Source organism: Trichomycterus rosablanca, chromosome 2 (assembly GCF_030014385.1).
Source record: "Trichomycterus rosablanca isolate fTriRos1 chromosome 2, fTriRos1.hap1, whole genome shotgun sequence".
Classification (NCBI taxonomy): domain Eukaryota; kingdom Metazoa; phylum Chordata; class Actinopteri; order Siluriformes; family Trichomycteridae; genus Trichomycterus; species Trichomycterus rosablanca.
Window position 1 is genome coordinate 33,348,351 of NC_085989.1, and position 72,089 is coordinate 33,420,439.

Below are 72,089 nucleotides of genomic sequence, written 5' to 3' on the forward strand. Positions count from 1 at the left end.
TGCCAATGTTTTTCCAGGACTAGTAAACATTGCCCTAAACACTCTGCAACATCCTCAAACATACCAAATTGCAGCCACTTAAAACAAGTATGAGACTCCTAAGTGTATATCCATGTTTCTAAAGGGCTGTGGAGTTGTATGCTTAATACTCACATTGTCTCAATTCCTCCAGTCCCCTTTTCAAAGACTCCTGAGACTGCAGCCAAATATGCGCAGTGATGACCTGCGTTGTGTTCCTTAATATAAATATAAAAATAACTTTTAAGTTCTGGTAATCTCTAAGATGCTGATTCGTGGATTTAGCCAGAACAGATTGGACATGAGACGCTTTAGTTCCTGGTTATTCCTTTTTCCCTGTTTCAGGTGGATTGTCAAGGTCCGGATCTGCTGCACAGCAGAAACACAGCTTCTGGGTAAATAATGAGATCTTTTCTGAATAGGAGAAACAGAGGAAAGATTTGGTTAAAATTGATAAGTGGAAAACAGGTTGCAAAAGCAAAGAAACCATTGTTTAATTAATGCTGTCGGTTAAAAATGTCTTTTAAATTCACTTCCAACAGCTAGCGCTCGTGTTGAACTGAGAGCAGAGCTAGTGTGAGTTCAGACTGCTGATTTGAGACTCACCCTCAACCAATCTTATTGTGTATGTGCCAGTTTACTTGCTCGTTCAGTGAGTATGTGCTACTGCTGTAATCCATACAGAAAACTCTTTTATACATAGATAATACATAACTCATTAACGGCTGAACTATCACACATTAAAACTCGTCAGGCTGCGTGCTAAACTCTACACTACTTATTATAACTACACTAATGGTGTCAAGACTTCATTATGATTAGCATGTTTGTTAGCGCTTGTAGTAAACAGTTACTACACTAAACGCTATAATCTGAAAGCTAAACTGCTTATAGTGTTTATGTCCATTTAACTATTCTACATTACTGCTACTGTCAGGGTAATGCTGTTTTTCATTTAATGAAGCACAAAGACCTGCTGCTATGCTCCTTTAATATTCTAACGCATTTGTCCCTAAGGACAAAAAATGGCCACTTCCCAAAAACTGCTGTAAAAATATCATACATTAATATTTTTTTCCACTTTAAATGGGTCAGACTTTTAAATCTACTTCTGCCTAAAATATACATACCAAATATTAATGATATTTTTAGGATTTTAACCCTTTAAATGCTGGTATGTTTACATAGCACCACTGTTTTTTTATCGGAAAAAAAAAACCCCCAAAAAAACTAAAATAATTTCCATAAAACACATTTCAAGGAGCATTTGATTCTTATTATTATTAGGCCCTGAGGTGGGTCAATGATTGGCAGCAACATTGATTTTGATGCATTTTAAATTTTTTTGCAGTGTCAGATTTAAAGAAAAACTCGCTTCCCCAAAACTGCTGCAAAGATAAATATTTTTTATTTTAAATGAGTCAACCAAAAAGGGGGAGAGGGCAAAAGAGAGAGAGAACAAGTAAGAGAGATGGTGAGAGACAGAGAGGGCGAAAGAGAGAGACAGACAGAGAGAGAATGTGTCCGAGTGTGAGAGTCCAGCTCAGGTGGCGCTGAGGCTGCAAACGGACAGAATGTGGTCCTTGCATGTGATTCTTCCACATAGGGCTGGGCGATTTTGCAATCACCTGATCGGGCTCATCGGCTCCGTATTTTGATTCAGTGAATCTTAATTAAACTCTTCTGTTTGTGTCTCATTTAGCCGATCATGTTTGCGCTCCTTGTTACTGAATCTAACCGTTACCGTGTATAATCCTTGTTGTCTTCCGTTTACTGTTTTGGTTTTCGCTGGTTTTGGACTTTACCTGATTTTGTTCACTGTTTTCGCCCTTTTTATATTAAACTTTCCCTGATTTATATTCCGCGGGCGTCTGGTCAGTTTCTGCTTCGTGACATGTTGGTATTTTAATTAAAATATAAAGTATGTAAACAATCGCGATTGTCACATTCTAACATCGGGTGAAAACGTTCATGCGAATTAACCGAATTAATCGTGAAAATCGCCCAGCACTACTTCCACATTTACAGCAGGTGCTCCCAACTCTTCTCTTTCTGTCTGTGCAAAAGTTGAACTGCCACCTGCTTTTATATTTACGAATGAGAGAGGGGCCTGCAGCAGCACCCTGCATATCTGCACCTATCCCTGCAGCAGCTGATGAGCGGGGAAGACGCCCCCTCTTTTTGATGTGTGGGGCATTTCTCCCACCTTGTGCGGTGTTTCGTGCTTAGGAGCAGCAATTCTTGCCCCGTCAAGGGATGTAAGAGACCAGTGTGTGGGTCTTTGTAAAAGCAAAGGTGGAGGAGAAGACCGCTCTTGCTCTTGCCTGGAGCAATTGAGGGGAAGCTCAGGCTTGTTTCTGTGAATTGTGCCAACCAGGGCCAGTTTCCTACTGAGCAGTTCCTCTGCCAGTGCGAAGGAGGTGAGAAAATTGTCACAAAATTGCCTCCTCCCCATACGACTGCGAGTCCTCGGAGGAGGTTGAGGAGCCATTCTCACACTCAGAGTGCATGATCAATCCCAGCGCCTCCTGGGTGCTGTAATGACTTGCCATCTCCAAAATGACCACTCCTGCACTACTGTAATACTTATACCCATGGCTGCAGTACACCTACATAAACAACCTGAGTGAGAGCCCAAACAATGTCCTATTTTGTTTTGGTTCTATCTACTCATCGTTTTTATTATTGAATTAGTTTATAATGCAGAGTGTGGTCTTCAAAGAGAAAAGATTTTTGAAGTTGGACACACACACACACACACACACACACACACACACAATTATCCAGCATCAATAGTGATACACACTTTTTAAGACACTTAGTTTATTTTTTCACACACACACCATTATCCAACATCAATAGCGACACACACTTATCAAGGCACACTTTTAGAAAACAGTAAAAATTGTGAAATTTTGCTGCATGCTTTAAAAGGGAAAAAGTAGCACTGACTGTTAGAATAATATATAAATTAAAAATTGAAAGCTAGTAGTTAAAAATGAAATCTTTACCTAAATGAAAGCATTAGTTTTATGTTCAGATAAATGTGGGTTAAAAAAAATGCATTTTCAATGGTTTTCAATGGGACTTAGGAACAAATGTGTCGGTTGTGTAGCTTAGCCATTTTAGGAATTGACATAATTCAATAAAAAAAATTTTTGACAATAAAAAAATGGCACAAAATGTCCCTAAGATCTCTTAAGGGTTAAATCCCTAATATGGACACTCCTACTTAAGTTTATATGTTTCAGTCACACCACACCCATTGCTTACAGCCATATATACACACCATTCATTCTATAAAATTAATTATATGCAAGGCAGACCTTAATTAACGTCAGTGCCTGACCTCACAAATACTATTAGGACTAAATGGGCACAAATTTTAACAGGCACAGGCGTCCACATACTTCTGGCCAAATAGCAAGTACATTCTCATACTTTCCAGCACAAAAAAAAAATCACTAAATTTAAAAAATCCCACATGAAGTTTGTGTGCTTTCAATTTCAGATACAAAGCAGTTAAACAAGTACCATATTGAGATAAGAGAAGTGAGAAGGTCTGCTTGCGTGACACCTGGAGTGGGTGAAACAGTCACTTTCCACAAAGCATTCCTTTGAAGAGTAAGCTAGGCCAATTATGACATTATGAAATGCCCTTTCACTCACTAATAATTAATCCACAAAGCTAAGACCTGGCAAAGCATTATACAGTTGCATCAACAGCCAAAAATCCTGAGATTAAATATCACTGTTGTAACTCACCCAGCATTTTGCCTAAGAAGGCCGGTCTAGAACCCGAAGGCAGGTACACACAGATGAAATAGACTGGAGCTCCAGAAAGGGCCACGGCAATGCCCACCAGAGAATTGATTGTGTCACTGTACAGTGGCACCACCACCAAGAACACACTACACAAACAGTACACTATTGGAAAGAACAGACTCAGCTACACACGCACACACACACACAAAATAAGATTGGATTTGAATAATTGGTTATGACTATTGGGTATATAACATTTTCATGCATTCAAGTGAGTTAGCAAATGAGATTTCACCTTGATGGGACGAGGCATTTCCGGAGCCTTTATGCGCAGGTAGATTTGACTGGCAATGGAGAGTCCAATAAAGAGCCAGTAATTAAAGCTGAAGTAGTTTATAAGCTGGAAGACATCCCTCACACATAAAAAGAGCAAGCTCATGCCACCCTACAAATAAAAAACACACACCAAGTTTGGAATTGTTACTAAAAGTGTATCTCTAAAAAAAAAAAAAAAACATTTTCAAAGTAGTTGTTCTTTGGCTACGGTAATGTTCACTCACGTTGAACAGTAAGGCTGGGATTGGTGTGTAGCGTTTGACGTGGATCATGGACAGAAAGTTGGGCAAATGACCCTCCCGTGATCCTACAAAGAACAACCTGAAAGAAAATTGAGAGTAAAAAACTTTTTATTGCGTAAACTTCTGATGTTAATAAAGTCGCCTGCATTATTTCCACCGCACAGCCTTTTCCCAACAGATAGCATAAAAAATATGCACCACTCAGATATCATATTCCCTGGAAGAGAAACAATGTGATTCAGTCATTCATTAGATTTACACAGCTTGCCACAGCAAAGTATGACAGGCTTCCGGGGTTTGTATGATCATACCAAACATCCATAACTTACTGTACACCTGTTTTATTAAGACTGACCTGGAGGCAGCAATGATGGAGGAGTTGAGGCCACCGTAACAGGAAATGGCTACAGACAGGGGAATCAGCCAGCGTGCCCAGCCAAGAACACTGTCAGCAAACGTCTGTACACAGACAACACTCGTTTTACAATCTCTGATCATAGAAAGAGTTTACATAGACTACATAAGGGCAGTAAAGTACAACAGACCAGCGCTTGTTTTATTAGGCGATCGTTATAAACCGATTAGTCCTCTGCTGTACAGTGATAACCAGGCAACAGAGCATCTCATTTCCTGTTGTGGAATAATATTGCATAGTCTCAGGAGAGAGTCTGCTGCCTGAGGCTTCTGATCAGTGGATAAACACATTGAGACATGAAATAACCTGACCAGATGCTGGCAATTACAAGCTGCTGTGCGACTTACCGGAGCCAAGAATGAAATGACGTGGACAGCATGTGTGCATACGCTTCAGCTTGATTAAGCTGGTAAGAGAACCTTACAGCCACCAATTTAGCATTGTGCAAAGTGCATCCCATAACCACACACATCTATCACAAAGCATATAGTTTGGCTTGATAATACTACATGCACATTAACAGGCCAAGGAGAGCAGCAGACTAGCATGCGGTTTTCACCTGCCAGCTGTACGTTCCCCAACAGAGCCGCATTGCATACTGGGAAAGGCTCTTTGCTAAACGTGCCGGCACCCTGACCAATCCTAGAGGTCACATATGGCAGTGGCCCCATCCAGCCTTCCCTCCCTCAGACTCCCACTGCAAGCACTGCTGAGGTGCAAACTCGTGAGCTTAAGCACTCTATAGTGTTAAGCTGGCATATTACACCACCCCCATTAAGAAACTTAAACCATATTTATACACCCTAAAATGACATTTCTTTTATGGTCAGTACTTTACCATGCTTTCTTAGTTCTGTCACTTGGAAACATTACATACCTTTGCCAAGTCAATGTGATATGAGCAGCCTAGGTTACACTTTACCGCACAGCATCTTTAAGTAGGGTGTAACATGTACTCCAATCACAACACTACCAGTATTTGTCTGAGTTAAATATAACCATTTTGTTTAGAGCTTTTTTGAATTTTTCACAGACCAGTTCTTTAGAAACTGTAAAAACAATTGAACAAATTATGCCATTCTGCTTGGCAGCAACATGCCACTGTAGACAAGTGATGGACAGATGGAGAGGTGAACATGGCTAGAAAGTTCCTTTTTATCATCCAAATCCCTTTTACTAACAATGCCACATTTAAACTTTGACCAAGTGCAAAACTGAATACATTCAATACATTCTGGCTAAAAGTTAACTGCAATAATGTAAATAATGTCGAACAAAGTCACACACTTACCACAGCTACTGCTTCACTCTGCAGCACAGTGTTTACATCCATAACTGCATAATAGGCCACATTTGTCAGGAGGTAGATGATTGTGACAATGGGCATGGAGATGGCTATAGACAGTGGCAGGTTCCTGGTAAAAGATCATACAAATTAGAAATAAAGAGCACAGAGCAATATTTGATATTATATTCAATATTATTCATATTTATATTATATACAGTGGTGCCAACGTCAATTGGTTCTGGGACTGGCGTAGAGTTTAAAAGGCGTTGAGTTTTAAGGTATTTTCTCCCATACGGATGTATGGGAAACCTGTTAATGCGTTCCATGGTCCCGTGGAACTGCATATATTTTAGGCTAATATAAAATAATGAGGTTGTTTTTGATACTTGTACACTGAAAATAACACAATTATAATATAAAAAACACTGATTCTCACAATTTCTCAGAACCACGAGCTGTAACACAAGTTCAAAAGTGAAACAGGAGAAAAATCCAGCTAAACACAGATACATGTGAAGCTTTCGGAGTAAATCTGACAGTTATTCCACACAAATGCAGCTTCGTCTCATATGCACACTTTGATGATGTATTACTGTACCGCTGAAGCCAAGCGCTGAACAAAGCAACTGGTCATTGTTTATTTGAAATTAAATAAATACATTTTTTTTAAAACAAACTGAACACGTTGTTACCACTGTATATGCGTCCTCACCTCTCTGGGTTTTTGATCTCCTCAGTGATGAAGTTCAGAGTGTCCCAGCCAGAGTAAGAGTACAGAGCAGAATACAAGGCCAAAGCCATGTCCCCAGGGTTCAAATTTGAGTCCTTAAATGAGTCCTCAAAGTTCTGTGTTTTACCTGCAATGTTACCGAAAATGAGAACACCAGACACACCAGACAGTGTTTATTTACACTAGGATTGTATCTGAGGTTTTCTTAATATTTCACAGTGTGTAATAGGTACTAATAGTGTACATTTTCTTACCTTGGCCCAGAACAAGCATCCCAGCAATAATGATAACAATAAGAGCAAGAACTTTGGCTACAGTAGAGATGACTTGTAGGATAGCACCCCACTTCACTTTCATGCAGTTCACAAAGGTCAGCAAACCTGCAGACAGAGAGAAGCTTTTTCTTCATTTTCAGGGAACAACGTAAAACATGTAAAGCCAGTTACACGGTCAAGATTGCCAGTTTCTGCAGCAGAAGAACATCCCCATACCATCACTGACCCACCTCCATGTTTGACTGTAGGAATAACATTCTTTTGGTTTTCTCCTTTTTTGCATGAGAGATACTACTAATCCATATGGTCAAACAGGTTCGTTGATTGTCACTCCACTGACCTGTGTCCCAGATGAGATTTCTAAGGCCTTTTGATTAAAATGTTGGGTTTACTCCCACAATCCTTTTGTTGCAATGACACTCAGCTTTTGTGCAGCTCCTTGGTTTTCACCATGATTGCAACACACCTTGAACACTTAAATCTCTGGGTGGTGTTTACACATCACAGCTGAAGCAAATAAAGGTTAGTTGTTGAGTTCCCAATAGTTAGGTCATGTTGTAACCCAACTTTAGGTCAGACTAGCTAAGTTTTAAAATCAGCAATATTATGTAGCAGTTGCATAATTGCAAATTATGTTCTGCTTTATTAGTTTATTTGCTACCGCATTCAACTGAACGACTTTATGTAAAGCAAAATCTAGCTCTGCAATAAAATTTAGAGTTAAAAATCCTTATTTTAGGCGCCCAGGTGGCACAGTGGAATATTCCACTAGCAATATTCAACTCCTCGGTTTGAAACTCGATGGTGCCTCCGGTCAGCTGGGCGCCATCTAGCGGGCATAATTGACAGTGCCTGCAGCAGATACGAATTGGCCACCATATCTGAAGGGTGGGGGCCGGACTATTTGGCGGAAGAGACGCCTGTGCAGAATGCATGGGCGAGAAGTGGAGGGCTGTGCACGTGTCGGAAGAGGCGTGTGCAGTGATGTGCTCTCCTCAGATGCAATCGGGTATCCCTCAGCAGCGGAAGACAAAAATGAATGCGCCAAATCGAGAGGAAAATGCATTAAAAAATCCTTATTTTCCTTAGGGTGCGGGTGAATATTTCTGATTGCAACTGTATGTTGCACCACAACACATATGTGACTAGCCAAGTAATGCTTGCACACTGTTCACATAACAGCACATGGTGCTTTTTGTTTTGTGTGTACTTTTTACTTTCCGGTAGGGGGTTTATTTCTCAGGAAATAAAAAGATACATTCAGTGACACAGTTACAGGGCAGGAAATTTTAGTTAGGATTATGCTCGTTGCTTAGAAGGAAAACAGTAATGACTCTTTCGCTGCTCTGCTTTGTCTTTAGTTTACAAACATAAACCACTAGAGGTGAGATATATGATATAATATTAATAAGTTAAAAACTTTATGGGAACACCTGTACATCTCCACATTCATGCATTGACCCAATCAGCACAGTGCATGAAATACTATAGACACCAGTGATAAGCTTCAGATAATATCTTGATCAAACACCAGAATAGGAAAAGTTTTGCCTTGTGTCGAAACATTGTTAGTGTCAGACAGGCTGGCCTGAATGTCAAAAACTACTGATCTTCTGCCCAACAGTCTCTAGAGTTAACACAGAATGACCACCGTGGACACAGGCTATATAGTATTGTTATAACTTGCCGTAGACAGCATGAATCCATGGACCCAACCTCCTTTGTGTCAACAGTCCAGACCAGTGTTCATGGTTTAATGATATGGAAATGTTTTTGGTCTTAATGAGTACTGATGCTGATCTACTTTCAGCATAGCATTCTGCCCTATTCCATCAAAGGAATCTCCACATTCCCCCATTTGCTCCCACCTCCAACACCCAATGTCATACAGCTTCCATTAACATGGTAATAAGTTACCAGTTCTTCCTACTTAGTATAAACATGTGTTCCTAATAAAGTGACCAGTAAGTGTATGGAGATGTATATGCAAAATGCATTGGCAGCCATGATGTTTATTAACATTCACTCTCAGTATTATTCAGCAGTGTTCAGGCTATGGATTAAGATTCACACATGGCTCTGTATTTTAATTTAGCATCATAAAATAATATTAAATAATGCATGTTTGTAGCAAATTGCAAAGGTCAAAGCAAATTATTCCTATTGGGAAGAATTAATGAGACGGTCATGACTCCACAGCTAATGGTGGTTAACGTATGCAAGTTATGTAATATTGCACAGATGGTGGTTTTAAAATATTACAAAAAAGATTACTAGCTATATCAGCAAATGCATTACTTCTTTGGCCACTGGTGGCCAATTAAAGACAACGGCTCTCAGTTCTGGCTTTCATTTACCAAAATAAAACCTGAACAACATAGAGACTGGAGGGTATAACTGGTTTTACCTGCAGCATCTACTGTGGTCAGTCTCCACATTCCCCCATTTGCTCCCACCTCCAACAACCCATCCCTCCAATGATGATCTGAGATCAAGTGATGGTGGGCTTGAGCATTATACCGCTGTGCCATCCAAGCACCCCAAAAGACCATTACGAACCTGTCGTAGCCCCAATTTAAAATTTCGGCAGCCTGACATCACATCACTTACTCTAATTCGTTAACTACACACTAATTTGCTCATTCTTTCTGCATTAGTTCATATATAATGACATTTCCATCCAATTACTAAAAAGCAATGCAAATGTTATTTTGTTGCTGTGCAACAAGTAATTTGTGTTGAAATGTTGTCTCTGGCGAAATATATTAGCCATAATAAAGACTGGCATTTTAAACAATGTTGCTTTATTCTTTCCTTTGCTTTGTATTACTTTTTTTATAAAATCAACAAATCACTCTGTTGTGTGTTATTGCAAATAAGCATGATTTTCTGCACCTGACCTGTTTGTTGCTCCGATAATAATTTTACTGTCAAAAGTAAAGAATTACAGATGGAAAAAGACTGTCCAGTGTTATGTGCAATTGCATGTGGCAACAGAAATATAATGTATAGGGCTGTCGTTTATTGCGTTAATTAACATAAAAAAAATTAATCGAAAATAAAACATTTTAATCAAACGATTTTTTTAATGGGCTTTGTTTGTGCCACTTTAAACATACGTCACTGTGGTCATTTGCGCTGCTTTAACATAGCAACACTGTGTTTATAGTGTATAGCCATAACACAGTTTTTCCGGTTTGCAGTCATGAGTAACAAATTACTCTACCTGTGCTGCTACATATAGCAAAAATGTTTGTTCTCAGAAAGCGTGAGAAATCATCACTAGACAAAATTAGAGTTATTAATTGACGCTTTAATATCATCTTCGGTCAAAGCACGCCTTTGTCTCGTCAGGCGTCTGCACGCACGGATACACGTTACAGGCAAAATGAGCTCAGACAATTTTATTTCAGAGGAATTTGGATGGAAAGCTCATGTACTACACACGTCGTGGGAACATTACAAACTACTGGTGTTAAATGGATCGCAATGGACTGTAGATGCTTTAACATAGTTAACGATGTGGGTCGACATGACGTTATATGTGTTGCATCTAGAAATGGTCCATATCAGTACCTGGAGCACTTGTTTTCAGTGGCAGGGTTACGAACAGGAAAAAAGATCCTCACTTTTGCCAGATAATGTGAACAGACATTTTAAATAAAGATGGGTAGCTGTTACCAACTCTATATATAGGCATTGGCTGGCTTTCTAAAAAATAATTTAGATTTCATAATTAAAAAAAAAAAAAATGTTGCTTAGTTATTTTTGCAGTCGATTAATCACAATTAATTTGGTTCTTTAATTGCGATTAATCTTGATTGAACTTTTTAATCATGTGACAGCCCTAATAATATACACTATATCGCCAAAAGAATTCGGACACCTGACCATGAGCTTGTTGGACATCCCACTCATAAAATAAATGGTAATAAAATAGAGTGCCCTTTATGTAACCTTTTCAGATGTAACAGCCACTCTTCTCACAAGACTTTGAAGTACGTCTGTACCCAAAAATTCGTGCCCATCAAAAAGAGCATTTGTGAAAGAGCGAAAGAGCACTGTATGGCTGAGCACTCATGTTTATCACGAAAGCCTCAATGTGTTCCAATTCATTCTAAAGCAGTTAGTGGGTCTGAGGTCTGGGATCTGTACAGGAACTGAAGTTTCTTTAAACCAAGCTTTTCTTCATGTCTTTATAGAACTTGCTTTTTTTTACAGGGACACATGCATTGCGGAACAGGAAAGAGCCTTCCCAAACTGTTGCTGCAAAGTTTGAAGCATACAATTTACTTTATATAATCTATTTCTTACACCTGTTAGCCAGTGTTGTGGCTGAAACAAATAATTTCAATAATGAGAAGGGATGCCCGTCACCCCTTTAACACCCATATACATAGTAATTAAAGAATGAAATAACCAGTAATTAACCATAACCACCAAATAAACATCAGCTCTAAACACACTTAGAAAACACAATGATCAAGTGAACTTACCAATAATGAGAGCTGCAATAAGGCGTACAGCCCCATACGGAGCCAAACAGGTGGGGTAGAATGGTTGTACAAGGTAGCTGGAAAAAGTGAGAGCGATGACTGCCTGACAAGCTGGCTCTACAATCAGCAGTGAAGTCCACAGGCGGATAAATGCCAAAAAGCCACCAAAAGCCTCAAGAATGTAAGCATAGCTGGCACCTGATTTGGTGATTGTAGTACCAAGTTCAGCATAACAGAGAGCACCGAAGACAGAGAAGATGCCACCAATGGCCCACACCAAAAGTGAAAAGCCAAAGGAGCCTGTGTACTGCAGCACACCCTTTGGTGATACAAAAATTCCTGAGCCGATCATGTTGCCCACTATGAGACAGACACCATGCAGCAGCGAGATCTCCTTCTTCAGACGCAAGGAGCTGGAGGAGCTTGTGTCCACATCTTTCGCCATGGCCGCACACTGTGGAGTGAAAAGCACCTAATAAAGCTGCAGGAAGAAAAATCCAACTGAGGGCGGTTAAGGGTGGTGCACAAGGATCATGCATAAGGAAGTCAGTTATATAACTTCTTTTCTTACAGGATGAAATCTGTTGAAGAAAGAAAGACAATTAGGAGGGAGAACCAACAACTGTGGACAAACTGCATATCTGGACATAAAGGTAGAGCAGATTTCAACCCTGTTTAAATACTTAAAATTTAATAATGCGCCCAAGATATATTTAGTGTCCCCTTCACAATTATAAAAAGGAATATATTAAATTCATGTTTTGGTGAATTTGCTTAATCTCATGCTGAAAAAACCCCCAGAAAAATCCAACCTTTAATTGATTTACATATACATATTTATATATATAACAGGGGTGTCCAAACTACGGCCCGCGGGCCAACTGCGGCCCGCCATCCATTTTTAATTAGACGTATCCAAGTCGAAAAATATAATGGACTACGACCCACACATAATATTTGTGCTTAACTGTGTTGTACCACATCCCCTATTTCTCTTGTCTCTCCCTTCATACAGGACACTGAAGAGGGATCAGCACCCTAAGAAACAATCTGAGGCTGTCACTGAGAGCATGACCTGTCAACCTTTTTGTAAAAAAAAAAAAAAAATCTACTAATGGAGAGCTGTGATGGAGGTTTTTTTTCTTCAAACATTATTTGCCTGCATTTGATTGATTTTGCCAATATTCATGCATTAGAAGTGAGACAGTATACCTCAAGTCTAGTGAGTGGCCCAGTCCTTTGTATATTTTTCTGTATGCAGCCCTCAGGAAAAAAAGTTTTGACACCCCTGATATATAATGATATAAATTTCTCAAAGCTGTTCTTCAACTTGGGATAGTCAAGAGTACATGTGTTTGTGTTGTAGTAAATGTGGTTGTGTTATAGGTAATTATTTAATTAAAATAATTATTTAAAAAAATATAAAAAAGTTTTTTTTATAGTGTAAGATTAAGCAAGGTAACCAAAAGTTGAATGTCTTATAACTTTTTACTTGTCTATACCAGGGGTACCAATAATTGAGAGGTACCAATAAAATCAAAAGGGGACTGTATAAATCTAACTGCCTAAATTCAGTAAGAAGGTGGTCTTAAACATTTAGACTGATATTATATTAGCATAAAATCTTATCCGGATAATAAAGAAAATCTCTGTTATACTGTAAAAGACTTACAGAATAACCTGATGAAGGCTGGGACAAATGTGTCCGTGGTAAGCATATGAATCACTCAACAACTGAGGACTTCATGCACTGACTCACCAAGCACGCCACTCTTGACCAAGAAGCAATGTAAGGGATGTCTGGAATACTCCAGAATGAATTTGCATAGATCTGCTGAGTTCTGGGTTACAGTTCAAAGGAGTCATAATTTAAAACTGGAGCTATTTGGCCATATGGATCAGTGGTTTGTCTGATACACTTACTGAAATTGCTCATTAGAGGTTATCTAGGTAAGAGGATGTTCCACCCAGTACTGAGGCTGGGATGAATAATACATTAGTCAAAACTGCAAGATGTCATTTTAACCAAAAATAGTCAAAGTTTGTATTTGTTACGGGTGTAACTTTTTAATTTAAACATTTTTAAACACATGAAAGCACACAATTTACAAAAACTGTCTTAAAGTTTTAGAAGATGGGCTGCCACGTGTTTTGATTCACTGTGGAGAACTGTTGAGAGAAACTTCACACTTGGGTCACTGTACCAAATTGCTGGGAACAAATAATGGGTACATCTTTTATTTATTTTTAGTAAGTAGAAATGGTATTTTTCTCGTCTTGCCAACATAAGTAATTTAAGGTAATTTATAGTTCTTTTGTGAGGCATGTAAACTAAGCTACAAGTACAGCTCTACACATACAGAATTTGGTTCTTATCAAGCTTAACAGAAATAAACCGCCAGTAGCATCCCATGATTTTCTAGAATAAGCTCCCTTAAAATACACACAAAAGTTGTTCCCAATCTTTATTCAAGTTCAAAAACATTGTTAAAAGATGTTCGGATAGCATTAATACATTACAGAAGACGAAAACGTGCACAACATGACGCAATTCAGCAGTGGCTAACCGGTTAGCATCTTCCTGCCTCATTATCTTTTATAGGTTACTAACAATAAACATTAGCTTATTAGCAGAGTTAAGTTAAAGTTATAATAGAGTTTATATGTCGATTCCTACCTTTAACTAAGCCTCAGAGAAATGTCTTGCGCTCTAAGTCATTGAGGCAATGCTGCCACAATAAACCCTCACCAGAGGCTGTCAAGGCTACGGAAAAGAAATGAATCTTTTTTAAGGAGTCGACTCAGTTAGCCATCAGTACAATGTAAAGTAGAAGGGCTGAGTTTCGGTTCATTAGAATCTCAGAGATTCGTGTTTGCTTTTTTAAAAAGTGTTTAGTCTTGTGTTTTATGTTAAAAATTATATATATATATATATATATATATATATATATATATATATATATATATACAGTATATATATATATAAATAATGCTTAAAGATTTTCTATACAATGTTTAAAGCAATGTTTTGAATAATCCGTTTTAAAACATTCTTTAAAAAATTAAAAATTGTACATATGTTGTTTGTTCTTATTATTTATTAATCATATTGCCAATCACACCACAAAAGTAAAAAATTATTTAATTTTTTTATTCTCCATATATGGGGTGTTTGTTCAAAAACACTGGATCAACCAGTTTTAGGTCTTGTTCAGACTTGGGGCAATACTGGCTGTTGGAATGCAGACCAAGCAAGGTGAGATAATCCAGGTCCCACACTTAGTGGTGCATAGTTCCATACACACACTACCTTTTACTGATTTGCATGTTGTGAGAGCCTAGGTAGTTTAGGAAATCTGTTAAAATTATTACTTAAATAATTAAAATACAAATAAAATAAAATGTTATGTATGTATTGATTAGATTGTAGATGTAACAAACGTTCTTCTGCGTTCCTCATAGGCACTGTGATTATCTATATAATTTCTCCTCCTCCCATCTGTGTGTTCTTTAATTTAATGGCTTTATAAATCACAATAAAGTTATTATGACTTTGCAGAGTACTGTCCACCAGTACTGTCCAAAGCCTACAATCGTGTATGGATTTATCTCATGTTTATCTCAAGTTCATCTTGTTGGGTTTGTGTATTTACAAATATTTGGTCCCCCACCCCAATGTTCAATTCATGGCTATGGCCTTGATGCAAACACACATTGGGTTTCAGCCACACCCATTTCTGACAAGTGCTTGACAAGCACACAGCCTTTCAAACTCCATAGACGAACACTGTGTACTACTAAGCTTCCAAAAGCCTTTAAATGCAACAATGCAAAATATTGGACTCTGCCAGGATTAACCATGCTTTACCTTCTGGCAGTCTGACAAATGCTAACTGATTTAGGGAATGCGAGGTCAACACCAAGTTTTGTTACTGAGCTGGTTGAGTCTTAGAGGAGTTTTGTATGTTCTTCCCAAGTCCCCACGGGATTTATCTGGGTAATCTAATCTACAGCAGTTCATAACAGAGGTCTGTTTACAGATGGTGTGGTATGAAAATGTAAATAAACTGAGCATTTTCTTATCATGTCAGCTTACAATAGATTAATAATGCCACTATTCATTATGGGCCACCTATAAACGTATTTAGAGAGACAAGCTGCCAATTAAAATCTGTACTCAGGCTGCATTTGGCCCATAGGCTGGATTTTGGCATGACTTTTATAACGGGATATAATTCAGGCAGTTGGTTTATAACAGTAATAATGATAATAATGATAATAATACTAATACTACTACTACTACTACTACTACTAATAATAATAATAATAATAAAAGGTATGAGTAAAAATGAAAACTGAAAATAGAAACTCCCGACCAATATGGATACAAATGTGGGGACGAAAAGTACAACACCGACTAAGTTCCGAAGGAACAAGATAAAGAGTGCTGACATCTGCATCTGCAGAAAACCGGATATCATGCCTGGCATCTAAGTGCAAGCAACTTTCTGTTGTGCAAACCATGATTAAGTAGAGTAATTTCCACCAGGAGCTAATTAACGCTCAATGAGACGCAAAGATTGATAATTAAAGGAACTGATACAGTGAATCATGTCCGACTCACACCCAGTGGCATGGCACATGGGCATAATTCTGTAACTTGCTACACCTCAGATGCGGCTGGTGGCTGTGTTACAATTTATAACACAGGATGCTTTATTTTAAAACCCAACAGCTCTCATCTGCTTGGTGCGAGGCCCGATACAGTGAGATTTATGCTGATGTATCGCATGTGATCCTTTTTATACTTTTTATTTGTTTTATATTTCTATTCTCATTTTTCTCTATCTCTCTCTACTCATCTGTGCCTGTGGCTTAATAGTGGTCGACTGCCTTAATATGCTTACCACAGTTTGCAATAATTTTAATGAGAAATTGAAAAGGTAATGGTGTGTAACACTAGGTAACACGTGAAATGAGTGAATGCTAAACGCTAGTCTAAAACTAACCAGTAGTTATTAAAACAAACTCATCCAACATTACAAAAATTACAAAAATATATAGAATATAGCGTATGCTGCCACCTCGTGGTTAGTAGAGAATGTGCATTATTTAGGATTTTGGAACATTTCTGCTGCTGACATTATTAAGTCAATGGGATAATATAAGGCCTGCTTGCATTTAAATTAATCCCTAAAGATTTTAGTGGGGCTAAGGTCTGGGCTAGACATTTTCTTTAAATAGAGTCTCTATCGGTTTGTATTTATCAGGATAAAACACTAACTAAATTAGTAGACTAGTTTTTTTAATTACTGTATTCCTTACTAAGTTGACATTGACAAGTTGACAGTGACAGTAAAATTGACTGTTTGTGCTTTAGTGGAGGTGAAGACCTGGGTGCTTATAATTTTAATGATGTGTTCAATATTGGATTCAGTGGGGTTTGCCTCACTCCAACATTAGTGAGGCTAATTATGAGAACAGGGTAAGACTTTGGGCATTTGCGTGAGTAAGCAGTTTTGTGGCTGAGCTGTACTCCTAGATATTTGTACTTCACAGGGAGAGCTCAAAGGGTTCAAACCTTCCCTCACACTACTGTCTGTAAGGTGGTTGACATGTTCTTCTCATGTCTGAGTGTGATTCCACCAGATAATTTATTAAACAGGGCAATTTAGTAGGAGAGTGAATGTTTAAATGTGTGGTGCCCTGTTTAGCATGTATTCTTGTAGATCAGGTTTCCATGTGGTACCAGTCAAGTCAACTTTATTTATATAGCGCTTTTTACAATAGACATTGTCTCAAAGCAACTTTACAAAATCCAGGACCAGCAGATACAAAAAAAAAAAAAAACAGGCTTCAGTGACCCCGATCAGGATAATGCAGTTACTGAAGATAAATAAATAAAATTACATTACATACAATATTTCAATACATATTTAAGGTTTGTAATGCTACTGTGTCGCATACACACATTGCTTCTTTTATAATATATTGTGGGAGCCACTGAAGAGTGTGAAAATCAAAGTCACTTGAGAACAAAGTATTTATTAATAATGATGAGATAATGGTATTTCAAAGACGTTATTATTAAACCAAAATAATTAATGATGGTGCTCTTATGACAAGAACTGAAATCAATACTAAACTGTAACAAATTGGTAGCTGGAGATGGGTATAAATGATGCTGCACATTCTCAAGCTCCTAACTTGCATCTGGAACCAGCTCAGTTAGTTTTGGTTTGTAAAAGCCATAATAAATCAGTGATCGTTGTTCTAAAGCTCCAAACGTAGTGGTGAGTTATTTTGTTGCTATTTACTTTTATTAAAGTAAATTTCTGTTTTGAACTGAGGTGGTGAAATTTTTATGCAACAAAGTAGAACAGGAGATGCTGTGTAACAGACCAAATTGTTCTTTATATTTATATATTAAATTAAATATGGACACCTATAGGACATTTTTAGCACCTTACACAGACCTTGACATAAATTTTCTTGGGCAAGGGCGAGTACATTTTACTATGGAAAGCCCCAAGGTTCAGAACCACTCAAATCATGTTGTTTATTTAATAGCTCGACATACTTGAAACACAAATAGCTATTTTGTTGGACTAACTCTGATTCATTATTAAAGGTAATTTTAGTTTAGAATTAAGACCCGCGATTACTTTTGGGTCGTTGTTTGTATTGTGTGCTTCCATCCACATGACATGACGACTAAACCCGCCAATGCAATCATTTATAGTGATGCCATACGGCTTTAGTTTATCGTACGAGTCCATATGCCATAAGGCCTTGGGGCCTCAGTTGAAGTACTGGCGACGACACAGACACCAAGCGCACCGGTGGCACACTTTCTTCTAAATAAATCCAGTTTATTGCAAAACCTTTTCAGTGTCCTTATGCTAAAAACAAACTGTGCCAGGAGATTGGGGATTTCTTTATTTGTGTAACCAATACAAAAGTATAACTTTACCAAATCATGAACATCTCTCATTTTAACACCACAACATTAAAACCACCTCCTTGTTTCTACACTCACTGTCCATTTTATCAGCTCCACTTACCATATAGAATCACTTTGTAGTTCTACAATTACTGACTGTAGTCCCATCTGTTTCTCTACATACTTTTTAAGCCTGCTCTCACCCTGTCCTTCAATGGTCAGGACCCCCACAGGACCACCACAGATCAGGTATTATTTAGGTGGTGGATGATTCTCAGCACTGCAGTGACACTGACGTGGTGGTGGTGTGTTAGTGTGTAACCCAAATAATACCTCTGTAGTGGTCCTCTGTAGTGGTCCTGTGGGGGTCCTGACCATTGAAGAACAGGGTGGACTACAGTCAGATGGACTACAGTCAGTAATTGTAGAACTACAAAGTGCTTATATGGTAAGTGGAGCTGATAAAATGGACAGTGAATGTAGAAACAAGGAGGTGGTTTTAATGTTATGGCTGATCAGTGTATATAAATATATTTATTTATTATTATTATTATTATTTTTTTTTTTTTTTTTTTTACAGTGGCCCACAATATAAATTGAATGCAATATACACAGCCACGATTTTCCAGCAGGGTTTTGACGGTGTATGAACCGTGTGGCTTTCCATACAGCACACCGCAAGTCAATGGGCTGGAGCGCAGGAACGGGTGTTAATAATCCAGAGCTGCCGGTCTGTGCTCTCCTCCTCTAGAGATCTGTTCTGCTGACTCAGTGCCTTACAGAGAACAGTCCAGTTCCTCCATCACAGCTTCACAGATCCAGTACAGAACAAGACATCGTCAGCCATGGCAAAAACCGCAGTCGGTAAGTTAGAACAGGACTTTTTATAAAATGAAGAGGTAACCAGTATATTGATGTAGATGCGACACATGTGATGCACCACAGTAGGGGCGCATCCAAATGCGCATTCTTCTGTAAAACTAAATGGAGCACTAAACTGTACAATGGTTCTGCTTTAGTTATCTGTAGAATTTGCTGTTCATCTGAGATTCAGCTGGGTGGTATGTGGGTTTTCATGGCAGCAGGATATTTTGTGCATCACGGCTCCCAGACCTCTTTTTTGCGAATTTGAAAAAAGATGCGCAATGACATGATGTTTGTTCTAATCTGTACAGAGCACATTAAAATTAAGCTTCAATATCCAGTTAAATCGGTTTTATATCAGGGTGGATTGTGCTGCACCTGCCCATCATTGCTTTCTCCATTCTGTATGATGCAGAAGAGACCCCACCCAAGATCCTCAATCTATTGAACTCACCACAGCTCTGCAATATTAGATACATGGCTACTGCCAGCAGTTTTATTCATAAGGATGCGCTTATTTTTCATCATTACTGCAAATATTTACACAAACTGTGGTGCAGCATCATTCGTCAGACCTGATTATCATCCAGACAGTTCTTGATTACCCGACATGGCTGATCCTAGGCCGACATTTTCTCACTGACTGGGCTAATTCTTCACATAGACCTTGTCCTTATTAAACATCCTGTGACATGACATTAATCCTGTAGCTATTCATAAATTCTGTGGTTAGAATCAGGGGGTCCACAACCCCAAAACATTAGAGCGATGAGCATCATTTATTCATGAGTGATTCTATTCATCTGCATGGTTTTCTGACTGCCAGTTGATGGATGAACAGAAGCTTGTCATTAAAATGTGCAGTCTGATGTCACTGCATCCTTAGACATGTTTTATAGCTATTTAGATTCGGCTCAGTACAGCTGGGTAAATCCGACATTGGCATCATTGAACCACGATGAGTGGACAGTGGGGCAGCAGGGCTGTGGCTTGCTGTTCTCATCTGGTACCAATAAAACCTGTAATAATAGTGGAGACCCACTGTGGACAATAAAGCACCTTTTAATATATCAATAAAACTGTAGTCACTGTGTCTGTAATTCTAAAATTTGACAATAAAGCATATAAATGCAGACACAATGATTTTAATAAAAAAAGCAACCGCAAAAACCACAATAACTATTTTTGCTGAAGGTTAAATGTTACCCAAGGAAAATGAAAACAAGTATTATTTTAAATTTAACAATTAAAATAGAACCATAAATTTATTACTAAAGAACTAAAACACTTTTATATTTATTTATTAAGCCATATATCTCTGAATATTTGCATATATCTCAGAATATTTATTTTACCCTATTTCCAAATGAATGACTTTTGACAATAGGGCACTTTATACACTTTTTGGGCATTCTTACTGACATTATATAACAATTATGTATTTCTATAAATGAAAATAATCTATATGAGCTTTAAAATCACATAATTTACCTATTATTTGGGAGTGTAAAGTCAAAGAAAAGTGGACCACTAAGATCTTTCTGCAAATGTTAAACCACTTGATGTACTGTTCATCAAAGTAGTCTGAGAGAACAGAAAGTAATATTGTAGTAGCCCTATTAAAAATAAAATATGCCCATATCTGTGATAATACCTTTAAAAAATTATGTTTTTTTGATGATTGATGAGTTGATGAGAGTACAAAACTATTCGACTGCATTACTGCTTTCTATAACATTTAGGTACTTGTTACTTGTTATCTTAGTCAATTGGAGCTTTGAAGACACAGAAACATGACGATGCTCAATATTATTACAAAATTGACAACTGACATAATATAACCTAAATGTGTGGGTTTTATGTTTGGCTTATATGTTACAGGAAAACGACTAAGACAAGGTGTGAAAAGTAACCAGTTCTATAAGCAGATATAAGCTGTAATAGCTACATGTATATGTTCCATGTAGCTAACTGAAAAGCCTAAAGTATGGGTTTACTGCAGTATCCTAGGTAATAAATGTAGATTTTGGAGAAAATTCAGTGCTTCACACTTTGCTTGCGCAGCAGATGGACTTGCATAAAATGTTCTGTTTTTCTACCCCTCAGATAACAGTGTATAACTTATTATCCAAATAATTTACAAGAGACATCTTGTTAGTAGAGATGGGTCATTAGTTAAAATTCCAGTAAGACGTAATGGTTAACATTAGACTGTACTACAGGATATCCCACCCTTAAGTAAAGCAAAAGACTAATTACTTCTCATCAGACAAAAGCCAGGCCTATAATATTTAAATTTTTTAGCCTTTGTTAAGACCTGACCTAGATTAATATTAGTAAAATGCAATGGAAATCAATTGTAAGAGCCATATCTAATTAATTCAACGATTGCTAACAGGTGTAACAAATCAATTATATAGAGGGATCAATATGCTTAGCAGCTACAGTTTGGGGAATGCCCTTTACTGTTTCAGCATGAGTTCTAACTTCAGCCCCACTGAACAGCTTTGGAGTTTTTTACTGAATGGGCACAAATTCCCACATTCATACTTGTGAGAAGCTGTTGTTAAAAAGATCACATAGATTTCACACTATTTTTATACTATTTGTTTTTGCAATGGGATGTCCAACAAGCTCATGGTCAGGTGAGATATAGTGTATCTCACAGATTATTTTACCTAACCTGTAGAAGCTATTAATATTGGATGAAATCTGACTTAATATTAAGCTAATTATAATAGGATGTTTTTTTCTAATTATAATTCTAATAAATTATAATCATAAGGTTCATAATGTGAACATACTGTACATGTAAAAGAGTTACACTAAGATTATCAGATAATGAGAAAGACTATTAGTAGAAAACAATGCAGAAATGCTATACAATTAACCACAACACATTCTGTTTTGTCACACTGTAACATTAGGATCAAATATGTTATTTTACTTTTATTGTGTATGTCTATTAATATTGAATTAGATAATAAACTGGCTTGAATGGCTTGAAATAACTGCTTGAGGGTGAGGCTTCTGAGTAAATGGATAAACCTGTGAGGAATCTGATACCACCTCTTGAAGGATATTATTGTTTATTTGTATTTTGAAGCAGTTATTGTCTTCTATGCCTTCTATGCCTTGCATTATCTTATTTTATATTAGAACATAATGATGGTTCCATAGAATTTTCAAGCATATGTGCAACTAATCCATACAAAATTGGAAAAGTATTATTTCTCACAAATGCACCTTAAGGAAATTACGATGCAGAAGTGAATTCTTCTCAGCTAGCTCTATGATATAAGCAATTTAAAGAGCTGTTCAGGGCCCTGCTGTCATCAGGGAGTCTCATAACCATTTGTCATTAAATATTACACAAGCCAAAAATATATATTTAAAAGAACATTTTCAATCAAATCTTTGTTATCATAATCATTTTACTTTGGTTTTTAGATTTAAAATAGAAATGCAAGGTAATGTTCTTGTTGATGAGAAATGCTGAGATATTCTGCTACACTGAACCTAATTAGAATCTTAAAAAGGCCTTCACAGCATCCAGTCATCAGTAATATAATGCATTAAAAATTATGCTTATTCTCCCCAAAAGACTAGAACTAGCCCTGTGCATGAACACAAAATTGCAAGTCATAGGCGTGACCTTATACTGAATATTATCATCTAACTTATTGTGTCTCGCCATATTTCCACCCAAACTGGCATACAAGCCTTTCCAAACATGCATTAGCACTTAATATGTGTTTACAATGATAGGAAATATAAAACGGTATGTCCTGTCTGCCTTGGATATTGGTTACATGGGACTACTAAAACTAAGACGAGCTCTGCAAGTCAGGGTAAAGGGTGTGAGTAAGGTATTGTGTGTGTGTGTGTGTGATGGGGGGTTTGTTGGGAGGGTGATCATTGATTTCCAGTCAGGACATGCTGATGCATTATAAAAGAAGGCACACAAAGGCAGCTGTTTTGCTATTGACGGTGCTTTTTAATAAAACCTGTTAATACATGTGTCGCTGTCCTTTTGTTACTTCACTAAAAGAATGAAAACAGAATGTGTTGCATTTAATTGTATTGGTTTTCAGCATAGTTTCCTATTGATAGTACTTGTGGTTGACTAATAATCTTATTGGCACCTGTTCTAAATATCTGTGCACATTATGAACCAAATCAATCATATTTTAAGTCTATTTTAATCAAGTGTATTTACAGCAAAAACTTTGGGTGTGGTCTTTGTTGTTTAGTAGTGCATGACACTTAATAATTACGCCAATTTTACAGCACACCAACCCTGACTGAGGTTCCCTTTTTGACCCCCTTTGTAGATAACCTAAATTACATGCTTCGTTGAACTACCAGTTGTCTTCCTTTCATGCTGATGACTGGAAGGAGAGATACTGACTGGCATTTGCAAATGCATGCTTAGCATTCAGCCACTAAACCCCCTCCAACACCCCACACGCTGCTCCTGCTCAGCTCCGGTAATTACAAATTAAAGCTCCACACCGGCAGAAATCTGGTGGAACAGCTTCCATTTACTGCCCATGGGCTCTTAATCCTTGTGGGGGCACCTCCCACTTCTTGCTGCTGTTCTCTGTTTCTTCACTCGGGAAGGGTTAGTCAGGTCATCAGCGAGCTAGAAGGAGTTGATCAGATTTCCTTTGCGGCAGCTGGATAGAGGGCAGCAATGGGAGGATGTGGCAGTGTGTTTCTGCAGCATTCTGACAGAAGAAAGGTGTAATAAATGCTGTAGGGCTGAGAAGATCAGGACTGAACATTTGTCAATGAACAATCTTTATTTCACTGTTCATCTGCAGGGAGGATGTACAGCCTCTGAATAATAATAAGAAGGAAAGAATTTATTCTGCACCAATCTATTAAGGCTGAGATGGTTTGAAATGCTGTATCAAATACAAAAAAGTAATTTGAAATTTACACCCAATAGCTGCGTGACCCTATTACAAATCAACCACCAACCTCTAAGAGCTGATGTGGTCCCCTCAAATCACCATTTTCACCAAATCTTAAACTTCCAACTATATAGTTCATCTTAAATAAGCATCTCTACAAGTATGCCAGCCATTACATTTCAGTGTCTGTTGAAGTCATACAGATACAACTCAGATACTGATTAAATTATAGTACTAGTCGTACCTCCAAAGTAACTGAAATTTCACACATATGCAAGTCATCCATGCTAAGGGCACTGATGCACACCCATACCATGACAGATGTTGGCTTGTGCACCTTTCACTAATAGCAGTCTGGATGGTCCTTTTCATCTTCGACAGATAGAAGCTGATATGTGGTCTTATTTGATCAGAGCACATGTTTAGACCATCTTTCGGTCCATGTGAGATGAGCTTGTGGTCAGAGAACTAAGAGCAGTTGCAGCCTAGCGGGTAAGGTACTGGACTAGTAATTGAAAGGTCGCTGGTTCAAGCCCCGCCAGGTTGCCACTGTTGGACCCTTGAGCAAGGCTCTTAACCTTTAATTGCTTAGACTGCATATTGTAAGTCGCTTTGCATAAAAGTGTCTGCTAAATACAGTGGTACCTTCAGACCTCAAAGGTGTTTCTACATAGAACTAATGTCTGGCTTTCTCTTTGTGTTGTAGAGTTTTAGGTTCCATCTCTTGATGCAATGGCAAACTGTGATTTCAGTTTTTCAAAGTACTCCCGGGTCCATCATATACAACACCTGATGGATCTTCTTTTTATACCCAATCATGATACCCTTACATGTTAGCAAATTACCTGCTTATTGTGGAAACTTTTAAAATGACTACTACTCAATATTACTTAAGTTTCTGATTACTGTTCACTCTTATTTAGTCTGTCATAATGGTTTTTGAGTGTGCTATGGGCATCAAATTAAATTTTTTATATATTTATATTAAAAAAATACAATTAGGTTGGTTAGTAAAAAAACAATAGAATTTATACATTTCTTTGTACTTTTGTCACCTTTTAAAATCACAACCTCATAAAGAAAGATAAATCTTGCTGATACATAAAAGAAACAGATTAGTGCATACATACTGAGAAGCTAATGTAATACAATTTATTAAATAGAGTTCTTAGAATCTGTTCATAGATCCGACAGATCAAATTCTCTCAACTCAGCATGTTTTGTATTTCAGTTTATACAGTATAGACTGATGAACCACAAAAATATTACCAACAACCTCCTGCCAGCTTGCACAATGGAATCTGCACCAGCAAAATACACATCTCAGTGAAGCCATGCCAGCTGGACATATGATGAGTTAATAAATAATTTAACAAAAGCCTGCCTGAGGAAGCAGGGGGAAACCTATAGGGAATATGTTTTACTGGAACAGGACTAGATGAGGACACAAGAACTGTGGAAGATAAATGGAAACAATGCTGCTGCCAGTTTAGCCCACTGAGTCTTGGTTTTGATGCTATTTTTAATCTAGAATTTTGCATATAGCATGTGGGGTTATTATCTAATGGATTTATTAGGAAACACAGGTAGCAGAACTAGGTCAAGGGCTGTGTTTGATGCAGTGTGTTTCACCACAGCTTACAAAGAGAAGATGAAGGAGCTGTCCCTTGTCTCCCTTATCTGCTCCTGCTTTTATCCAGAGGCCAAAAACAAGATGATGGCCGAGTTTGAAGGTAAGAAATAAAAATAAGATTATTGCATAATCAATTACATTAAAGCAAAGTGCTTATAGTAACCATAACCATAAAACCATATGGTGCTTTTGATTTATATGCCAATATGAAACATTTAGTAGATGCTAATGTTTTACAAAGGTCAGTTAATGTCTCATAGATAACTTAGATTGCTTTATAATGGATACGTGTCAAAATCCACCATAAAACAGCCGCATAATTGTAATGAATTTATGTTCTCAAGTAGAGGTTTATTGTTGTTTTTATTTTTGGTACAAGCTAACCATATGGCTTATCATGTTTTCTTTGTACTAAGACATGAAGGTCAAGCCAATTAATAAGCGAGCATCTGGCCAGGCCTTCGAAGTGATCCTGAAGCCACCGTCCCCTACATCTGATGGGGGCTACAGCATCACCTCTCCCCCCAAGAAGAGGGACATCTCTCTGGAGGACATTCAAAAGAAACTGGAGGCTGCTGAGGACCGAAGGAAAGTAAGTGAAACATCGGCCTCAACAGGGTTTATTTTGGTGATTGATTTCTGCAGCACTGAGAATAAAAGCACAAATACGTGCAGATGCATTCTGGACTGCAGTTGTGCATTGATAATATTGATTTAAACAGGCATGAACAGACTGCCACAATTGATTCTTTTGTAATAGCAGTTTCTGCTAAGTTATTGATAATGTGTGCTTTCTCTAAATGCTGATAGTTATTGATTGGGAATCAGGGAATGAGTAGCCAGTATCATATTACAGTATGTGCTTTTATTTTTGTGATATACTGTATGATATGTGTTTATGTGTATCTCACAATATTTTGTCTTGTTCATTTGCTAACAAAATCCAAGCAAAACAATAGTAAAATTAGTAAAAAAAAAAAAAAATAGTCAAACACAATGCATTTTCTTGCAGTATTAAATTGCAGTAATATGGGCATATCATCCAGCCATACCATCCAATCTGCTATCTATGAGTTTATACATACATAATGGAGCAGGTAGCTGTGTTGTAAAAATGATCACAGACAGTGATATGTTAAATGAAGCAGATATGATCAAGCATAATGGTCTGAGTAACTTTAATAAAGGCTAAATCGATATGGCCAGACTGAGTTGAACTATTTTTGAAACAGTAAGAAGTACTTAACCATGTTAAGTACTCACAGTGTTTGAAGCCACAAGTCACAGACAGGTTGTTGGGCAGCCAAGACTCATTGATAGCAGAGGACTTGAACACTATGGCATCTGGTACAAGCCAACAGAATTGCTTTGGAATCTTGAAATGCAGATCATTTTAATAGTGCTGATGAGGTGAATGTGTCAAAAAGCACAGTTTATCAACCCCTTCTATGTATGGGACTGCATAGTCACAGGCCAAAATGCCCATGCTAACTCCTGTCCATCTGACACTGGAGCAATGGAAGAAAATCCTGTTTTCCCTCAAATCAGGTTCCACAGAAGGGATGGAATACCTGGGACAGGATGCACTGTTGGAAGAATCACCGTACAACACACAGAAGTTGAAGGACCTGCTGGTTATGTCATGTGGAGTCCATGTCTCGGTCAGAGCTGTTTTGACAGCATATTATGAGGGTGATCCTCTTAGGTGGGGGTATTTTTTAAACTAAATTGGAACAAATTTCTACACACACACACACACACACACACACACATACACACATTACAAAATCTTGTGGAAAATTGTTACAGATGCGTTAAGGCTGTTGTAGGTTTAAAGATCAACTTTATTATCAAAACCTATGTTTTTAACTTGGGATGTCCAACAAGCTTATAGTCGAGTTTGCATATACTTTTTGGCATATTGTCTAAGACTGACATAATGTCTTCAGGAAGTACAATTCATTTTTTAATTGCAGTGGTCTATGATAATAACTCCAACCTCACGGTCTTTCTTTTTTGTTAATTCTATCTCCTCTTCCCCTATCGGCCACTTCCCTCCATTTCCTGTCCACAGTCTCAGGAGGCTCAGGTTCTGAGAGCCCTGGCAGAAAAGCGTGATCATGAGCGTGATGTGCTTCTTAAAGCCATGGAAGAAAACAGCAACTTCAGCAGGATGGCGGAAGAAAAACTTATCTTGAAGATGGAGCACATCAGCAGGAACCGAGAGGTTCTGCTCATCAACATGCTGGAGCGCCTACAGGAGAAGGTGAGAACTCAGCAATAAAGACCAGCACTACACTGACAAATTATTATTGTGAACTATGAATTATACTGAACAATACTAATGTTATTTAACTACAGTGTAATCAGTTAACTTACATGTACTGCATTTAGCAGACGCTTTTATTCAAAGTGACTTACAGTATATAGTCTAAGAAACTGAGGGTGAAGGGCCTTGCTTAGGGGCCCAGCAGTGGCAACCTGGCAGTGGTGAGGTTTGAACCAGCAACCTTCTGGTTACTAGTCCAGTATCTTAACCGCTAGGCTACAACTGCCCTGTTGTATAACTTAATAAATAGTAATATTAAAAAGGGTGTGTTTTTAAGATCAATATAATAATAATAATTATTATTAATAATAATAATAATAATAATTATTATTATTATTATTATTATTATTAGTGGTAGTAGTAGTAGTAATAATAATAATGACAATAATAATAATAAAAAATAATAATAATCAATAAATTTTTAAAATATTAATGTATTTATTAAGTTATACAATACCAACAAAAAGTAAATGCCCTCTAGTTACTCAGTTAACAAATTAAGTTGATTTCTGGGTTCAACTAAACTACCACACTCAGGCTTGGTTACTGACAGTCCTGTTAAAACTAGGTCCCCTAGGAAGTAGTGATAAGAAAGTAAGATCTTTGAATATTTCAGTCTGAAAGGGGTACAAAGTCATTTCTAACGCTCAGCTTGATACGATCTTTTAAAAATGGACCGCACTGCCAAAATTCTGGCAAGATCCCATTGAGGACTCATGTAGAGACTTGCAGGCCTTGCCTGTGTGAATTAACACCAACATTTTTCTAAAAAACTGGGCCAAATATTTATTAATGGAAGAGTTGCAAGGTCAAAACCACAGTTATCCAAGAGAAACATAAAGAAAAATGGTCTCACATTTGGAAAAAACCTTGATGACATGACCCCTGTTATCTTTTGGGATAACATTTTGTGGACTGATGAGGCAAAAGTGGAACTTTTTTAAAGTATTGTTACATCTGACATGAAATTAACACAGCATTTGACAACATACATCAACACCATACCAACATTCAAAGATACTGCTGTTTGGCCTGGGAAACATGCCATGATTCACAGAACCATACATTCTGCTCGGTCATCTGTCTGTGATCCCGAGTTGTAAGCACATAGACATTTTGGATGACTTGACCTATTAATCCTTTTTTTTTTTTTTAAGAGCTCAAAATATTTATGTATTGTATGTTAATCTTGAGATTAAGTACATGTTTGATAAGTGACACTCACCTTAGCAGCTGTCCCACTTTGAATTTGAATAAATTTGAATCTTTAAAAGGGGTGGCTTGAGCGCCCAGGTGGTGCAGCGGGATATTCCGCTAGCACACCTGCGCCGGGATTTTAAACACCCGGCTCTGCTACTGGTTGGCTGGGTGCCATTTAGCGGGCACAATTGGCAGTGCCTACAGCAGACACAAATTGGCCACCTTGTCTGCTGGGTGGGGAAATGATTGGGCCAAGTGGGTAGGGTGAAAGGACCCTGGTTAGCAGGCCAAGGTGTATAAGAAGGGGTTCACTTGGAGGGCACGTGAACAGCAAATACCCTCCTCGAGCACAATCAGGGATCCACAGCAGCGGAAGACAAATTGACTACGCTAAATCATGAAAAAATGACTGTATATGTTCCAGAGTGTACAGAATTTTGTATATAAATAGAATTTGACTAGTAACCATAAAAGAATTTTGACCAACATATTGAAGTATGATTCAGATTTGAAAAGCAACAGAGTGGTTTATTTGTGGCTGTTTGTTTTTGCAGGAGAGGCATGCCCAAGTGGTACGCAAGAATAAGGAACTGAGAGATGAGCTGAGCGCAGATGAAATGATTCACTAATTCTCCACCATTACCAGTCTGACCATGTCAGAGACCATCTCCCCTTATTATTGGATTCCATGTAGACAAAAGATCCCGCACACCCCGCTCGCCAGTTCCTTACCCAAGGGAGAAGGACAAACCCTCAGTAACACCATCAGCATATCTCTACGCCATCTCCTTCTGCAACAAAAAAAGATAATACATCATGCATCCCACTGTTTCCCAGACAAGAATGTTTTGCTTGAATAGAAATGAATTCAAAGTGGGTATTGTTTTTTATGTAAATAATTTGTTTTTTGGGTATGTATATGAAATAACAAAAGTATTGCATTGTGCCATTTTATAGCTTTCTCTCGATATTAATGGATGTATTCATTGTTTCAATTTTTCTCTCTGTAGCTTTTAAATCTGCTGCAGTTTCTCTTGTATCTGGCTTTAGTGTTCTATGGCTAGCTGTCATTTAGCAATTTCACTCCATTTAACCCCACATGGCCATGATTGTACCTGTGTGTGTGTGTGTGTGAGGAGCATATCCAGAGAGATAGTTCACTGGAGATAGAGCCAACTCTTGCCATCTGTCTATTTATGTGTTCAAAATAATTTTTCCTACCCTGGAACGAATACTATATTCATTTTCGGATTCACACACAGGTGGTACATACGTACACATCATAAATGCACATGTGATTTAGCAAATATGACATTTAGCTCAGGAGGAGCATGCTTAATCAATAGTTTAATTTAACATCTGTGCCTCGTCGTCACCCTGGTGCTGCTTATGTACAGTAGTCTGTGTTCAGTTGTGGTTCTCTCATCCTAAACAAAGCATGCCAGAGAGAAACCGATGCCAAAACCACAGAGGCCTACCTCTCTACAAGATCTAAATCTGCTGAATGTAGCATGGGTAAAAAAAGATCTTACTCATGGGCACTATTGAGGCAAAACAGAGAGCAAAGGTAGCCCGCATTCCTATCCATATCTGACTGTGTGTAAGTGTGTGTATGTGGCCAAAGTGATATGGGTGAACCACAGGGGTGTATGATTGCTCTTATTTGAGCAGATGGAGATCTGCTCCCCAGGTTCAAATCATTCCAGCGTCAAAGATCTTCCATCTGCATCCATCACCTGTTTGTGTGCTTTTCCCCCTTCACACATATGTTGTTGTAAGCAAGTTGTGGTGAATAAAGGTACGGGGTTCTGTGAATGAGATTATGTGTCTTTGCTTTCTTTAATCTAGGCACACTAACAAAATTATGTTGACCGGGTCGGCTATATAATATGATTAAATTAATATAATTTAATTAAAAATATAAAAATAAATATTATTAAAAATAATCAAGCAAAGAAATCTCTGGTTCTAGAAGCAAGCCTGGTAAAAGATCAAACCTGAGATCTTACCATTTACATTTGCAAACTAGTAAATAGTATACTATTTTAGTAAACTACTAAAATGGCTAGTAAATGGTTAGTAGGTTTTTTATTCTAGCAAAAAGAATATTGTGATGTATTGTGTTAAAGCTTTTTAAAGAGCATTGAGATGCAACCCTGGAAGGAAGGCAATAGTAAATGAACCCCTTTAACAGTTTTTTCTCATACTGTGATATGGCCAGACGTCTGACTAATATATTAAATACTAATAAATTAAAAACACTAGGTTGATTAATTAATAAAAAAAGCAATTAAAACATGTTGACATATGCCTTACAAAACCAGCTCTAATTTATTAAATAATGACCTTCATCTTTTAGTAAACTAATAGTGCCCCCTTCTGGTAAACCTTCCACATATCTGCATTTATTTCACAGCCATACTGTTTCAACATATCACCATATAGACTGCAGAAAATTAAGTTTCAAAATATGAAAATACTATACGTTTTTCATTAAACAGCTCAGTCACATTTTTTAAAAAATATGTAGGCATCAATTTAAAGTAAGTTTTTTTTAATGCAGGTCAACACAGATTTACAAAGGCCTCCTTGGGGTTCATTTGTATTTCACAAATTTTTGGAATTAAAGTGTGTATTTTTTTATTTCTCCAATCCAGAAGGAGACATTAGACTTAATGATGTTTAAATCTTGTCATTTTAAAGGACAATAAATGACACTCTGTTCTGGTTAGCAGTAAATATATGGGGAAATTCTAACACTGGAATATTGGAACATCATCAGAAAATTCAAAAACAAAATCACAATCAGAATTCATGATGATGAAAATGGATGAACTGAAATGAACAGGATTAGGACACTTTCTAACAGGAGAACACAGTATCTACTAATTGGGTCATGTTCAAGAAATAGAGTGGCTCTCATCATTAACAAGGATGTCAACAAGATCTGCAAAAAGTAACCTCTAATGGGAGACTGGAATGCAACACTGCCTTGGTAAACGGAATGAAGCCAGAAAATGACTAATGAACTTTTGTGAGTACGATGACTTTTTCAAGATGAACACATTGTTCAAGCAACCAAAATGAAGTTTACACCTGAACATCACCAGATGAAGTTCACCAAACTCTACATGGACAAGGGATGAACAAACTAAAATTTAATTGCTAAAATAATATTTAATTAAACACAATCAGGCGCCCAGAATTTGACCTGGAGAACATACCATCTGTCTTTAAGTAAAAGACACACACAAAAAAAAAACAATTTCAGAGAACAAGGGGGGATATATGGATGAAACTAAGAACAATCTGAGAAATCAAATTAGATGTTTGAAAATACAGTGGAGAATTTAATATGAATATTAACATAGGCCAAAATCAAGCACATAAATATCTTTAATGGGAATACAGTGGTACCGTAAAACTCAACGACAGTTGGTTCTGAGAGTGGCATTAAGTTTAAAAGACATTGAGTTTCAATATATTTTTTCCCATTATCCTAATATGGATGGGAAACCTGTTATAGGATACTGTAATATCGGAACCCTGTTATAGGAACCCTGTTATTGCGTTCCGTGGTCCTGTGGAACTGCATATATTTCATAATATGAATATTATATATATATATATATATATATACAGTATATATATATATATATATATATATATATATATATATATATAATTTTATAATATTATATTCCATTACCAACAACTTATTCCTGTGGCAAAAGTTGTTTACAATCACCATACCAATTTTTTAAGCTTCTAACTAATTCTGATCTAGAGTTACTGAAGTTGAAGTAAAAAGTGTCCATGTTTGTCTCCAAAGCTTTCCAACAAAAAAAAATGATTATATTGCAGAAAAGAATATGTAAGATAAATTCTTTGTACCCAATATTGTAATCTATTTGTGCCTTTTTGGCTCTAAAGCTCTGTCAGACTCTGTCCATACATGTGAAATTTACCCTTCCCTCATTTCTTCACGTCAGTCTGTGAAAAAGTCCAAAACGACTCTTTTCAAATGAATCATTCATTGGAATCGAATCAGGGAGCTGTGCTCTTATCTATGGTAAAGATTCATTTGTTTTGCTCACTCAATTTCATTATGGTGTCGTAAGTAAACAACTTCATGGATCCTTGTGCAAATGTTCCAGAGATACAGTCGTGGTTCAGGCCTTGAAAAACAGCTGTATAAACCAATCAGAGCTCCCACATTCAGATTTTGGGCAGAATTTTAGTTGTTACTCTAATCCAGAACAATGCATGCTAATTTTATGTATTTCTACAATGTGTGTCATTTAGGTGAGCTGGCAATGAAAAACTCTCTCTTTATTAGTGTAGAGGTATAAGTGGCAGCTTAGTAAACGAATGACCAAATTCAGCTTTCAAGCCGAGGACGGGTTTCATTAGTTAGGTGGACAAACACAGTTAAATATGGATATTTTATATTCTGGAAATATTCTGGAAACATACAAGATGGCTGCCAAGAAGAAAAACAAGTGTATTATATCCAACACACTGATATAAATTTGGTCTCAATTTGAAGAAGAGAAGCTCAGGTAAGCAGCGGTTATGATTTTATGCTGCTGTGTGGTTGATCTGGGTCGCGGTGCTGCTGTTTACCATGCGCTTTCATTTTGTAATGATAGCAAAACATTATTAAATGCTGAACTTTTTTGGGATATTTTAATGCTCTTTTATTTGAAGTGACACACACGTCACATATATGTCACACACACGTGGGGTTTAAGGGAAATGTCAAGTTTTAAGATTTAGATTTTAGGGGACGTCCAGTTACAAGGTTTCAATGATCCATAAGAAAGGACAAGGACTATTACTAAAACTGTAAGGACATTGAAACATGTAAAACACTAAATGTTTTTCCAGAAGAAGCATAAGATCGGGCATTCTTTTCAGTGTTGAACTGGTATGCTAAGGGACGTCAATGAACAGGTCATAACTGATCAAAACATGATCAAACAATGATGAATGGAATACGCAGAATATACTATAGTCTTCTCTGTGGTTTTGTTATGGATGTGGAGGCTGGACAATAAAATGGATTGGCTTTATGCTTTGGCTTTTGGCAGCTGCCTCAGCAGCTGTGGTTTTTTATCACTTGTAGTAAATAGAGGAGGGGCTCATCTCAGTGATTAGACTTAATACATGTCAGTCAAACAGGTAGGCAGACTAATGTCAAAGAGCTTTTTAATAATAGAAAGGTGGATAAACCAAGCTGCTTTATAATATGATCAAGAAAATGATTTGCAGAGGTTTGTAAATATTGAAGCCTGTAAAGAAAGAAAAGAAGAAAGAAAAATTCAATTTTAAGAAAATAAATGTCAATGTAAACGCAATCAAGTCTATTTAAATAACTTAATAATAACAATAATAACAAAGGGAATTTACATTCTCCTGTATTTTAACATGGCTATTAAACGTTGGTGCTTATAGGAAAATGCTAGGCCTGTAGTACTGAGTATCACCAGCAGGTGTCAACAGAAACTCACATAACAAATCACTGCAGCCACTGAGTTTGCTTTCCATTGTTTTTATTCTGTATATTTTTCATCATTAATGTGCTGAATCCAACCCAGAAATTCGCAGTAAAACAAGTTCAATGAGACGTTCAGGTTCATGAATGAATATTAAACTTTACATAAGCTTTTGAAGCAAGGCATGAGGTGGAAAGGGTGTCTGGACACGAGGAATGAAATGAGGGTGAAAGAAGTGTGTATTTTGGCATTAGGGTGTGTGTAGGAGGAAGATTTGTTGGATGGATCTGGCTGGCAGCCCCACTGAGTTCACAGCAGCGTGGGAGTCCAGCAGACCAGGAGTTAGATGTGTGCTACTGTAAGGCTTTAGGGCAAATCAGCACCACAAAGCTGGTTTTATTTCTTCTTCACTTGTTTCTCTATCTGTCCCATTCACTTCATACCAGCGTGGCCTACCATTGTTCAGGATATGCCCTGGCTTTTAATGGCTTCCTGAAAACATCAAGAGGCCACAGAGGCCCTGAGAGAATTGAATTGAATTTGGTTTAAAAGGCTTTTAACAATTAGTGTGCAACATAAGGTCCCTGTTTGATTATGTCACTAAAGGACACTGAAACTAGAGTACAAGCTTCGAATATTCACCCTATACCTTAGCTAAGCATTTTGGCATTAACAAATATATACAGCGGTAATTTTTGTAAATTGCAGTGGTAGCCTACTGGTTAAGGTACTGGACTAGTAATCAAAAGGTCGCTGGTTCAAGCCCTAGCACTGCCAGGTTGTCACTGTTGGGCCCTTAAGCAAGGCCCGTAAACCTCAATTGCTTAGACTGTATACTGTCACAGTACTGTAAGTTGCTTTGGAAAAAAGTGTCGGCTGAATGCCAAAAATGTAAAACGACTTATCTTTGATTGTGATATTATATAGACAGAATCTCAATTCAAAATATTCATGAACTGGCAGTTATAAGACCATGTGAGAAGCTGTAACCACATACTGTAATGTAGCAAAAATAAAGTTAAAAGATGAGGAAAGAAAATAGTGGTAGCACACAATTTGTAAGCTGAATAGAACAAAATCCACCTTTTCTTAATCCAATCCTTACTAACTTTTCAAGAGGTCAGGTTCTCTGGACATCTAAGTACTTTTTAAATCAGCAGTTATTTGAATAATATACATTACAAATGACATTCCAAAGGATAAGGATATTTTAATTTCATTACATTTAATACAAATCTTTAAATCATAAGAACAACTACAAGAACCCGCCTTGTCTTAGCGTTCAGAAGCTGCCACCGTGTCCTTTATTATAGGAAAGAGGTCAGTCAGCAGACAAACAAGGGTTACAATGTAAAAGCACAGAAGATATCAAGTTTTATGAATGTGTTTTTTTGTCCAAGTCTAAACCAGAACAATCCTCCTGGATGGTAAATAACATAACACCATGTTGACAAAGGAAGCAGGTATCAACTCTATGCTCTATTGCAGGAAAAAGGTCAGCAGATGAGTATAGAATACAGACCAGTTCTTTCCTGTCAACCCTGCACTACTATCCATGCACAGTCACTGGTAATTACACTGCTAAACAAAGCAGATTTTTCATCTTTCTTAATTATGAAGCATAAAATTTACTCACCGGACCCGTTGAAATGTACAAGATGCTTGCCTATTGACAATTGATGCTTACCATTTTTAAGCTTCACCACATAAACTGTACCTGTACCCCTGTATCACTACCCATACCCCATTCATTAATGGAATGAGTACCCATTAGGACACCCACTGAGCGGATCATATCTGGATGATTTAGGTCAGCACTTCCCAACCTTTTTTGCACTATGGACCGGTTTCATATAAGATATAATTTTTTATATCTTATATCTATCTTTTTTATATCACTGATTTAGGTGACCATTCTCAGCACTGCAATGACACCAACATGCTAATGGAAGTGTGTGTTTTTATTGTATGAATGTGTCAAATGCTTGTCATTTCAATGTATTCATGGACTCCTTTATGTTAGTATGTTTCTCTTCTTCGCCTCCATATCCTTTATACGAGGGTTCTTCAAAAAGTTTCCGCACTTTTTAAAACTCTATTTATTAAGAATTTTTCAAAAACAAATGACATAACTTTTCTACATAGTCACCTCTGACGTTATTTCCAAGCGTCGTACCAACTTTTTAATGCCATCAGCAAAAAAGTTTTTAGTTGTGCGCATAGCCACTGATGCACCTTAAAGCTTATTTGAGCGTCCAAAAAAGTGGAAATCAGATGGCGCTAAATCCGGACTATAAGCTCTCTCTCAGTCTCTCAGACACGACCAATTACTACTCCTCCCACCCTCACTGTATCCAACCAAAATATAAAAGTGTGGAAACTTTTTGAAGATCCCTTGTATATGTATATAAACCAGTAGTTGGATTGGCACAGTGGTTGGCTCCTCAAAGTAGTTGACTCTCAGATGTGACTAATCGTAAATAAATAAGTAATGCCCTTCGTGCCCTGTCTAGGAAGAATGTGCTTGATGAAGCTGAATATGAAAATGTCACTGTGCTATGTGTAACGTGTCAGTGGTAGTGGGCAGAAGTAGCGTAGTATACTGAACTAGCCCCCCAACTGTCAGGTTGACACTGTTGGGCCCTGGAGCAAAGCCTTTAATCATCAATCGTTGCAAAAGTTGCTTTGGATGAAAGCTGCCATAAATATACAGTGTATCACAAAAGTGAGTACACCCCTCACATTTCTGCAGATATTTAAGTATATCTTTTCATGGGACAACACTGACAAAATGACACTTTGACACAATGAAAAGTAGTCTGTGTGCAGCTTATATAACAGTGTAAATTTATTCTTCCCTCAAAATAACTCAATATACAGCCATTAATGTCTAAACCACCGGCAACAAAAGTGAGTACACCCCTTAGTGAAAGTTCCTGAAGTGTCAATATTTTGTGTGGCCACCATTATTTCCCAGAACTGCCTTAACTCTCCTGGGCATGGAGTTTACCAGAGCTTCACAGGTTGCCACTGGAATGCTTTTCCACTCCTCCATGACGACATCACGGAGCTGGCGGATATTCGAGACTTCTAGCTCCTCCACCTTCCGCTTGAGGATGCCCCAAAGATGTTCTATTGGGTTTAGGTCTGGAGACATGCTTGGCCAGTCCATCAACTTTACCCTCAGCCTCTTCAATAAAGCAGTGGTCGTCTTAGAGGTGTGTTTGGGGTCATTATCATGCTGGAACACTGCCCTGCGACCCAGTTTCCGGAGGGAGGGGATCATGCTCTGCTTCAGTATTTCACAGTACATATTGGAGTTCATGTGTCCCTCAATGAAATGTAACTCCCCAACACCTGCTGCACTCATGCAGCCCCAGACCATGGCATTCCCACCACCATGCTTGACTGTAGGCATGACACACTTATCTTTGTACTCCTCAACTGATTGCCGCCACACATGCTTGAGACCATCTGAACCAAACAAATTAATCTTGGTCTCATCAGACCATAGGACATGGTTCCAGTAATCCATGTCCTTTGTTGACATGTCTTCAGCAAACTGTTTGCGGGCTTTCTTGTGTAGAGACTTCAGAAGAGGCTTCCTTCTGGGGTGACAGCCATGCAGACCAATTTGATGTAGTGTGCGGCGTATGGTCTGAGCACTGACAGGCTGACCCCCCACCTTTTCAATCTCTGCAGCAATGCTGACAGCACTCCTGCGCCTATCTTTCAAAGACAGCAGTTGGATGTGACGCTGAGCACGTGCACTCAGCTTCTTTGGACGACCAACGCGAGGTCTGTTCTGAGTGGACCCTGCTCTTTTAAAACGCTGAATGATCTTGGCCACTGTGCTGCAGCTCAGTTTCAGGGTGTTGGCAATCTTCTTGTAGCCTTGGCCATCTTCATGTAGCGCAACAATTCGTCTTTTAAGATCCTCAGAGAGTTCTTTGCCATGAGGTGCCATGTTGGAACTTTCAGTGACCAGTATGAGAGAGTGTGAGAGCTGTACTACTAAATTAAACACACCTGCTCCCTATGCACACCTGAGACCTAGTAACACTAACAAATCACATGACATTTTGGAGGGAAAATGACAAGCAGTGCTCAATTTGGACATTTAGGGGTGTAGTCTCTTAGGGGTGTACTCACTTTTGTTGCCGGTGGTTTAGACATTAATGGCTGTATATTGAGTTATTTTGAGGGAAGAATAAATTTACACTGTTATATAAGCTGCACACAGACTACTTTTCATTGTGTCAAAGTGTCATTTTGTCAGTGTTGTCCCATGAAAAGATATACTTAAATATCTGCAGAAATGTGAGGGGTGTACTCACTTTTGTGATACACTGTACATATTCATCACTGTCCGGAGGACCTGACAGAAGCTATGTTTCTGGGTAATTAAAATATGCACATAATTTATCAGTTCTGTTCCAAAGCATGACAGCAACACAAAGATGACATAGATTTAACATCATTTATTTTGTGTTGTTTTTAGAAGATTGTCCCTGGTGAAAGTGTTAAAAGCTGTAACACAAAGAATTAACTGGCTACCACAGTTCAAGAGATTTCATATAAATAGAAGCAGTGAAACTAATGCAGCAGACAAAAGACAGAAAGAAACCTAATTTGAGATAAAGGCTCTGTTGCATAGTTTATATAACTACAGAAAAAACGACAACATCTGAATCATACATTATGAATCGTGTAATAGGACAGATTGCATAGTTAACCAATTTCAAAAAAACTATAGTCTTGCCAAAAGCCTCTGATAATTTCTCTATAGTTCTCATGGAGACACACTGAAAACGTCATACCTTGGATTTACTTAATTATGTTTACATCAACTTGCAAGTATTTTACATTAACACTATGAGTAAATTCAAGGTACATTCCAGTGCATAAAGGATATAATGGTGTAAATTTAAATTGGGACATGGGGTAAAAATATGTTTTTCATTTTTACTTATACATTGATATTATTAGTTTTCATTATGTGGGGAATAACCCAGTGCCTGCCATATAGATCAGTACCTCATTCCCAAATCATCAATCTGTCACTCTGTAGAGAGACAGGGCACTGTACCAGCACAACACCCTGTTTTAATCAAAAGCAAAACGTTCCAGTTAATGGCAAAAACATTTAAGACTTTAAGACAAGGCCATCAGAAAAATCTATTTTCTATTAGCTCATAAGAAATACAATCTGTAACAAAAATAACACAGCTAGTACTCTGGTATGCGAGTTCTTCACTGCTTTTTCCACTTGGTTGAGTCCTGACCAGCGAACTTCCATGCTGTGGTCTAAAAGTCTGTTTTCTGGTCTATAAAGAGTCATTAAGAGTTCAGAAGGCACCAATCTCCATGCTCCACGGTCTGTAGGGCTTTCCCAGACTGCTGGCGGGGATGGTAGGTCTTAGCGAGCTGGTTGTGAGCAGAGGAAAAGTGTTAACAGGAAATGGAAACGTGGAGAGGCCGGAGAGCGACGTGAGAAATGGTGGAGCGAGCTTTGATGCCATTGCTGCTGTGAGACCTGGTGGCATGGAGCTTGTGACAGGGGGCACTCTAAGCGGACCGCTCTGTCCTGCCTCACCAACAGAAGAACCAGTCAATCTGCTGCAGCCGTGCGGCTCTGAGGAGCGTGCCGATGGAGATGAGGAGGGAGAAGATGAAGCTGAGGATAGAGGACTGCTGGGTGTGCGTGATATGGACACACTCTGCTGATGCTGTGGTAGAAGAAGGGGATGTGCCAGGTGTGGGTTGCCGAACGTAGAGCCCCAAGCCAGGTGACCCATACCAGGGTGAGCCTCTCTCTGAGTTGCATAGTTGCTCAAGTGGGACACCAAGCGAATGCGGAGGGGATCAGTGTTGTCCAAGCCCTCAATGATGCTCAGGTATCGGGCTGTCTCGGCCAGGCATTCACGAAAACCCAGACCACGGTAATCCATAGCCAAAGCATGGGCATCAAAATAACCTGAAAATGAGAGAGTTGGTCAGTTATCTTGTCCTGGTCAGCAAAAGTTTACTGATACAACTGTAGTTGATAGTTTTAAGTAATAGTACTGTGCCAACAACAGTTACATCAATTTACTCTTGTAAGTATTATATATTTACTTATGTTTGAGCATTCAAATTAGAAACATTTTAGAATGTGCATTATAAACAGTACACTTTTACCAGAACACTTAACCATGCTTTATGGCTTAATTATAAGCATATGCTAAAAATGGCTTAAAATACAAAAGAGAATAAAACCTACCTTTGCCACCAGCTGCATGAAGCATCTTCAAATGATCTACAGTCATCTGCAAAATCTCAGCTTTTTCCAGTTTAGCAGAGCCCTGATAAAAGACAAGCTGGGTTTAAATTCACTGACCACTAAGTTTCACCAGACTATGTATAAATGCATACATTTACTTAGATAATAATAAAATATGTTGCTGTGAATCATACCTGTTTCTCAAAAGCACTGGGAACGAGTCTGCGCAGTTCAGACAAGCTGTTATTAATGCGATCTCTGCGCCGCTTTTCAATAATCTGCAAAAAAAAAAAATAATGAATGGAATCTTAGACAGAAAGTTGTTAACATAAAAACTCCCTAACATTAACTGTAAACAACAATGTAAATAATAATAATGTTAATAATAATAAGTAGAAAAAGAGGAATTTTAGTTCATGATATTAATAAAGTAGTTAACACTAAGAAACTAAAATCATTAAATGTCATTAAATAGCACTTGTTTATTGTATCTGCTTAAACTGAACAGAAATAAAAATTTCTAGTTTATCATTAGAAACCCCCTATTTTACTTATTTTACTTTAAAATAAATGTATGATAATAAATGTATGATAATGTATTATATCAAATTACTGATTTTCGTGCATGCACTAATAGACTGATAGAAGGAACTAAATTCACTATTTTATATTACAGCAAAAATAATAACTTTTTTTAATTTTATTTTTAAAATATATTTTAAAATAATTTAAAGGACATTTTTGGTCAGTATTAATTTAAGGTTTATTTATAGTATTAATTATTTTCCCCCTTAGTCATTACTACTAAAGTAAAACTTTTATAAACTGGGATAAGGACAATATTACTACTACTACTACTCCTACTGCTATTAATAATAATAGTCTATAAGCAAGAAGAAAGGAATTAGTCCTATTTACTTAGGTATACAAATGTATAATAATAATAATAATGTTGCTTACCCCTCGGCGGCGTTTTCTTGCTTGTACTTGAGAAGTTGTAGAAGGAGACACAGATCCGAGTGGTGAGTTCATACCACTGAAATAGTGCACAGATATAATTAACTTAATTTTATATTACATTTTATCATAGTTGCAAATAGTTAACAGCCAAATAACCACAACTACTCTGCATGTTAAAGTATGTATAATACAAAAGCGTGCAATAGCTCTTAGGTTGCTGGCTCTGTATTTAAAAACATGCCTCCTCAGACTCAGTGCAGCAGAAGAACCATAGGAAAAGCATGATTTCCCCACATATATTATTACTTACAGGTTTTCATCGGCGCTCTCCTTCTCCACTTCTATATTCTCATCCAGTTCACTATCCGATGAACTGAAATCGTGATTTCTCTTCATCTTTACCGGTGTGTACGTGTGTATAGATGCGCTCAGTGCAGGTGAGTATGAAGTTTGCACCGCCAGCCTTTCCCACGGTGTCATTTCAACTCCACAACACGCTGGATGGGCGGAGCTTAGTACAAAACCAGCCAATAAATGAGCAGCTTTGCTCTGGACTCTCCTTCAGATAGCCCCCGTATATGTCTTATAGTTCTTTCAATGAGCCAATAGGAGCGCTGTATTATTCCAGGCTCGCTTCTGGCCCCGCCCCTGTGTGTGTGACACCGGCGCTGTGGTCGGGTGGTGTGGAGGAGGCAGGCCGCCTGTCAGCACGCGCGGCCCGTGGGAAAGTAGCGCTGGTTTCCTTTAGGTCGGAGCGAATCAGCCAATCAGGGCCACGCCCGTGTCCGGTGCTGCACTGAATGGGGCAATTGGTCGGGGCGACGGGCGGTCTGCGCGCCAGCGTGTGAACCTGTAATCTAATACTGACTCACTGAGAGCAAGCCGCCGACTCTGAGCTGCAATCTCAACCAGCAGAAGCTGCAGCAGCCGCCAGGGATTTTCTTTACTGCTCTGTCTAACGGTACAGAACAAAAATCAAACCGTTACAGCTAATCCAAGCCTTAATGCGTACTCTGTCTGACGCATGCGCAATTTACTCACTCTTCGAAGTTTACTATTTTTTCTGTAATTAATTTATCATGGTCAGGATCGCTGTGGTTCTGGTACCACATAAAAAAGCACTAAGCAGGTCTACCTGGACAGGGTACCACACATTTACCAGTTACCTCACCTATAAATAATAGTAGAGGTCTGGGGGGTAGAAGGAAAGAAACCCAGATAGACACAGCAAGAACATGCAAACCTTCATATAGCTTGTGTCATAAGGCATGAATAGAACCCAGGTTCCCAGGAACCTGCTACCCTACCTGCTTTGCCACCATGTCACCCACATTCTTAGATATGAAGTTGTACACTAGGTTGGGCAGCACACAGGGCTGGACTGGGAACAATATTCAGCCCTGGACTTTTTTCTTGACCAGCCCACTACAAGCACATCGCGCCACACATATCAGCCCCTAATCAAATGTTAGATGATTGATATTAATAGTTTTCATCTACTGTATGTTACCACTAAAGTTAATAACTCACTATAATAAAAATTAAAATAATAAAAAAATAACTACAAACAAATATATATATTTCCAACACTTTCCTTTGGGATTAATAGTTCTATCCATCTATCACACACATAAAATTTACAATTTCTTAAATGGTTCTATTGGATTTCCCCATCCTGTTTCATTAAACCGCAAGAAATAAAATTAAACCTTTCTTTCATGTCACCTTTAACACTGGTAAATATGCTTTTTTCGCACTTTCATTCACATGTGATTCACGTTTGTTCCAAATTAGTGCATTGCTCCGATGAGCAAAGAAATAAATCGCATGTGTAAATACTTTACATGTTGACAAGGGAAATTAACCATGTGCGCTATGCACATAATCACTCTAAAAATTTCCTGAACAACTGCATTTTCCTTTCTGTATTATAGAGGACAAGATAGTGTTTACTTTTTCTGAAGAGCAGAGACTAATGGTACCATCTCAAATTATATCCACCGCGCTATGTAGTGCACTATGTTGGACATGATATCATAGAACTTTTACAAAAATCGTCCTTAAAACGGCTGGTTTAAAGTCCCTGGTATTATTAATAAGTAGTAGATAACTACTTATTATTCATTCAGTGACTGTTAAAAGAAATGTTTTGTACTGTTAGGAAGTACCCTAAGTAGGGCATAGGCGACATTTGAGATGGGCCCACAGTCTCTTCTTAAACGGCGTTACTAACGAAGCAGAGTCACTGAACACTAACTAGAACTTTTCCTTTTCTGCTCTTTGGCTATGCTGTAGTTTCTCACTGCCAAACAGGTTGTCCAGTTTCCTGCACTTTTCTGCATCTGCTTGCAGCTTTTTCTGCACCTCCTTTACACTTTTTCGACCCTTTCTCCATCTCGCACTCATTCATAGTTTTTGTACTGGTGGTTGTGATTACGGTTTATCCTGGGGGAGGGACATTTCTGTGATTGGCCAATGGACATGCAGCGAGGATACTGTGGTGGGCCAATGCACACTTCAGGATTATTATTCAGGAATATTTAAAACAGAATTTATTTTTCACTCTCTCAGCGGCCCACATACAGAGCGGCCCACCGGGAAAACTCCCGACCCTCCCGATGGCCAGTCCATCCCTGGCAGCACAGTGGCTCAAAAAGAAGGTCCTGGGTTCGATCCCCAGGTGGGGTGGTCCGGGTCCTTTCTGTGTGGAGTTTGCATGTTCTCCCTGTGTCTGCATGGGCTTCCTCCCACAGGCTAAAGACATGCAAGTGAGGTGAATTGGAGATACAAAATTATCCATCACTGTTCAACATTAAACTTGTGAACTGATGAATCTTGTGTTACGAGTAACTACTATTTCTGTCATGAATGTAACCAAAGTGTGTAAAAGCATGACGTTAAAATCCTAATAAATAAATAATAATAATACACCAGGTTGGAATATTTTGGACATTTTTAGACTTGATAATCAAAAGGGGTGTGTATGTACTTCATGTGATGAAAAAGTACTTTTTGTTACCTTGATTTCTGGAAAGGCTTTTGTTATGAATGGTCTTAACAGCACTTTATTAACATTTAATTTAATTGAATCAAATCCAGGGTCAACACTGGATGCAAGGCAGGAATGCTCTGGACAGTGCACCAATCCATCACAGGGCTTTGTTCATCAACTTAGTGAAGATCAGACAATACAAAAAAATAGACAAACGTCTGTTGACATACAACCAGGGAATGGCTTTAAATAAATTGAAAATAATTAATCTGAGTGTGAAAACACTCATGTTGATATGCAGTGTTTGGTCAGGATTTAAGAAGTTTAAGAACAACTGGAGTTGTTGTGAACATGCCTAAAAAATTATGAGAGTGCGTTTGCCCCCATGCACATTAAAGAGAGCTAGAAACGGTCGTTAAAAATAATTATTAAAAGATCTTCAAAAGATGGCAGTATTTCAAGGTCAACAAGTGTCCAAATCTACAGTCAAACATAACCTTTATGCTAACCAAGTTTTTACAATGCCCGTCAGAAGCAAGACTTTTGTTTATCTAACCACACATTTAAGTGCCAGGGCTTTGTAGTGCCAGACACTACTGAAACCTGGTTCTGTGGTCAGACGAAAATAGAGCTTTTTAGCAACAAACACTCAGGGTGGGCATGGCGTTAAAAGATAGATGACTGTACACAAAATAACATAACCCACTGTTTTGTGGATTGTTAATTTCGTTGTGAAGCATGGAGGAGGATCTGTGACATTCTGGAGCTGTTTCTTTTCCATCAAAGACTTTAGAAACCTTGTTTAATGATGGCATTATGGAGTCCATAAAGTACCAGGATGTTTTAAATAAAAATCTGTAAGATAGAACTACTGTAAACAAGCAGAAACCTGGTTGTGGTTGGATGTAATGGCTGGATGTTTATTGTCTTGATATTTACACATCTATTGCCCAACAGTCATTGACCAACAGATATTAGGAGAATTCAGATCGGTCTGCAACATTAAAATCAGGCTAAATGTGGTACAGTGTAAACCCGGGCTAAAACAAGGACTAAGGAGTAGGACATGACAACTAATGATAATTTCTTTCACGAAGCTAACTATTTTATCCAAATAATAAGGGTCTGACTTTTTTTTTTTTTTTTTTTTTACATCCAACAGGTTTTAAAAATAGTTCAGGCCACAGAACAGAGGACAGGCGCATTCATAGATGGCGGGCTGAAAGGCCGGGCACCGGATCCTTATCGTCCCCTGCACAGCACGCTTAATTGTGAAGAGCAGAAGCCCCTCATTCTGCATACATGAATGAGAGGAAACTCTCTAGCCTGTTTTCATGTTGTTGTTCTTGCTACCAGCCTGAGTTTAGGTAGAGATAACCCCCCCTACGTTGCCTCTGATTGTTGATGGGGCGTCAGGAGAGGGACATGGACTGGGTGCAAAGAAGTCGGTGTGTGTTTGTGTGTTTTGTGTGTTTGGAGAGTTTGTGTGTGTGGTGCTAATGGGAAGGGGGGGTCAGGAGGGATAACTTCACTTGTAACTCAAGTTCACAGAGGTTTCCCACGCTGTTATTTTCTGCTGCAGTTGCCTTTGTTCTTGTGTCTCATCACATGTTGTGATTAGTGCTCTTGTCGGCTCGCTTTTGAAGGTGAAGGCCCACCGACACAACGTTATTTCTCGCTAACAAAGCATAGCCAGGGCACTTTTTTATTCTGAGCTGGAGGTTTCTTGGCTCTTCTCAGTGGGTCTGCCTTGCTTTCAGTCAAGTTTCTTTACATCCAAGCCAAAAAATGGAATCCACTCAGCATACAAACTGAAAAGATTAGGACTGATTAAGACACACTGCTTTCAGAGAACAGCTCACAATATTTAACATGGCATGTATTGAGTGTACTTACATTCACAGAATAATCTGGCTGCAAGAAATATAATTATGGTAACAATCTGATTATTGAGGATACGTTCACTGTAGTAATTGGATTATTAGAAACTTCCAAGTTTTTCAGTATTTTACTGTATTTTTGTCTATAAAACTGTTTTAGTTTTAATTATGTACCTGTCTAAAAAGTACAAATCCTCATGAGTCACTCGTGTCTTTTAATGTTGTTGTTTAATGTTATTTACGTAAAATAGTGACACCAGCACTATTTGTAAATTAAAAAGCAGTAGGGGCAGTTGTAGCCTAGTGGTTAAGGTACTGGACTCATAATGGAAAGGTCACTAATTCAAGCCCCACCACTGCCAGATTGCCACTGTTGGGCCCTTAAGCAAGGCCCTTAACCCTCATTTGCCACAGTACTGTAAGTCTCTTTGGATAAACGCGTCTGCTAAATGCTAAAAATGTAACAAGCTTATTCTTTACACAAAGTATTATTAAAATAGACTCCATAAGAAATGAGAAGCAATTTTATTATTTTCTTAATGCAAGTCACTGATTATTCAATTCATCATGTAGTATATTGTATGCTGTTTGGTTGGAAGCATGGTTATCTTGAGATTCATTTCCTTTTAACAATTACATGTTTGTCACTTTATAATTTGCATTTTTAACTAAATAATGCAACTTAAAGACAGCACATAATGTTATCTGTGTTTAAGTTGTACCATGTTCCAAAGTAAATACTGTGAGACTAAATACTATGTCAGTTAAATAACAATAACAATTTCTTTTTATACACACTATTTAGTGCTCTTTACAAGCTAAAGAGGTTAAAAACTTTGATAAAAAGCAGCCTGGTTTGAGCTTAATTAGTTTTTACCTGTTTGGTCACAGAACACTAGAAGAAATGTGAAAAAAGATGATTACATAGACTGAAAATGTAAGCAATAGGCTAAAATTTAACTTAATTGGAGTCTTAAAGCAGAGAAAGAGCAATACTATGACTAAAAGGGCTTAGAAACTATTTCTTGCAGTTGTATGTTATGTACTGTGTGCGCTAATATTAATATTATATTTATGATGCTTGACGTGGTCTTTAATGCAGTGTGCGTCAGTTATTGCTTTAGGTTTATTTATTCTGGATTTGATTCTTGGGCTGTTGTTGTGTATAGAGTGTACTGTGTCACGTCCCGCACAAAGCTGTTTATTTATCATATTGTCCTGCGTGTCGTTTGTAGTTTGCATGCTAGCTTGTCTTGTCACACTGTTTGCACTGTGTGTACAGGCCATTGTTTTGTCTGCTGTCTTGCACCATGGTCCTGGAGGAGCAATTTTTTCTCCAATGCAAATTACAGTAAACAAATATTTCATCTTTAAGCACTGTTTATTCTAATGAATATAGATTCTTTCAAATTACTTTAAAAATGAAAATATGTAGTATGTACAGAAATAAGACTGTGACCTAATGTTTAGCAGGTATTGCTGGTGGCTGACAACTTCAGGAACTGGGGTTCAGCTTTGCTTTGACTTAAAGTGATGATACTGACATCCTGTTCTTAGAATACATTAGCCTCACATCTAATGTAGTTTGTATTAGTTGTATATTCACCTCCACTAAAGTGGTTGCTGAAAATGAATGATTATATAAATACATATATTATTTATAAATGAATCATTAATCACACTATTTTGATGAGTGTTGCTTAAGCTAATGCAGAAACTCTAAGTCCAGTGTGGTAAAACAGAACAGGACATCCTCTGTTTACTTGGTCACACCTGATGCCAATATTTTGGCCAATATAGTGCTCAATACTGACAGTAAAGATCCAAATATTTAAGCTAATTTAGATTACATTTAAGATTTCTGGTTAATATGTTAATAAATTAAAATATTTCAATGATTATCATGATAATCATTATCATGAGTCACTATCATCATCAACATCTGGCAGCCACGGTCTAGCACAGTCCTGGTGCACGGTAGTGTTTAGTGCATAGTATCTAGCACAGACAGACGTCCTGCTCTCTTAAAAAACGGGTTACCATGAGCTCCTCAGGAGGACATGCAGTGGGACATGTTATTGTTTATAAATAGCAGTGCATTGAGTCCACTCACAGAGGAAGACTGGCTTTGTTCTGTAGTCTGGAAGAGGAAGCAGTGTCTAATTCCCTATGAGACGTCTGTGACACCTTGCATTGTGCTGCTTGTGTAAAAGGGTTCGTGAAGTCTTGCATACGTATGTCTGTGAATTAGTCTATATGTGTGGTATTGCTCGATATGCTCATTGTGCATGGCTGCCCTGTAATCCCTACCACAACAAGATGTTTATTCTTACACATAATATACTGTCTGTATAGCAGTAATTTACTCTCACTCTCGAGTCATTGTAATATTCATCTGTAGGATTTCTTATCTCTGCATGTGTGATCATAACTTGGTTTTGTGAATCAAGAGTTATTGGTTTCTCTTCTCTGCAGAGCTTCACCAGCTCCACCCAAAGTCTACAAGATACCAACTCACCCCCCATAATGTGTGGAATACAGGGCTGAGTGGTTTCACTGGTGTCTCGCAAAATACATATGCAAATTAGTTTGGCTTAATGCCTATTGTTATAGTTCAAAACAATTAGGGGAATTGATGTCAGTCTCTATTTCCAGATGAGAACTTGTGTCATCTTTATTCAGCCAGTTTAAAAACAAACCATTTTATAGATGTTTTATTTTATTGAACACACACACACACACACACACACACACATACATTCAGAAATGTGGGTTATGTAGTACAACTGCTGCTTAATTATTTTGTTCATGTAATGGTAGTGCCATCACTATTATATACAGTATATACAGTATATAGCATATACTATAAGCATATAATTATTTAAAAATCAAAATATTACATTTAGTATTCCAGTAAGTAAGTAGTGAATAACACTGATAAACACCACATTTATTTTTACATCATATACCTTATTATGTAATCCATAATTATGTGTATTTCTTAGTGTTTGGACACATATAAAATGGATATTAGCTTCAACTCTTCAATCGCTTTAATTTGTATACATTTATTTTTATTTTGATATTGGAAAATACCCCATTACACCATCTTGCTATTTACGGCCTTTAGCAGATGCTTTTTTCCAAAGTGACTTACAGCTGAGACCATGTAAATGCAAGCAATTAAGGGTGGGCAACTTAGTGGTGGTGGGGCTTAAACCAGAAACTTTCTAAATGTTAGTTTAATATCCTACAGACTGAGCTACCACTGCCCTGCTATGAGATGTTTCTCTAAAGCATCACTCAAAATCACACGTGTTTCCTACCATCATAGTGTTTCTAGTACTGATGGGCATTACGGCTCTTTACGGTGAGTCACATTTATTGACTTAGCTTGAGTCTTAAATTTCACCTAACATTGAATTCTTATTTACAAATAAGTCACATGATGCATAATTAAATTTCAGAGCTACAGGTTCATTTGATTTAGAACCATTGTGACCACTGTTGGCATGTAGCACCTATCCTACCAATTGTGCTACCTGTTGCACTGATCATAAGGTTGCCTGATTACTAGACTAAATGCAATTTTGTTTTGTTTATTCGTTTAAGTATGTTGTTTTCATGACTGCTTGTAAACAGAAAAAGCAGAAATTAATTTATGACCAAATTATTACACAAGCAAAATGTGTTCATAATCAATTTTTTGAACCTATAGCGTAAGCTCAAGACTTAGACCTCTTTGCCATACAGAGCCAAATACAGTGGTACCTTGAAACTCGACATCAATTGGTTCTGGGACTGGCTTGGAGTTTTAAAGTCGTTGAGTTTCAAGGTATTTTTTCCCATAAGAATGTATGGTAAACCTGAAAATGCATTTCATGGTCCCGTGGCACTGCATATATTTTAGGCTTATGTAAAATAATGGGGTTGTTTTTGACACTTATACACTAAAAATAACACAAATATAATATAAAAACACTGAAATACAATAAAAAAACAGTAAAAAATCAATTTAAAAATACAATAAAACCTGCACGTTATCTTTACGTCTTTAATGTTTTCTTATCTTTCTTAATCGTGGAGATGCTTCATCTTAGAATAGCGTATTTCTTAAATCTGCTTCTCATTACGTATGTACTATATTGATTTCAATAGCATTATTCTGTAAGCCTGGCTAGAGTACTTCTCATCTCTGTGAGATTTTGATGACAGGTAGAAGTCAGCCTACACACACAATCCTGTCACATTCACACATTTCCTAATTTCAGTAATTCACATGAGAAGCGGCAAAACCGCTTTTGTTTCCTGGAGTGTGGCGGTGCACAAAACTTAATGTGACTTACTGTACTAAAAAAACAAGCAAGGATTTTCAATAGTGGAGAGAACTTATGACTTTGATGACGATTTACTGCACCGTTCAAGCCGAGTGTGGAACAAAGTGGCTGTTCATTGTTAATTTAAAATTAAATAGATACATTTTTTTTTTAAAGACTGAACACGTCGAGTTTAAGGGAAACGTCAAGTTTAAGGGTACAAATTTCTCCATGAAGTGTGTCGAGTTTCAAAGATTTCGAGTATAGGGGATGTCTAGTTACAAGGTACCACTGTATTATATTTATGAATAAACATGGGTGCTAAACATGAGGCTATTTTTTAGCACTGACAGGCACACATGTTTTCAAACAACATAACTGTGGTCTAAACCATCAGTTTCTACTCGTTTCATTTCACTGAAATAGATCCTCATCTTCAGATTTCTTTATGGAATTCAAGCTGACTTCAATTGTGTCTAGAGTTTTTCTATCCATTTAAGAAATCTGATGAAAGGAACACAATGTTCTTCTTATTTGTTGATATGAGGTTGGCATTGGTTTGAGATGTGATGGTTCTTGGGGAACTCTCATGGTCATAATGAAGTGCTTGAAGTTCTGAGGTGACCACGGTGTGGGTGGTCATCCACATGTAAACGTTGACCACAGTGCTGCGGCTGGGGAAGTGAGGGGGGGCTCAGGTCCGTGTAACTTTCATCTCCGCCTGCTCTAGCCGGATGCATATGTGTGTTTCTGTATGAAATAGAAATCTGAGCTTTTCCTGACGGCAGTATGCCACTGGGAATTAAAAGTGAATTCAGTTATTTAGAACATGACAAAGATTTAAATCTGCTTCTCATTACGTATGGACTATATGGATTTCAATGGCATTATTCTGTACGTCTGGCTAGAGTACTTCTCATCTCTGTGAGATTTTGATGACAGGTAAAAGTCAACCTACATGGACAAACCTGAACACACACATATTCACAATCCTGTCACATTCACACATTTCCTAATTTGATAATGAGCTATGCTCAAAACATGAGCATAATTGACTTTTGCCCTGGCAAAATGGCAGCAGTTTGGCCTTTGTATGCTTCAGCCTGGGATAGCACCGCCCTGTGACCTGTGTAATAGCCGGGTCAGCGCGGAGGCTGTGTGAAAGCCGTACATGTCTGCAGTGCCGCTGGGAACCCCCACTAATCCTTTGAGCCCGTGAAATCAAGCACTTAAACCCTGAAATCGGGCCAGGGTCGGGGCAGCAGACGCTTCCGGAAACTGCAAAAGAGCAGCCCTTGACTTAGACCTGCATGTCTAATATCTGACTGAGGGTGGTAAGAAGCAACTAGGATGCAAGCTGAGTCATGTATTTACATTTATACATAACAGATGCTTTTATGTAAAGTATTTTAAATGGCATTTAAAGCATAGTACCAGAATGTTTTATAATATTTATAATTAAATACAATAAATTTTTTTTATTATTGCATTTCATAATTGCAAAGGGTTTACAACCTCCCAGATACGCATTCTAAGTCAAGTAAAATAAGTTGTTGCAATGGTTTGGGGAAGATGCTCTACTGTTCCAGCATGACTGTGCCCTTGTGTGTAGTTTGACAAGCTTGGTGGAGATATTCCTGTGGCTTTGACAGAGGTCTGACCTCAGTTCCATTAAACACCTTTGAGATGAACTGGAACTTAGATTGCAGACCAACATCACTGCCTGACCTTACAAATGCTTTATTGACTAAATGGGTACAAATTCCCTCAGGTACAAAATCAAGCATAAAGCTTTCTTAGAAGAGTACCTATTAAAGCTTATGCTTTTGTAAAGGTTGTCCAACAACTTCACGGTCAGGTGTTAACATACACTATTTGGCCAAAAGTATTTGTCCATCTGACCACAAGCTTCAAAAACGCATGGTATTAAAATAAAGTGACCTTTGTGTGATCTTTTAGCTATAACAACAGCCACTCTTCTGAGATGGCCTTTCACAAGGCATTAAGAGTATGCCTGTGGGTATCTGTGCTATTCACTCAAAAGAGCATTTGTATGGCTGGCCACTGGTGTTGGTCAAGAAAGCCTCAGTTGATATTCCAGTTCATTCCAGAGCTGTTCAGTGGGGCTGAGGTCAGAGCTCTGTGCAGGCCATTGGACTTTCTTTGAACCATAATTCTTAACAGAACTTGCACAGGGGCACAGCAATGCTGAAACAAGACAGGGCCTTCCCTAAATTATGGCTGGATAGCTGTAAGCATTGAACTTCCTTTACGTAATTATTTTATTACACGTGTTAGGCATTGTTGTGGCTAAAACACACAAATTCAAAAATAAGAATTGGTGTCCCAATATTTTTGGCCATAAAGTGTACTGATTTAAAATGATAAAATGATACTGATTTTGTTTGTGTTATGGATTGAAATCCACTTTCTTTACACACAAGGGTGACACAAGATGTTACCACTGCCCACATGAGTGATAAGCATTATGGGAGCCTGTATTCTTCATTGACAGTTTTGACTTCATCTCTAAAGTTCATTAATGCACATGCAATGGAAAACCTACACAATGGTTTCTCAGCCCCTCAGCCTTCTGAACTGTTGCGGCCAGTGAATCTTAACTGTCGCATACACTTTGGTACTTATTACAGGATGATAATACAGCATTTGTATGCCCATTGAAGCCCAGTTGACAACAGTGCTGTATATCACTAGTGTAGCCAGTATCCACAATGTTGCTAGTCCTTAGGCTTGCTGTGCAGTCTGTGTCAACCTTAGATTTGTTACTTTCCCAGTCATATCAGTATACACACGCACACAGGCACACACACTTACACTTAATACCATAAGTGTTTAACCTGTTGTGCTTGGCCATGTGGCACTGCGGGCTTGATCAATGCAGACAACTGCACACTCACAGTTGGCTTGTAAATGTCACTGGGCTGAGTGTCACATCTCGCAAAAAATACCTCACAATCTCACTTTCAACACAAATAGCAATGTGTTGTCCATGCCAATTATGGACACATGCCATCGTGAGTCAGCTGAAAGGGAAAACAGCATGAGCAGTACAAATGGTTTACTACATATACCCCAAACAAGGTTAATAATTAATGCTATATAATATACAAATCTTTAAATAATACTTTAATATCATAATATTGTGTACTGGTGGTGATATGTAATTTGTATTAGACGCCTCCATGTCCCCAACTGCTGATCAAAGTAGATCGTACAGAAGGAAGCCTGCCACTAGGTTACACAGAGTGTCACCTATAATATAAAGTTTTGGAATATTTGTTTTATGTACTGGTTCAAAAACACAGCAATTGTGTATGTAAAAAATAGACATGAAGTGAAAGTGATTTAGTGAGAAGTCAACTGATAAAATACTCTTTTAAAAAGTCTGGTTCAAAACAATCACACAGTAAAGACACTGTATGGTCAAAGTGATGTGGACTCCCCTTCTACTTATTGAGTTTAGATCTTATAAATAATTATATATATATATATATATATATATATATATATATATATATATATATTTAACTCTGCATCAACAATTTGAGAGGGTCTTTCATGTTCCACTGTGATTGTTCCATTTAAGGACCATAAAGACATGGTTTACATCTGATGGTCCAGAGGTCTGATTGACATGTTGTTGGGTAGTGGGTTGCTTTGTGGTTAAGGTAACAGACTAGTAATCAAAAGGTCACTGTTTCACAACCAGCAAGTTGCCAATGTTAGGCCACTAAACAAGGCCCTTAACCCCCAATTGCTTGCACTGTTTACGGTCACAATTGTAAGTCACTTTGGACAAAAGGGTCTGCTAAAAATGCTTTTTTACTTTCTATTTCTGTAATAATAAGAATTAAGGGCACTTGTGGTTAATTCGACCTAGTCATGCATAAAAATAAAATAAAAATAATGTGTCTGAAGAAAAGAAGGCTGGATGGGGCAATGGTAGTTTAGTTGCTTTCGTTACTGGACTAGGAATTAAAAAGTTGTTGGTTCAAGCCCCACCAGCGCCAAGTTGCCATTGTTGGGCACAGTATTCAGTCACAATACTACTAAATAAATCTGCTTCTCAGTGCGTTTGCCCCTAGCTGGTGAAAAAAAGAACCTGATGGTTTCACACTTGTTAAATGGTATGTGTGTTATTCTGTGGTCCTCCTGTCATATATGTTGTCCATGAGGTAAAGGATTACAGTGGAATGTGGGGGGTTGGCTATGTCTTTTATTTCTTCTGTTATTTAAAATCAAAAGTAAAAAAAAAAATAATAATGATAGACATAAAATAGCATGTATTAATGATAATGATAAACGTTTTCACACTGCAGGTTTTAATGTCATCATTTTAAATAATACTATATATCACAGCTGTGTGATTCACGACTGTTTAAAGTTAAGAAATACATGCAAATCAAAATTAGTTTAAAAAAAGGCATTGTTGAATGTTTGAACCTTGGTTTTGGGTATATCATTTATTCTAAAATGAGTTTAAAATGATACAATGTAAATTCCACCAAAGCATTCATATGTGGTGGAATTTAAAAATTGTTCACAATGGGATGTTTTTGGAAAACATTTTTGGAAAAATTACCATAAAAATATTTAATTATAAACCATATTTATCTCATTTTAAATGTATCAGCTGTACAGCACTTACTAAAAAAATACATTTCATATGACTTAAGACACTAAGCTGAATCTATACTGGTATATATACAGGGGTTGGACAATGAAACTGAAACACCTGTCATTTTAGTGTGAGAGGTTTCATGGCTAAATTGGACCAGTCTGGTGGCCAATCTTCATTAATTGCACATTGCACCAGTAAGAGCAGAGTGTGAAGGTTCAATTAGCAGGGTAAGAGCACAGTTTTGCTCAAAATATTGCAATGCACACAACATTATGGGTGACATACCAGAGTTCAAAAGAGGACAAATTGTTGGTGCACGTCTTGATGGTGCATCTGTGACCAAGACAGCAAGTCTTTGTGATGTATCAAGAGCCACGGTATCCAGGGTAATGTCAGCATACCACCAAGAAGGACAAACCACATCCAACAGGATTAACTGTGGATGCAAGAGGAAGCTGTCTGAAAGGGATGTTCGGGTGCTAACCCGGATTGTATCCAAAAAACATAAAACCACGGCTGCCCAAATCACGGCAGAATTAAATGTGCACCTCAACTCTCCTGTTTCCACCAGAACTGTCCGTCGGGAGCTCCACAGGGTCAATATACACGGCCGGGCTGCTATAGCCAAACCTTTGGTCACTCGTGCCAATGCCAAACGTCGGTTTCAATGGTGCAAGGAGCGCAAATCTTGGGCTGTGGACAATGTGAAACATGTATTGTTCTCTGATGAGTCCACCTTTACTGTTTTCTCCACATCCGGGAGAGTTACGGTTGGCCCAATACTTGTGCTAGATGGGCGCGTCACTGCCAAGGACTACCGAACCATTCTGGAGGACCATGTGCATCCAATGGTTCAAACATTGTATCCTGAAGGCGGTGCCGTGTATCAGGATGACAATGCACCAATACACACAGCAAGACTGGTGAAAGATTGGTTTGATGAACATGAAAGTGAAGTTGAACATCTCCCATGGCCTGCACAGTCACCAGATCTAAATATTATTGAGCCACTTTGGGGTGTTTTGGAGAAGCGAGTCAGGAAACGTTTTCCTCCACCAGCATCACGTAGTGACCTGGCCACTATCCTGCAAGAAGAATGGCTTAAAATCCCTCTGACCACTGTGCAGGACTTGTATATGTCATTTCCAAGACGAATTGACGCTGTATTGGCCGCAAAAGGAGGCCCTACACTATACTAATAAATTATTGTGGTCTAAAACCAGGTGTTTCAGTTTCATTGTCCAACCCCTGTAGATATACCAGCAACCAACATCCTGTGATTTGTCTGTAATAGAGTAAAAACACTATTAGACTTGTGAAATGAACCCTGGATGTATTCTGCTATCAGCAATGCTCAAACAATCTAATTTTAGTCTAATCTTATTTGCACATTCAAAACCTCTTCCCCCGACTTTCTAACTGGCATGGCTCTCTGGAGTTATTTTAGATTCAGGGTCCTTTGGGAAAACATACAGTGCCTTGCAAAAGTATTCAGCCCCCTTGAACTTTTCAACCTTTTGCCACATTTCAGGCTTCAAACATAACGATATGAAATTGTAATTTTTTGTGAAGAATCAACAACAAGTGGGACACAATCGTGAAGTGGAACGAAATTTATTGGATATTTTAAACTTTTTTTAGAAATAAAAAACTGAAAAGTGGGGCGTGCAATATTATTCAGCCCCCTTGCGTTAATACTTTGTAGCGCCACCTTTTGCTGCGATTACAGCTGCAAGTCGCTTGGGGTATGTCTCTATCAGTTTTGCACATCGAGAGACAGAAATTTTTGCCCATTCTTCCTTGCAAAACAGCTCGAGCTCAGTGAGGTTGGATGGAGAGCGTTTGTGAACAGCAGTTTTCAGCTCTTTCCACAGATTCTCGATGGGATTCAGGTCTGGACTTTGACTTGGCCATTCTAACACCTGGATACGTTTATTTGTGAACCATTCCATTGTAGATTTTGCTTTATGTTTTGGATCATTGTCTTGTTGGAAGATAAATCTCCGTTCCAGTCTCAGGTCTTTTGCAGACTGCAACAGGTTTTCTTCCAGAATGGTCCTGTATTTGGCTCCATCCATCTTCCCATCAATTTTAACCATCTTCCCTGTCCCTGCTGAAGAAAAGCAGGCCCAAACCATGATGCTGCCACCACCATGTTTGACAGTGGGGATGGTGTGTTCAGGGTGATGAGCTGTGTTGCTTTTACGCCAAACATAACGTTTTGCATTGTGGCCAAAAAGTTCGATTTTGGTTTCATCTGACCAGAGCACCTTCTTCCACATGTTTGGTGTGTCTCCCAGGTGACTTTTTATAGATATCTTTGAGAAATGGCTTTCTTCTTGCCACTCTTCCATAAAGGCCAGATTTGTGCAGTGTACGACTGATTGTGTCCTATGGACAGAGTCTCCCACCTCAGCTGTAGATCTCTGCAGTTCATTCAGAGTGATCATGGGCCTCTTGGCTGCATCTCTGATCAGTCTTCTCTTTGTTTGAGCTGAAAGTTTAGAGGGACGGCCGGGTCTTGGTAGATTTGCAGTGGTCTGATACTCCTTCCATTTCAATATGATCGCTTGCACAGTGCTCCTTGAGATGTTTAAAGCTTGGGAAATCTTTTTGTATCCAAATCCGGCTTTAAACTTCTCCACAACAGTATCTCGGACCTGCCTGGTGTGTTTCTTGGTCTTCATGATGCTCTCTGCGCTTTAAACAGAACTCTGAGACTGTCACAGAGCAGGTGCATTTATACGGAGACTTGATTACACACAGGTGGATTCTATTTATCACCATCAGTCATTTAGGTCAACATTGGATCATTCAGAGATCCTCACTGAACTTCTGGAGTGAGTTTGCTGCACTGAAAGTAAAGGGGCTGAATAATATTGCACGCCCCCACTTTTTAGTTTTTTATTTCTAAAAAAAAGTTTAAAATATCCAATAAATTTCGTTCTACTTCACGATTGTGTCCCACTTGTTGTTGATTCTTCACAAGAAATTACAATTTCATATCGTTATGTTTGAAGCCTGAAATGTGGCAAAAGGTTGAAAAGTTCAAGGGGGCTGAATACTTTTGCAAGGCACTGTATATGCACAGTAATCAGCACAGCATGCCCTGATTTCACATCCCTTTACATTTTATACCTTGTTATGTTTGTGTTGATGGTGTGAAGGGTTTTGAGTGATGTGTGAATGCACACAGAGCGTCAGGTTGCCTGGTTAATGTTTATTTAGTCATTACGCTGACAGGCTGCACTGCGGCCACTGCTTGGCTCCAACAGCCTGTTTTCATAAAGTCCCAGTGGTTCATTTATACAAACATTGCAATCCCACTCATGCTGTTCATGTTGGCACTGGAGAACTCATCTCAAAGTATTTCACACATATGGACAAGTAAAACTTCTGTAGCAATATGCTATTTTTGTGTGGCGTTGCGGTTAAGTGACCTTAAATGAAATGTTAGATCAGATGTATGGGGTAGAATCTGTAGCTTATAGATTCCAGCAAAAGAAATACTAGTTTTACTTCACATCTGTACAGCAATTTAGTGCAAGTTAATATTGTCCGCCCACCTTCGGAAATAAAAAACATTTGATAGTCAATCATTATATTCTAAGGGAAAGAAGTTTGTGAATTTCTTGGGATGTCTTGGATTTCTTCATTAACGAAATATAAAAAGAGGTGCAATTATGTCTTTGTTTAGCAAGATTGACCAGTCACTGTACAGGCTGGAAATGTTAAGTGGATATAGAGGGCCAATAATCCCATTAATAAGATGAAATGTGTGGAGGTGTGGGTTGTAAATGTGCTTTGAGATCTGTTCATGTAAACTAAGCCCTGATCAAAACAAACCTCAGAAACCTTAGTAGAAGAATTGTGGAATTGCACGAGGCTGGAATAAGCTAAAAGGTATTTCTTAAGTGTTCTTGAATACACTATATTAAATAATGTCTACAAATAAAGGAAATTCGGTATTGCTGCTAATCCCCCAAGGCCTCTGGCAACAAAAACATTAAGAGCACAATGTACAATGCTGAAGCAAGTTTGTTGGAAATACACCACAGAGAATAACAGTGACCTATAAAATATTTCTGCACTTATAATTATGAAAGACCAACTGGGTTATGAATTTACCACACAAAATAATAACACTATGTACAACTTTATAATGAGATTACAATAACAAAGTAGTAACAGGGTTGCAAAAGCATTTTAAAGATAAACACAAGGTTTCATTGGGTAACTTAAACACTTTGTGGCTTGTTCATCTAGGACCACTGTTAGTGGGTACTTACTACTGCCTGTTAGCACCCATTGCTGTTTCGGAGATACTTCAACCCAGCTGTCTGGCCATATCGATCTGGCCCTCATCAAAGTGACTTACATTATGTTTAGGGTGTTCTCTCTCTCTCTCTCTCTCTCTCTCTCTCTCTCTCTCTCTCTCTCTCTCTCTCTCTCTCTCTCTCTCTCTTCTTTATCTTTTAGTCTTATTGTCTACGTATTATTGTTTCTACTTATTACAATTATTATCTGTGTTGTGAAAATTGTTTATGTTTTATGTTGAAACTTTTGTGTGCTGCTGCTGTTCTGTTTCTTAATCTTAATGAGATCTTCCTGGTTAAATAAAGGTTAATAAATAAATCAAATAAATCTTTAAGCTGCCAATATTTGCTTCATTCATCATGTTTACTATGAGTATACAGCCCAACATGAAATATATTCCTGATTGAGACATGAACCTTCTTTTTTTTTTCTATTTTATTTATGCATTTTCTTCTATTTTCTCCCAATTTAGTGTAGTCAATTTGTCCTCCGCTGCTGGGGGATCCCTGATTCTGGCACTCTTCACAGGCGCCTCGCTATCTGCCAATCAGTGTCCTTACACAGCGTTTGAAGACCCCACCCACATAGTCATCCCACCCTGCAGGCACTGCCAAATATGCCCTCTGATGGCGCCCGGCCGACCGGTGGCAACACCAAGTTTCAAACAGAGAAGTTCAGAATCTCTGCGCTGGGCACCCAACATGAACCATTCTTATAGACTAGGCATTGCCATGCACATTTTGGGGGGAGGGGGGTATTGTCTTACTGTATTGGCTCATCATTGTTTATAAAACTAATTTGTTAAATAATTTCTTTAGCATTTATTTTATTCTTTTTGTTGCCCTTAGTTTTCTATTATAAATGTGATTTAAAAAATTTCCAATCTGATTTAGAAGGTAACGTACTGTATAACACATTAAAGCCAGCACATGTAGCCATAGCAACTGCCTGATTTTGTTTGGCCTGACCTTGTATTTCATTCATGCTCAGTTTAATAGTTAAAACATGATATATCTATCTATCTATGTTAGCAAAACTTTATTATACATCATCTATTCTTTCTACTTTTTTCACCAGTGCTAGGGTATGACAACCAATATATTCTGCTATGTGCAAATGCTGCTTCAAGCTTAAATCTTAAGGTCTGGACAGTTTTCAGTTATTGAAAAGACAAATTCTAGATACAGTATTATTAATATTTTACTAAAACATACATTTACTAATCATGGTAGCATCCCAATATCTAAAGCTTAACTAAAATTCACTTTTGCTGTTGTGCATGTGAATTAAAAACTAGAAATTATTATTGCAGATAAAAGATGTTCTGAGGGTTAAACGGAAGGTTTCACCAAACTTTTCCAGCCTGCTCTGTAATGAATTATAATTGAATTATTATTATTATTAATAAAACAATAAAAAGTACAATGTGTATTATTAGTTTAGGCAAAATACTAATTACAACTTAATTTAATAAGTCAAGTCAGAAATCCAATTAACTCCAAAGGGTTCACAAATTTTTGATTGCAACTACATGTCTAAAGTTGGTGCAGGTTGGTCTGGAGGCCACTTCTTTTCCCTTTTGTCATTTACTAAAGTGAGTGACTGTGAACATGTGCTCTTTGAACACACACATAAGTGCTACATTATTAGAGGTGGTGTGGTACTGTCCAGCCTTCATCTCTTCAGAGTGTGTGTGTGTGTGTGTGTGTGCGTGTGCATGTGTCAAACAGCTTGTGCGACTCATACAGTGGGTGGTGATGTCCAGGGCTGTAGTAACGGCTGCTCGCTGCCATCCCCACAGCTGTCTGCACATATCGGCCCTATGCGAGACCCCCTCCACTGCTTCCCAGGATCAGGGAGGAGAAGCTAGTAAGGAGGGGTCAGGGATTACAACCAAGGACATGTAGCCACCACTCTCCCACCCTGTCCTGACAACACACACACATACAAAAACAAACACACACACACTACCCCCGCCTTCTGCCCTGGGGCTGCACTGGTCTGAGCACATCATGATTAGTCTGTCTGTCATCTGTGGGTATATGTGTGTAAGTGTGTATGTAAAGCGAGTGCATGTGCATATGTAGGAGACATGTGTCTTGTGAAACTTCCTCCCATCCCCCTAAATACCAGCGCCTAGCTACCAAAGATTTATTTAAGAAATGTATATTCCATGTAAGCAAAAATATCTAATGTAAGTAAGGACATAGTAATCAAGTCTTGTGCGTCTGTCAACAACAGCAGTTTGCAGTGCCAAGCAAAGATGATTTGGAAGTGGAGGTGGGCAGCTGTCAGTGTGGTAGTGTTTCCCTAGCCTAGCTAAGAATAAAAAATAGTACATGTTTTTATTCAGGAAAGGCTCTGTTTAGATTTTACAACATGTCTCACATTTGAATGCCATGTAAGAAAAAAAGCTAAGACGGACTCCAGAGCATTTACTAGCTTTCATGTGCATGGGTTGGTGTTTATTTTTGCCAAATGCCATATTACTTACGCTCAGTGGATACTATCTTGTACTATCTTCTACTATCATGTGATGTTGTTTAAACATTCAGTTTCATCCTATGCACAGATTGCATAACCTTCTTTCAATTATAAATTAAAGGGTGTCTAAACTTCTCTATACACCTATATGTGACTGCCTTGATAACAATGAATCAAAAAGAATCAAAGTAAAAAAAAGAAGAGGGGCATGGGAAGCAATGATGGAACAGTCGTTCGATACAAATTATGATCAAGGCTGTACTGTAAAGGCATGTGTAAACAAATAGAATGCCTTTATTTGTCGTATATACATATACAGATGTACAGTACCATGAAATTCTATCTTTGCATATCCCGGTTTGTTTTTGGAGAGCGCAGGGTCAGCCATTGTACAGCACCCCTGGACCAGAGAGGGTTAAGGGCCTTGCTCAAGGGCCCAACAGTGGATGCATGGCTGAGCTCGGATTCAAACTCTCAACCTTTCAGTTAAAAGCCCAAATCCTTACCCACTAGGCTACCACTGTCTACAAAAAAAATAAAATAAAATAAAAAAATAAAAAATATATATATTTGACAAGATACATGTAATAATAAGCAAGATATAGTCGGATATAATATTCTAAACTGTGTGTATTACCCTAAAGACAATACAAATCAGTAAGAAGGTGTTGTTTGTGAGGTGAGGTGCTATGACTCAAACCACTAAACACTGACTATGCAGTGTGTCAATACAGTTTATATTGCTACTACTGGAAATGCTATATTTTCATACTCTAGATAATTAGTCTGTACTGTGGTATTAACACACACATCTTAGAATCAAGTCAAGTCAAATTTATTTGTATAGTGCTTTTTACAATGAACATTATCTCAAAGCAACTTTACAGAATCCAGGACCGACAGACCAAAAACCCCTGTTGAGCAAGCCGAGGGCTATAGTGGCAAGGAAAAACTCTCTTAAAATTACAGAAACCAATCACATATCTGATGTTATGTATGTATCTGTCATGTGTCTGATTCTGCATCCTCAGTACCACGCTGTGAGTCACAAAAGGGACCTGTGTATCTTTGCCCATAACTGGCAAATCAATCGAAATGTTGAGAGTTTGAATCCCGATTCTGCCATACTGCCACTCTTGGGCGCTTGAGCAAGGCCCTTAATAAAGATTCTATTCTATTCTAACCCTCTCTGCTCCTGGGGCATGGCACAATGGCTGACCCTGCACCTGACCCCTTTCGTTGTACTGTACACCTAATTGTTGTGCTTACACCTAATGTTGGCTAGTGGACACTACATCTGACTGATACTGAAACATAATGAAACATAAAGGCATAATGGGTGACTGGTATCTTGTTAAATTGGGTTGATAAACTGTTTATATTAAACATGCAGTCATGACAGGAACATTTATTCACCAGTGAAGTGGAGTATTGGGTACCTTAACAACTAAAAGCTTATTATTTTAGAAATCTTCTCATACAAACTAAAATTAGATGTTCAGACCACTGGTCATACTTTGGTCACTAGCTCAAAATTTTTAAAACCACAGTGAACTTTGACCAGGTGTGAGAAGTCACAAAACTGTCAGTTTACCTTTAACAAACATGCTGTTGTAGTAAATTTGGGTGTTTACTGCTCACATACTCTCACACACACACACTTCCTTTGTCAGCAGAGAAGCCCATTCCCAGGCAGTTTTGGGGCGGGTTGGTTTCTGTCTCACCCAGCAGTATTGCACCATAGGTAACGACGCATTGTTTTCCAGCAGGCTCCACTGGGGAAGGGTTACAGGAAAGAGGGTGGTGAGAGAACGAAAAGCTGGCCTGCTAAGGCCCTCAATGGAGTTTTGTCTAGGCTGTGTGCTGCAATCCGATCCGGTGGGAAACCTTTGAGACGACCACGCAGCCACAAATAGAACAACAGGAACTAGGGACAATTGTGGACTGCCCCATAAAAGAGGCACTGTCCTTTAGTAAGACAGTCACCAGAGCTTACCACTTCAACTCGTCCACAATGTTGTCACTATCAGTGCAGTGCACACTCAGTTGTATAATCATTATGGACACCAAACATGTGGAACACAGGATGCAGATTGGAATTGGGTTATTCCAGCATCATTGGATGTTCTAAGGGTTGAAATGAGAAGTTATACTAATGTTTTTTGAAAGGTCAGCCAATACAGAATATTAAAAAGCTTATTACCTTTAAAGTTCCTTGAAGTACTCTTAGTAAAGCTCTTGAGGCAGGACTTTGCACATAGCAGGTAGCTTCAAAAAGGTTGCATGAGCTATGGTTCAAAAAGATGTTTGTTTAGTAGGATTTTAATGTCATGTTTTACACCTTGGTTACATTAATGACAGGACAGTTAGTTACATGTTACACATGAGTTATCAGTTCAAGTCCAGTGTCATGCTGTGTCCAATTTTGTATCCCAATTCACTTAACCTAAATGTCTTTGGACTGTGTGAGGAAACCGGAGCTCCTTGAGGAAAACCATGCAGACACACGGAGAACATGCAGACTCCACACAGCAAGGGCCTGGACTGCTCCACTTGTGAATCCATCGCAGGACCTTGAGGCAACAATGCTGAGAGGCATGCTTTACATGTCTTGAGAGAAAGACATATTAACTCCTATTTGAACATGTTAAATGTTGACCCAGCGAATATGTGTAAATTGGCAACAGCTTCATTGGTGGACAGAAAAAATAGAAATTTTGCATGGAAATGACCATATGAATAAATCTGACCATGGTATGCCACTACTGCCCTTTAAAACTGGTAGACTGGGTTTAAATATGCATGATATGAAAATTGCACTATTTGCTTGTTCATAAGCCAGTAGAGTTAATCTGTAGACTAAAAGTTAAACACAGTTTAAAATACCCTGTCCACTATCCTATTTCAATCACGTCACCAGTCTCATCTCCAGTTGCGCAAGTTCTGGATAAAGCACATCCTCTGACGTTATGAGCAAAGGACACCCCTGCCCTCACACCTGAATTTAACTCATTTGATGTGTCCCCTGTGTCGATTATTTGGGTTCTGTTCCTTTTATTAACGTTGTAAGTGACTGATGTCACTTCCTGTGCTGTGAAGCAAACAGCAGGCACTGGCTGGAGCAGGATTCAGCTGTGCTGGCTCTCTACTTTATAATGCTCAGACCATGTGAAGACAAGGGAGGAATCATTCAGCAATCCTTATGGAGTATTTACAGTGCTGGAAGAATGTCATATTTAGTGTCATGCTTTAAATATGCACAAGCCGGTTCACATGAAACGTTATGAGTAGTACATTTTAGTGTTTAGTGTCTAGTGTTTAGTTTAAGGATGATGGTAACATTTATTTATTAATGTATTATGACTTCATAAGTGTCATAATACATTGAAGGGCCTGGATTGTCTGGTGTTCATCTTAAGCTTGCACCATTGCCATTTAATGACAATATGCACTATAGATGAAGAAATATGCAAATCCCTTCTATTCTTTCTTTGAGTCATGAGACATTGTTTTTAAATAATTTTAATAATTTTATCATGTATTTGTTGACAAAATAAAAATTATCTGCCAATTTTTGCTTTTTAAAGACTCGGCTTTCCAGGGATACTGTACTTTTGTACCAAATCATGATTACAACCACCTGTTGGCATCACCTGTTTGAAATCACATCATTATTTTTATTTTTAAATATATTTTGTTTATGCATTTTCTCCCCTTTATCTCTCGACACGCTTCCTCTCCATGCCGACCTCTGCTCTGATTTGTGGAGAATGAAGCTAACCCATGCCCCCTCCGACACGTGGGCAGCAGCCATATGCATTTTGTCACCCACACTAGGCGAGTGCATATATGCGAATCAGCCTTGTGTATGGATAGACACACCCTGATCCGCACTCTTTCCCAACCTCTGTGCAGGCACCATCAATCAGCCAGCAGAGGTCGTAGTGCATCAGTTACGAGGAGTCCCTATCCGGCTTAATACCCCACCCCTATGCAAACAAAAGGCCAAAAGTTGAGGAGCTCACTCTGTACAAAATGCACCAAGTTTAGTTACCAGCTTTAAACCTTAGATTCTTTAGTTAAATGTAGTGTAGTGTGAGGAGATGCAGTGACTATAAGCATCCTCAGAAAGAAACATATTCCTGAGGACTCCCTTTATATGACGGACAGATGTTCTTCTTGGCACCTGAAAAAAACCACTGGGAACAGCAATGGAAGAGATGGAGGAAAACATGCTTCAGACATCGGTATTCAGGGACCATCTGAACATGACTACGTGTGGGTGTGTGAGAAAGAACGACGAAGACTACACATGAGTTAAAGTGTGAGAGTAAAGAAGACAGTGGGAGAAAGTCAGAGGGAGCGGGAGGGTGTAGGGGAAGCCGTTAAGAACGATGGGCTGTGAGAGACTGGTTAGGTCCTTCAGACAGTGAAGAGGCTGGAACAAAGTGTTGAAGAAAAAGAAAAAAAGCTGAACGACGCCAGATGCATGCACTCGGCACTGGGCCGTCTTTTCTCTTCTGTTGTTTATTGTGGTGTTTTAAGCCAAGCTGCAGCTCATGCCTTGGGCGAAGTGACAGCCAAGGCGCCGGGAGGTCCAGACCTGTGCTGACTATACCTGCCCTCGCCTCAGCCTCAGCCTTTGCCCCAACCTCTGTTATTGCCTCAGACTGCCTGGCTGGGAACAGACACATTCACACCATACAAAGACCAATAGTGGCTGACACATAAACCTTTGGTTCATTGTGAGCCACCGATCTGCCCTGAATGAGGAGAATACATTGTCCATAACTACTTCTTGAAGGGAGTGTTTGTGCCATGGCTACCAGTGTTTACCGTCGAGTCACCAGTCCCCCTGGCAACTTATGTCCCTTCAATGCTCCTCTGTTTCTGTCAGTTAGTGTGTGAAATGGTGTAACATCTCTGCAGATGGTCAGGGGAAAGGAAAGACTCTATTTTAGTACACGGATGTTTTTCCACCAGCGCTAAAGTAATGGTATGCTACAGAGAGAGTGGGAGTCAGAGGCCACAGTATTTGATGTGGCGGGGACACATAATGAAAACTGCCCTCCATGAAAAGAGGAATGAAAACAAAAAAGCAAAGCAGAAGAAAAAAAGCATACTTTAACATGGTGCCCCAAGAACAAAGAAGCACAAAACCAAATATAATTGGCCTGTTCCTCGCTGGTCCAGACTTTCTGGCTCAGCGCAGGAGACAGAGCAGAGGGGCTTGAAGAATCCTCATGACCACACCCAAACCACCAGAAAGGAAAAGACGGAGAGAGAGTGTGGGCTCAAATGTGAGACCAATACTGAGAAGAATGTACAGAACATGGAGAGCCCTGCTGTCTGTGTTCTCTTCTAGGGTCTCACCACAAATTCTGTAGTGCCACAACAAAGCACAAGGGCCTGGGCCTAAACACACATGCTCTCATGACAAGATGTTGCCATTGATCGTGTTTCCCAAAAGCAAGAGGGTTTGTTTAACCTCTTAAAGCTGGACCTGATTTGGTCTGTCTATTAGTTATTGGGCTAAAGAACTGAAACTCTTGGCATCAAAAACTAGAACATTTTTATGTGCTTAGGTTTAGTACCAAACAATGCAGTTATACAGGTTTTGGTATCTGCTCAAGATGATCATTTTTGTAATAATATTTATACACATGTGTATATTCCAAATTGAGGGCACCAAGATAACAAATGAGGGTCAAGCTAGATGTTCTATGTCATGCTGACAGATTACACAACATTTTGTTAAATGTTATGTTAAATGTTTTGTTAAATAAGTATATACAGTGGTACCTTGAAACTCAACGTCAACTGGTTCTGGGAGTGGCGTCGAGTTTAAAAAAGGCGTTGAGTTTTAAGGTATTTATTTCCATAAGGATGTATTGGAACTGCATATATTTTAGGCTTATGTCAAATAATGGGGTTGTTTTTGACACTTATACACAAAAAATAACACAAATATAATATAAAAACATTTTACCTTTACTTGTTTTCTTATCGTTTCTTATCTTATGCTTCTTAATCGTAGAGCTGCTTAATCTTGGAATTCCATATTCCTTAGAGTTCAGTAAAGGCGCATTCACATGAGAAGTGGCAAAACCACTTTTGCGCTGGCTGTGCCGTTATTTCCTATGCAGTGTGGAGGTGCTCAAAAATTAACGTGACTTACTGTACTAAAACAAGTGAGAAAATTTTAAGTGGAGAGAACTTATGAGCAGTAATAATTAGGAGAAGATTCTTTTAATACATTAAGACACGTTAAGCTTTTTTTTTTAACAATAAGCGTTTTAGACTCTCTAAGAAATATATACTTACTTTATTAAATGCTCACATTTATAAACAGAAACAGGTAAACATGCATTCATTTTTTATCCCATACATATGATGATCGATGGTTATTATATAATTGTACTCCAAGGATGATATACCTGTCAGTAAGGGATTAATGACCGCTCTTTCTGCTAAAACATGTCGCCCCACCTGAAACACCTCCTTAAAGCTGCAGTCCTGGCCTCAGTCCCATGTTATCACTCCACTTTTCAACCAACACTCATCACATGGCCCAGATGAGTCAGCGGACTCACAGACTGTTCGAATTGTAAAAGCTAATCATCCAGAAAATGAAGGATTTACCCAGCTTTTCTAAATCCAAATAAAATCGAATCATGAGCTACCAAAACATTCCCACCTTGCAGAGTGTTTATAATGCTAAATTCTGTGCTGAATAGTTTATCAAATTAACATACTATTTATTTTTGTTAGAATTATTTTGGCATACTATTAGAGGGTACCATGCATGCCAAGTTGCAACCCATGATGCATGGAAGCATGACCTAAACATGAATTTTAGGCCAGTTCTTACTATACATAAATACATTTGCATGTCAAGAGTCAAAAGTCAATTCACATAGAATATTGTCATAATTTGTCATACTGTCAAATAACAACTTGTGCACTCATGTACAGTGCATTTTATTCCATACAGTCCAAACCTACAAAATAAATAAATTCAGGCAAGTGAAGCAAAATGTGTGGGTCACAGCAGGGTGGCTCGGTGGGTAGCACTGTCACCTCACAGCAGAAAGGTCCTGTGTTCGATTCCCAGGTTGAGCGGTCCGGGTCCTTTCTGTGTGGAGTTTGCATGTTCTCCCTGTGTCTGCATGGGTTTCCTCTGGGAGCTCCGGTTTCCTCCCACAGTCCAAAGACATGCAAGTGAGGTGAAAAATTGTCCATGACTGTGTTTGACATTAAAGACTTGAACTGATGAATCTTGTGTAACCAGTTATTACCTGTTCTGTCATAAATGTAACCAAGGTGTGTCAAACATGACATTAAAATCCTAATAAATAATAAATGAATAATTACAGCTGTTAAATAAAGCGTTCGTAGGGAAAAGTGCGTAAAGGGTAAAATGCGTCTGACACAATTAAAAAACACCTCAGAACATGTCCAATGTAAATTATGTTACATTTGTGGCATTTTTTGTCTAAGTCAACTTTAAATTGTATGCAATAAATGGTTAAGGGTCATGCTCAGGTAGTGACAACAGTAGCAATTTGGTGGTGGTGGGGATTGAACTAACTACCTTGTGATTACTAGTCCAGTACATTAACCACTATGCTACCACTAGCCAAACATTGACCTGATGCATAAGGTTGGGAACACTATCACCTTTGTAAAGTATGGTGGTAGAAGCACAACTTTATATTAATGCTGAGACAATGCTGAGGTAATATTGTCATCACTGATAAGGAAACAAGTGAAGTACTGTACAGTACTGATATATTACTAAACAGCACACCTTAATGCACACATATAGTATAGTGAGGCTGAAAGTCTGATTTAAATAAGCCTCATACTTTCTTTTAAATTACAAGCTTGGGCTACTTTAACCCTTGCGCTGTTTACTAGTTTAGAACCCTAAATGTGATGACTTTTTCTCAACTGACCCCAGATTGTTCATACGTGCAAAAAATCTTGTGGCTTAAAATTCAGTTGAGCTCCTTTATTTTAGGGGTTAAGAAAAGGTCGTATCTGACAAGCACAATAGGAGTATATGGAATGTTAAGTGGGGGATTTGATCTACTCATCAGATGCCTGTTTAAGCTATTAAATTTTCAGCAATTGTTTGGCTATTATAATTATTAGCCTATCAGGTTTCTTGTCCTAGCATCCTAGCATCTTCATCTCTGTCAACTCCAGATCTATCTTCTGTCCAAGCCTTACAACATAGCAGGTCTCACTACTGTCTTGTAAACTTTCCCTTTCACTCTAACAATACAACAAAAAAATTCTGAGACTGTCTCACACTGACTTTTAAGTTATTGTCTTTATCACTGCTTTTATAGACAGTAAAACAGTGTTACAACAATTGTAATAAAATTTTTCTTGTTGATTCTACTGTTTACAAAGACAGTAAACATCCTAGGCTTGCTGAACCTTGTTTTAGGTGGCTCTCCCAAGTGCACAAATTTCTTAAAAAAAGGAAATATGTGTCAGTATGGCTAGTGTAAGGTAGTGGACTAGTAATCAGAAGATTGCCAGTTCAAGCCCCACCACTTCCAAGTTACCACTGTTGGGCCCTGAGAAAGACCCTTAACCCTTAACTGCTCAAAAAAGCTAAATGTTGTAAACATACAGCCAACGATCAGCCATAACATTAAAACCACCTCCTGGTTTCTACACTCACTGTCCATTTTATCAGCTCCACTTACCATATAGAAGCATTTTGTAGTTCTACAATTACTGACTGTAGTCCATCTGTTTCTCTACATACATTTTTACCTGTGCTGTGCTGGTATGAGTGGATCAGACACAGCAGCGCTGCGGGTGTTTTTAAACACCTCACTGTCACTGCTGGACTGAGAATAGTCCACCAACCAAAAATATCCAGCCAACAGCGCCCCGTGGGCAGCGTCCTGTGACCACTGATGAATGTCTAGAAGATGACCAACTCAAACAGCAGCAATAGATGAGCGATCGTCTCTGACTTTACATCTACAAGGTGGACCAACTAGGTAGGACTGTCTAATAGAGTGGACAGTGACACCACCACCATGTCATTGTCACTGCAGTGCTGAGAATGATCCACCACCTAAATAATACCTGCTCTGTGGTGGCCCTGTGGGGGTCCTGACCACTGAAGAACAGGGTGAAAGCAGGGTAAACAGTATGTAGAGAAATAGATGGACTACATTCAGTAATTGTAGAATTACAAAGTGCTCCTATATGGTAAGTGGAGCTGATAAAATGGACGGTGAGTGTAGAAACAAGGTG

General features: G+C 38.3%; 3 protein-coding genes across 4 annotated transcripts; 1 reads left to right on the forward strand and 2 right to left on the reverse strand.

Moving 5' to 3' along the window:
• Positions 1 to 263: 263 nt before the first annotated feature.
• On the reverse strand, positions 264 to 12,010 carry si:dkeyp-120h9.1 (Y+L amino acid transporter 2-like). Its single transcript, XM_062990752.1, has 9 exons — positions 11,566 to 12,010; positions 7,049 to 7,174; positions 6,777 to 6,921; positions 6,068 to 6,191; positions 4,717 to 4,820; positions 4,344 to 4,440; positions 4,079 to 4,228; positions 3,784 to 3,967; positions 264 to 432 (listed from the first exon to the last, which is right to left on the reverse strand). Exons 1-9 carry the CDS (start codon positions 12,008 to 12,010, stop codon positions 341 to 343), a joined length of 1,467 nt encoding a protein of 488 aa, XP_062846822.1. The 3' UTR covers positions 264 to 340.
• Positions 12,011 to 19,239: 7,229 nt separating this feature from the next.
• Positions 19,240 to 31,273, forward strand: stmn2b (stathmin 2b). The gene is made up of 5 exons (XM_062990753.1): positions 19,240 to 19,372; positions 25,929 to 26,024; positions 26,341 to 26,516; positions 27,999 to 28,190; positions 30,008 to 31,273. Exons 1-5 carry the CDS (start codon positions 19,354 to 19,356, stop codon positions 30,080 to 30,082), a joined length of 558 nt encoding a protein of 185 aa, XP_062846823.1. The 5' UTR covers positions 19,240 to 19,353; the 3' UTR covers positions 30,083 to 31,273.
• Positions 31,274 to 39,450: 8,177 nt separating this feature from the next.
• On the reverse strand, positions 39,451 to 42,592 carry hey1 (hes-related family bHLH transcription factor with YRPW motif 1). 2 transcript variants are annotated; one of them, XM_062990754.1, is made up of 5 exons: positions 42,484 to 42,592; positions 42,174 to 42,249; positions 41,408 to 41,491; positions 41,214 to 41,295; positions 39,451 to 40,928 (listed from the first exon to the last, which is right to left on the reverse strand). In XM_062990754.1, the coding sequence occupies exons 1-5, from the start codon at positions 42,567 to 42,569 to the stop codon at positions 40,300 to 40,302; spliced, it is 957 nt and encodes a 318-aa protein (XP_062846824.1). In that variant the 5' UTR covers positions 42,570 to 42,592; the 3' UTR covers positions 39,451 to 40,299. The 2 variants fall into 2 exon arrangements, with proteins under 2 accessions (XP_062846824.1, XP_062846825.1); XM_062990755.1 differs by having other exon boundaries at positions 42,174 to 42,199; positions 42,484 to 42,530.
• Between the last annotated feature and the right edge of the window lie 29,497 nt (positions 42,593 to 72,089).

Excerpts from the sequence above, each read along its gene's own strand:
- si:dkeyp-120h9.1 (XM_062990752.1), bottom strand. The coding sequence starts at position 12,010 with ATGGCGAAAGATGTGGACACAAGCTCCTCCAGCTCCTTGCGTCTGAAG. Across the intron at positions 7,175-11,565 it reads TATTGCAGCTCTCATTATTG|GTTTGCTGACCTTTGTGAAC; the intron begins GTAAGTTCACTT and ends CTCTGTCTGCAG. Across the intron at positions 433-3,783 it reads CTTCTTAGGCAAAATGCTGG|AAAAGATCTCATTATTTACC; the intron begins GTGAGTTACAAC and ends TCTCCTATTCAG.
- stmn2b (XM_062990753.1), top strand. Across the intron at positions 26,517-27,998 it reads CTGCTGAGGACCGAAGGAAA|TCTCAGGAGGCTCAGGTTCT; the intron begins GTAAGTGAAACA and ends TCCTGTCCACAG. Across the intron at positions 28,191-30,007 it reads TGGAGCGCCTACAGGAGAAG|GAGAGGCATGCCCAAGTGGT; the intron begins GTGAGAACTCAG and ends TTGTTTTTGCAG.
- hey1 (XM_062990754.1), bottom strand. The coding sequence starts at position 42,569 with ATGAAGAGAAATCACGATTTCAGTTCATCGGATAGTGAACTGGATGAG. Across the intron at positions 42,250-42,483 it reads GAGAGCGCCGATGAAAACCT|TGGTATGAACTCACCACTCG; the intron begins GTAAGTAATAAT and ends GCACTATTTCAG. Across the intron at positions 41,492-42,173 it reads CAAGAAAACGCCGCCGAGGG|ATTATTGAAAAGCGGCGCAG; the intron begins GTAAGCAACATT and ends TTTTTTTTGCAG.